Source organism: Coturnix japonica, chromosome 37 (genome assembly GCF_054131305.1).
Source record: "Coturnix japonica strain WE chromosome 37, WE-NBRP24, whole genome shotgun sequence".
Taxonomy (NCBI): Eukaryota; Metazoa; Chordata; class Aves; order Galliformes; family Phasianidae; genus Coturnix; species Coturnix japonica.
In genome coordinates this window covers 4302794-4373763 of record NC_140699.1, presented here as the reverse complement: position 1 = coordinate 4373763, position 70970 = coordinate 4302794, and the positions used below count along the sequence as shown (strand labels likewise).

Here is a 70970-nt window from a genome sequence, read left to right as displayed (position 1 = left end):
TTCATTTATAGAATTGTCTAAAATGAATGCTTGAATAAGTGTGTATATGTCAATTCAAAAATTATGACGTTACATGTAATCTTCTGCTTAGTGTATTATCAGTGAAGGTTTTGATTGAGTGATGGTTATGTTAACATTTAAGTCCCCTGCAGCTCAGCGACACTGGGCCATTGCCATCATGGTCCTTGGTGTGCTGCAACACATCAAGACAGACAATGGCTCGTGCTTCATCTCAAGATCTACTTAAAGAGCATTGGGGAATATCTCATTCAACAGGCATCCCTGGGAATTCCCAGGGACAAGCATTGTGGAAAGGGCCAACCGTCTCCTGAAGGACAAGATACATGTCCTTGGGGAGGGGGAGGGTCACAGAGGTAGGATCCTGGTAGCCCAACAGGCAGAAGTATTGGCACAGCACATTATGCAATCAATCATTTTGAACGAAGAGGTTATGCCACAGTAAAGGACAGAGAATCAGGAAAAATTTTATGGGTCCCGTCAAGAAGAATAAAACCTGATGCAGTGATCATCATCACCCAAAAGGGCGGTCTGGGAAAAACAGAAAACTAATCGAAATCTGAGTACTTTTCTTTCAGGCATGCTGTTTTACAGAATAGAGCTGCAATAGATTTCCTGCTGCTGGCTCAAGAGGCACAGGTGCAAGGACTTTGAATGAGAAAATGGAGTTCCAGCAGATATATGAGAAGCTTTGAGCAGAAGGATGAACTGTATAATATAGCCCAAGATGCCTTGAAAATACTAAATACAGAACCACTAACATTATTACACACTGCACCACATACCTCTGCATGTTTACGTCACTTTTTAAATAACTCACCACAAAAATTTATATAAGTACTAACACTTTTATATACTAGGATTAGGATTGGAGCTTGCGTTGTAACGGGGCATGGTTTTGTTAAGCATGGGGAGAGGGAGATGTTGTATTAGGCGAAATCGGACCCTCGGGATGTAACGTGATAGGCCCTCCCCTGCTGCGTCATGCATATGTAAAAAAGGTAAGGATGAAACTGGATACCTATATAAGGGACCCTCACATTCCAATAAACGCCATTTTACAGCTCACCATAATGGTGTAACAAACAGCTGTGACTTGGTCAGGGCCGTCGATACACATTCACAAAGGGACTTGACTTTCCAGGTTACCAGATCGAAGGTAACATCTGAGCTGACACCGCACAGTAACTTAGTGAATTCTTCCAGACTTCAACACTTTGGAATGAAGCCTGCAGCAGATGCAGCTCAGGGTTCTGTGCTCTAATTGCTCTTTATAGTGTTTTTCCCACAGCGAAAAACCCTTCTGTTTCTCATTATGAGGAACACTGACCCTTGAAGGTAAAGCCTGATCAAGTACCTCAGCCATTTCACTGCAGTGCTCTGCAGTGTTGTGCAGTGCTGCATTAAGGTCCTGACAGAACAGTAAGAGCCTTTCCACAAAGCTGTGCCTTTCAGATGCTGCTCCTTTGTCTTGCACCTCCTCCAATCAAAGCCTGGGAAGCCAAGAATTTGAGGACTTATGCAAACAAGAAGGAAAATATCAATTTACTTCATGTTCTACAAAAGTCCTTCAAACATAACAGGCTATTCTGAAACAAACTGAACAAGCAATTAGGCATCATATCCTGCAAGCCTGTGCTCTATGGGTGATGCCTCCTGAGCAGCAGCAGCTGGGAACCTCCACTAATTCAGCTCCTGCAGACCCAGGTGTGGTTTCTTTGTCTTTGCCGTTCTTTCTACTTGCCCTGCAGATGAACTTAATCTATTAATATATAACAGTAAGGAAAGATTTCCCCTAGAGACAGCAGTGAACTTAAAACAACAGGTAACTGGTTTTATTTTCATCTTACAGAGAAAGAAGTTGAAGTAGTACTTCTAAAATCAAGACCTGTTATTTGTTTCTGAATAGCAACAGCGCTTTGATATCTTTTGTTCCTCCCATCTCCACATCACTGGAATCAGAACTCAAGCAAGCTTGATCTGTAAGATGTTACTATTGACAGTATGTCTGATCAGCTTCAGGACCTACACACAGGGACACACAGACATGTTTACCTTCAAAAGAGCAACTGCAGTGTCCTTCATCGTACACTTACATACATTATGCTGAAATATTTCAAACTTAATTGCACGTGGTCCAGAAAAGACACAGACAAAATGCAAACTGCAACTCTTGAACTCCAAATGTGACTGCAATCACAATTAATTAAATCGCTGCACATCAGGCCATTTCATGCATGTTGGAATTATCACAGCTCCAGCTGCCAAAAGGCAGACCTTGTGCTGTTGTGCTCTTATCCTGCATCTCTCTCAAGCACAGAAACCCTTCACTGAGCTTATGTAATCTGAAGAAAAGAGGAAGAAAATTCATCGTGTTTATAGCAGATCGGGGGAGGAGGCCTACAAAGATAATCAGGTCTAACTGCATGACAGCTTCAGGGCTGAGCACAAGTCAGTTCACGTTGAGGACACTGTCCTAACGCCTCCTGGACACTGCTGGAGAGAAATTTCTCCCCAAATCCAGTGTGAACCTGCTCTGGTGCAGCACTGTGCTGCTTGTGCAGCTCTTCCTTCCACTTCACAAAAGCACCCCATTAGTTAAGTTCTGCTCAGCTGTCCACATCAAGGATCCACGTCAGAAATCAGCACCTACAGAAACACATGGTCTCACCTTCAGCTGTGGCAGTCCTGCATACAGAGTGCTTGTCTACATAGCAGTGGCCCTGCTCAGACTTTCTGGCTGCTCCCAGTCAGTCCAATGAAACTGACATTACAGACATTTGGTAACAAACAGCTCAGGTGTGGTCGGGGTGGCGCTGGTTGGTTTTTCTCCCTATGGCAGCCATGAGGTCTTCTCACCATTTGCTTTTGGGTCCCTCTACAAAGTGCAAAGAAACACAGTCCGCTACAGATGAGTCAAAAGAGAAGTCTTGGTCAAGTGCTCTAAATTGCTAGTAAAGAAGCCCTGCTTTCTAAAGAAGCCTATGAAATTACTCATCAAAAGGAACCTGAAACTGAATATATCCCTACATCCCACTTCCCAACATGAAAGGCATTTAAACACCGATACATGTACGTGACATCACTGTATTAAAAATAAAGGAGAGAGCGCTGAATGCTTTTTTTCAGAGCTGCTAGGGAACATCAACACAACTGTCAGCATCATCCCTCAGGGCACCTCCAACAGCACTGACAACTTTGTACTTTACAGGCAGACATGAAGTGAGAACTGGGAGTGCTGTTACAGTCCCAGTACAAAGCAATTGCTTTCTAATTGTGCAGCAGCACGCTTTAAGCTTCACAACCAGATGAAACTTTGTTTTGTGTATGACTCTACGATGACTAAGACGAGCAATTCCCTCCTGGTCTTCTAGAAAACAGACTGAAAACCTGTAATTTATTGATACTAAAAAAAATGCAAAACAAATTCACATCACAAAAAACAAGATGCAAAAATGCCCAAGCCTCTTACCTGTCAAGATAGCAGAACAAATGAAACCTTGCAAAGGGAGTATAGATTTTAGCCAGATTTCAGCTGTGACAATTCAAGAAAACATCTTCCATCTCTTTCTGCTTATCCTGAGGCTGTAATTTTTCTTGTCAGTGAAAACACCCCCCCGGAGAGCACGCCATGCTCAGGGCTCCCACATGCCACCTTTACCAGATTATCCTCAGGATGTCAACTCAGGGGGGACCCTCAGCTCAACTGCCTACAAGCAACTTTGTTAAGGGACAACTCTGCTATGAGCACAAGCAGGAGTTTGGTCCACTTATTATTTGGCAAGATCAACGTAGAAGTGCTATTCCCACCAAACGCTCTCTCAGCATGACACAGTTGGGAAGGAGAAGCATTTTGCCATCTCTCTGTGAAGCTGCATGGCTCAACAACTATGTTGTGACACTGTAAAGCCATCCAGGACATGGAACTTTCCCTCTGTGCTTCAGCGTAACCATGACGTGCCTGGGGAGGGCAACTCCAGTCTGCCACTCCACCCTCGTCCTGTGCAAACACACACAAGCTATAGTTTAATTATGGGTATTTACTTTCATTTTAAAGGTTTACTGGGAGTTATCTCACATGCTACCTTGTTTCAACGATACTGTGCTCAACTTTTGATACCAGCAGTTGCTGTACCAATAAAAATAAATCCAACTAAGCAATTATCACAACACAATTATGGTCTAACTAGTACTTGCCAGAGTAAAGGCAAATAGAAGGATGAAGGAGTACAGCCTAGAAGAACGTGAAAACCTACGAACAACATTGTTAAGTATCCATATAGCAGGGAAAAATACCCAAGCAGACAAGAACCGATACCCGAGAATTAAATGTTAGAGGCACCAGCTGCCAAGAGTGAGCTGTCTGTTCACAGTGGTCAAACTACACTTCAAAATGACGCCAGCAGACAACGAAACCAGGAATCAGGTGCTCCCACGTCCTCACACCAGGCTGCAGTAGGGCACATTTCTTCTTTCTGCAAACAAAGCCTTGTTCCAGTCACACCGTGAGACTGATTCATGTTATTGTTTGCACAGTCTGACAGTGGTTAAAGCACATTTAATAGAACAAATAATACTAATACCCTCGTGGTTCGCACATTTTACCAATAGAAGAAATTCTAGTTAATAACTTATGTCTGCATTAATCTGAAAATGATTGCAAAGAAAACCTATCATAAAGGAAAGCAGAACCTCCTTAGGTTGTTCAGAATGAACACTGACAGCCAGAGTGTTGGACCTGGGTGTTAAGGGGATGTGTGCAAAGTCATTCTTAACATAAATACATCTGAAAGAACAGGTTTATGTGACAGCCTCACATGTTCAAGAATCAGTTATGAGCCTGCTATCCGCAGCACAAGGAGGCAGGAGGAATACTGATAAAAGTCTTCAGAGACTCCCTGGTTCCTTTCATTTGCAGCCCAATTTTGGGGGAAATGTAGGTCACATTTGCAAGTTTGCTATAAAAGCGTGTGAAATAGGTTTTTTTTTAAGAGGGAAAAAGCACCCAAGATTGTCACATAGTTTAAATCTACCTCAAGCACACAGGCCTCAAAAAACAAACATAAGCAAAGCTCTCTAGGCAGGAATCTCAGAGTGCCAGGAAGGCGTTTTCTTGCCTCATTTGTTATCAAGCCAAATACAAAAGTTTGTTCAGATAAGTAAAGCTGCAGAGCAGTTGGGACATAACGTATATCTCAGATTTAATCTCAGTTTTTAAGACTAACATCTGATAACCAAAACCACTCTGCTGTAAGTTGCAGACACAAATATGTAGAAATCTGCATGCTTTCCTCTTTCAGCATGCCACAGGACATGGGTTGCCTGGCTTATACATCTCATCCTCCAGGAAAAACAAAAGAAATCCATTCTTTTATTTCATCTATAGCAGGCACAGAATATTATGCAATTACAAGTTCTCAAAACATCATAAATTTAAACAAAGAGATTCTAGCACCTCCTACATGTAGCAGCCTAACCACAGCGTCTCACTCCACCCAACTGCAGCTCTGCACGGGCACAGCAGCAAACCACGAGGAGGTAGGAAAGCCCAATTCAGCTGCACATCACAGTAACTGGCGTGCTGACTATCAGAGTGGTGGAATCCTTCCTCAGTACAAAAGCTAAAACGATCTGTAGAAACTGATTCATATTGCTACCAAAAGAATCTCTGAAGCTTCAGGACTTTAGAAAAGGAAGGTGAGCTCCTGTCTCAATAGGGCATCAGTCCAAAAGCGGACAGCAATCAGATGAGTTTTTCATAGCCCCGCCACAAGCAGAACAGATGAAACAAGGCTCAGGAAGGAGAGACAAGTGAAGTCCTCTGATAAGCACTGCTCTATGAAAAAGAAGTTGGCAATGAGTGCCATGATTGTTTTCTGTTCTGCATGTCATAGAAATGGAAATAATGCTTTGGCACAAATAGCCATCTCTGAATCAATCAGCTGTCCACCACCAGAATCACAGCAGGTGCCGCAGATATGGCAGCTCAGCCTACAAGAGGTGATGGCATCCTTTTTGAGAATAGTTTTGTACTAATCTGACTGTGAAGCCCCACGGGAGCTGGTCTTACCCTCCACTATTGGTATGACTGAAGCTTTGCTGAGGAAATTTTAATTTCTCACTTTCCTTTTTACTATACGCTCTGGGTGTCTGGATGAGGAGCTATGAGATGTGGTTGTGGCAGCAACGGCGATGGGAGGGCGGTTGGACTGGATGATCTTGTAGGTCCTTTCCAACCTTGTGATTCTATGATTCTATGAGAAGCAAAATCACAGAAGATAAGCAGGCAGCAGGAGGGTCTCTCAGTGCCGTGAAACATCCCAAGTTTCTAAAGCCATCTTTCTCTAGCAGATGAGAATATTCTCCATTTCCTACAGGCCAAACTTAGTTAGGACTGAATAAAGAAGTTGAACCCACTGAGAGACCAGGCAAAGGCAGAAGAGGCAAAACTTACACGGTGTTCACAGTCCAGAACAGGAAGGCCTGTCTGTTTCAGAAAGACTTTGGCTAAATGACACTCTAAATGGATACATATAATAGTCATTAAGAACCTCACGTTAAATGAAATCCAGTGAACCCTGGCAAAACAGAAAATGGAAGCATTAAATGAAGAGAATCACCCTGCCACAATTAGCTTCTGCTTCTTCCCTCTCATTCAAAGTAGTTTCAGGTTTGCTGTTGTAAACTCAGCATTTACGAGCTGCTTCTGCACATCAAGTTCCTCAAATTTCAGAAGCAAGGTGTGCAATTTAAAGTTTGGTTCCATTGCAGTTCATTCAGTGCTGTTCTCTTCCAACACATACAAACCTTACTCTTATTTTCGGGCAAAAACCAAAATTGGAATAAAAACCCAACCACTAAAATTGGCCTAAGAAATGTACAAAGTAACACAGAGTTCAACTGCAAGAGGGAAAAGTGGCCAGGGACTGTTCTGCTTTGTTCCACCCAGACACATCACCATCTGCCAGGACTCAGCTGGTGCTATTTTCCTCTTAAAGTAAGTTACTTTAAGCTCCGAATATATCCAAATAAAGAAGTACCTCAAGGAGGCTGATTTCTAAACCCACTACAGCATCCAGATTTGATGTCAGAAAACTGAGGAACTCCCCCATCACCTGGTGAGTGCTGCTTGCTGTGGCAGATGGACTTACTGACTTTCTGTCTTTGTTATCTCATGGATTTCACTGTACAATGGAATTTTATCTCTCACTGTCTTGTTTGTAAATAGGTGATAATTCTTCCACAGCTTCCAAGTGAGCTGTTAAAATAAATGGAGAGATTTCTTGTGACATATTTGGATTATCTTCTAATCTACAGGTCATATGCCTTCCCATTCTTGATTGGATAGAACAGCCAGCTCCTTTCGACTCCATATGAATATTCCCCCAAAACACACTTCTTGTGAGAGGTGGTAGAGGTGGGTGAAGCTCAGAAATAAAGGGAGGAACAGATTCTCCTTCAGGAACAGCAATAGTAGAGGCTACACGGTGCCTGGGTTAGTTCACTCAAGAAACTAACAACTATTCCCTCCATGTTGTTCTTCTGTGTTTGCTCTTATAAATGAAGCTTATCGTTCGTGCTTGCTTGTGGATTTGACCAGCTGCACTCTTAGATAGCTGAGAGAATTTCTATCAAAACACTATTTAAAAGCTCCAGCCATTCAAGGAACTTCAGGCTTAAGGTCTGAGATTTAAAAATACATATATATAAATATATATGTTACATATGTTATAGTTATTTGACTACCTTCTATATTTAGTTTACATACCACCGGGTCAGGGAAAGTATAAAGTCCTCCCAGCTCCCAGTCTTAGCCACAAGTTACCTAGAAAAGACAAAGCTTTCATCCTCTGCCTTGAGGATTAGATATAAAGGATCCTGACACCTTGCGAGGTATATTCTTTTTCTGTCAGCGTTTTCTGCTTGTATGTTTCTTTCTTTGTTTGTTTTGTATATGATTTTATTATTATTGTTCTGTTTTTCCTTGCTTACTATGGGAGTTGGAGAAAAGTACAAGGTATAAAACGTCCCATCAACTCTAAAGCTTAATGCCCTTCTTAAATGGTTTAATATGTTCTGAATTGGTCAACAGGGAGAAGTGTTTGGAGGCTGAATGAATGTCTTGCATGTTGTTGTGTGTGCCCTTTATTGCTGTACACTGTAGTCTGTGTAAGGACTTGTTCTCCAAACCATCTGAATGTTTGTTTGCCATGATGCAGCATCTGTCTCCTTCGTAAAGAAGGAAGCACGAAAAAGACCACATTAAATTCATTCATTCTTAGCAGAAAGGAAACAAAGAAAAGAATTTTTAACCTGCTGTTAGCCATGTTTGTAAATAAAAAATCACTGTTTAGAAATACCTGGAAAGTAAGTACACCATTCTGGAAAGTCAAATAAATGTGGTGCAAAGCAAACTGTCTCTGGCTTTGCCAAATCAGGCCTTCATTAGCCAAAGGATCCCTCCCTTTTTCTCGTAGTGATAAAGAAATTCCTTTTATGGTTCTACTATTTTCATTAGTTATTTTGGGAAGATTATCTCCAGTCCAGCAACTCAAAGGTTTTGGGATGTACCTCTGGTCCCAGTTCACCTTGCTGAACCTGTCAACAAAACTAACATCACCTGTCACAGAATGATAGAATCATGAGAGCTGGAAAAGACCACTTAGATCATCCAGCCCAATCATCAGTCCATCACCACCATGTCCACTAAGCCTCCTCTCCTCCTTCTTCACTGACCTTGGTGACTGCAGGGCTGTTTGTCTCACATCATTCTTGCTCATAGCTCTCACATATGCTATGCAGTGGTTTGAACCTTCCTTGACAAAGTTATCACAGAAGTGCCAGCAGCATCACTCCTTGACTCAGCTTTGGCCAGCACTTGAAATGGTTCTGTCTGACATGGGGCAACTACTGGCCTCTTCCTACAGAGAACAACACTGCAGCCTCTTTTCTGCCACAGTCCAGACATTAGACATGTAATACAACCTGAGAAAAATATACAACTTGAAATTATGTAGTTCTTTTATTGAAAATCTCTTTTTAAACCCTGTGTTTGTCTCAGTATTTCATGACCTCTACCACAGTTCTCTATTTCCCTCAGCATCACTTTGCGTTTGTCTTCTGAATGTCATGCTTGGATCTGAATTGATAAGTGAAAAAGCTGCATCTGACAGTCCTTTCCAGATGTGCCTGTTTGACTCCAGCTGGTGAAGTTGTTTCTCAAGACTTGCTTCCTCTCATTCATGTTCTTTCACACTGAACTGTAAAATCAGCTCCCACCTCCCGGTCTTTAGGATAAGTGGCACCTTTTTGAATTTCTGATGGGTTTCAGCTTGAGCGAGATGCCATGAAGATGAACAGCAGGAAGTCAGTGAGAGAATTGTTTAAGGATATTGAAAATGAGAGATGGTTGAGTGTCAGGGAGTCATTTGTTTCCTCAAGGCATAATATATCCACAGGATAAACTTTCATCTCCACTGATCACAGCAAAGTGGTGGTGATAGTTAAAATAGAAAAGCAGGTTTCAATGTAACAAAACGTTGCTGGAAAAACTAAATAAAAGCCAATACTTGGCATTACAATTCAGGGCAGATAGCAGGCCAAATCTTCACTGAGCTGAGAAGGTAGCAGGATCTTTGGCAGGTACAAGTGGAGTTCAGACACAGTATTCATGTGAATGATGTGATACCAAGAATACAGATTATTTCCTCAATAATGAGAAAGGACAAATAGAAGCTGCTTCACCCCATCTGAGGTCAGGCTGTTTCCACACATAGGAAAATTGCAGGTAAGTGGAGGGGATTTTATCTAAGTGTAGGAACCAGGGGTGAAAATGTTGATTTTCTCCTCTATGAGAAGGGCAGAGCCAGCCATGCACACCCACAGAGCACAGAGCTTTTCATTGCTTCTTCATTTTTAAGTAAAATCATAGGGAAACTGTCAGACAATCAATGTGCAGAAGTGGTACAATCTCTTGAAAAGCCACTTACAGATCTGCAAAACTTGCAAATAACAATTTTCTGTTTATCCAATTGTTTTCCCATCTCCAGATAAGACCCCGTGCTCTGATCCATTTTTTGTGCGTGCATCAACAGATTTACAAAAAGAAACAAGTCAGCAACTGGCAATTTATTCAAGGTGTTGAAAGTATCAGACAGTTGGTAGATTAGAAAGCAAACTGATTCCTCCAGAATTTCTTGGGGGACTCTCAGGAAATGGGATCCAGTAGGAGCTGGTCTGAAGTGGGGACTACTCCATTTCTAAGGAACTGTACATCAATGAGGAACTAGTTCAATGCTTTCTCAATCAAAGAAAAACCTGACTTCAGTACACGTCTGACCAAATGCCCAAGCTGTACAAACCTAAGTCAAGGTGTGAATGCAACTCTCTGAAAGGAAATTTTGTCATTTATTTCATTTATTTCATTAGTAAACATGGAAGTTTGGTGGCCCTTCCAGTCAGGGGGGCTGGAGCTTCATGATCCTTGGGGTCCCTTCCAACCCGGGTCATTCTGTGATTCTGTGATTCATTTCTCTGCATTGACAAGACTATCTTCCTTGTGTAAGCAGAAAGAAGAGCTGCTGGAGAGGAGCTCTGCTGAGAGGGACCTGGGCGTCCTGGTGGACGACAGATTGACCATGAGCCAGCAGTGTGCCCTTGTAGCCAAAAAAGCCAGGGGTGGGTAAAAGATCTAACACACATCTCTATGATGGGGGTGGCCCAATCACAAGCAGTGCTGCGCTCAGTTGTTCTGCTTGCCTGCTCCTCGAGGAGTTAGGAGAAATCTATGCCTGTTGCGTGTTCGAGTGCGTGTGCAATGCCATGTGGAGGGCTTATCACAATAAAGATTGGCGGATTTGCTGCGTAGACCGGTCAGAACTCAGATCTGCGTTGTGCTTCCTGCGGCACCAAACGCCCAACAGTGGCAGTTCTGAGTATTGGCCAGCAGGTGGCAGCAGAGACCACGGAAAGAACGTCTGCGGGACAGACCCTGGGGATCTGTTCTCTTTTGATTATAGGGGAAATATATTGAAAGCTTCAGATTTCCTTAATCTTCGTGGGAATCATATAATGTGCAACTCAAATCTACCTCTTCGTGCAGTGACTGCCTGTAAATTTGCTAGAGCCTGATATAATATGGCCTTGTGCTTTCCGCTAACTCACCTTCATTTCATTTCCATTACATTTGCTTGGTAGTCAGATTTTGGTGTGTGGATATTTTAAAACAATCTAACTGACATTGGCAAAAAAAAAAATAAAAATAATTAAAAAAAATGCACGACAGCATCAATTGTATCAATTTTTATAGGTAAGATAAAGAAGAGCAGTTTCCCTTAGTTTTCTGTGCCTCTTTACTTTCTTACCCTCTCCCCTTGTGTGAGAAACTCTCAAAGTCAAAAATTTCTAGTTAGGCAAAGATGGCAGCGATAGCAGCAGTGCTTATTCATTACTACAATACTGCGCGCACATCCCCTGTTGGAAGGGAGAAATTGCACACCAGTCAGTGACATTAATTCTGTTCTATGCCCTAAACCCAATGCAGGTGATGCTCTCATGGCTCTCATTGGTTGAGCATCTCAGGCTCACAGACTCCTCGAGACTGTTGCTAGGATTCATTTCCATAGAAGGTCAATTACCAACCTCTTGTTTTTAGGTTTGCCTTGTACTTTTCTGCGGAGAGAGAAGGGCAATGTTTCCAACAGTCAGTACATTCATTCTGTGCTGTGCTGGGCTCTACCCACCCTGCGTATTTATCTTGTGCTTGTCTCAATTCTACCCATGTCAGAATGCCCCCAGTCTGAACTTAACTCTGTTCAGCAACTTTCTTGGTGGAAAAACTACTTATACAGCTGTTTTACAAGAGGGTTATACATTCAGTTAGGGCCTACACTATGTACTGAAAATACTGGAAACTTCCACTGCAAAAACACAATCTACCTCTCCCATCTGTGCAGCCTTGCAGACCCAGAGCACGCCAGGTTATTTCTGCTTTCATAGCATTTGCATGCTGTAGGGTGAGCAAAAGGTTCTGCTGCTTGATTCTTCTGCAAGAGCTGCCTACCGGCAAATGGTTGCAGGGATGGAGGATGTGACAGAAAGCATTTGTCTCCACAAGAGCAGAGTTACATTCAGTGCAGAGTGTGAGAGTCAGGTTGGTGTGGAAAAGCACTGACACGCTGGGGATGATGCAGTGCTCACATGTCTAACACTCACAGACATTACTGTCAGAAGGATGGTGCTGTGTTGTGCTTCTACCTTTGGCAGCCCCTGGAGAAATGCTGTGGCACACAGAACACCTTTGTATTACACTGACTGCTGCCATGCAGCATGGATTTAACACACCAAATCCAGAGGAGCATGACTGCATCTAACTGCCCTGAGAAAAACTACTGTAGCTGAAGAGATGAGGAGGCAGCTGCTCATCTGCAGAACAAGCAGCACTGCCAGACACTGGGCCAGGTGAGCACCTCCTGCTGCAGCGTGATGATGACAGGGCTGGAGATGATCTGCAAAGCCAGCTTAAAAGTGGGAGACGTGAGTCAACATGGCAGGAGGACAGAGGTGTTAGGGAGCAGCCAAGGCATCAAAGAATATCAAAAGGCTGTGAAAATTATCACAAAGCGACAGCCAGGAAGACTGGGATTATCATGAGCAGCAACCTGGATGCTAGAGATTATTTGCTGCCATACAAAATGGTAGAGATCTTGCTGCTGACATCCCAAAGCCATGCAAAATGGGAACCCAGAGCTCTGCCTGCACGAACCCCACAGCCATAGCATTCCAAGCTGAGCTCCCTTGCTGTTTGTTGCATTCATCCCAATCCCTGTATATGAAGACTCAGAATTCATCCAAGGCGATGATTGAGCATGAGAGTGACTTTATTCAATAAAAGACAGGAGGGCTTGAGAGGTCAAGGGTGAAGATAGGACTCCTCTTGTCAAGATGAGAGTGGCTCAGAGCTGGTGCTGCTGCCTGGTGCCTGGGACTGGCAGCCTGACTCTAAGTCCCCATCTAAGATGCTCAGCTTCACCTCACTGCTGCCCTGCTCCTGCATGGTGGTGCTGCTGTTGGGGCACTCGGGCTGTGCTTGGGATGGGCAGCACTGCAAAGGCACTGGGTCACAATCCAGGCAGGTGACTGTGGTGTCTGGCAGGCTCAGGTCAGGAGCTTCAGCAGAGCCAGGAGATATGAGAGCATGAACGTGGATGAGCCCCTTGTGTCCATCACTGTTACCATGTGGAAGGCTGTCATCCGAATTGCAGCGATTTGTGCTTAATAAGAACTCTCCATTGATGGAAACACACTGCACATCACTACTTGGTTTGGATCATTGGGGTTGACAAGGGCTCGAATTATCTAGGAAGGCACAGAAACACAAGGGTTAGTGTCAAACGTTTGCAAGTTGAATCATGCAAGAGGTTGTTGATACTTGGTAATAGAGTGGCGGCAGGACGAAGAAAATAAGCTTGAAGCAACAGAGCCACTGTCTTGAAAGTGATCCTCGTGCAGGTCCATAAGTTTTGACTCTGCCTGGACTTCATATGGGGTAGTATGACATCACAAAGGGGTGATATGATGTCACAAAGGGGCATTATGATGTCACAAATAAGCATTATGATGTCACAAATAAGCATTATGATGTCACAAAGGGGCATTATGATGTAACAAAGGGGCATTATGATGTCAAAAAGGGGCATTATGACATCACAAATAAGCATTATGACGTCACAAAGGGGTATTATGACGTCACAAAGGATCGTTATGATGTCACGAAGAGGCATTATGACATCACAAAGGGGTATTGTGACGTCATAAAGGGGCATTGTGATATCACAAAGGAGCATTATGACATCACAAAGGGCATTATGACATCACAAAGAAGCATTAAGATGTCACAAATGGGCATTGTGACGTCACAAAGGGGAGACATTATGTCATCAGAAAGGGGCATTGTGATATCACAAAGGAGCATTATGACATCACAAAGAAGCACTGTGATGTCACAAAGAAGCATTATGATGTCACAAAGGGGCATTGTGATGTCACAAAGGGGCATTGTGACGCCACAAAGGGTCGTTATGATGTCACAAAGGGGCATTATGATGTCACAAAGGGGCATTATGACGTCACAAAGGGGCATTATGATGTCACAAAGGGGCATTATGACGTCCAAAGGGATGTTGCCATCACCCTGCGCCCAACTTCTCTCTCCCTCCTATTGGCTACCTCTCCCACCAATCCCCGATCTCCCCTCCCCTTAGGCATTGAATTCTCTTCTCACTACCTCCTCCCAGTCCTCCCCTAGGAACAGAAACCATTCAGATTCTACAGCAAACTACAGCATCTGCACTGCAAGAGCTCACTGAACCACCTGCAACAATGAAACATGGTTTTGGAGAGTGGGTTTGAAAACACACCTTTAGACAGCTGTCTCCCTGTAGCCAAAAGGAAACCAAGCAGCCAAAGAAGAGTCCAGCCTGAAACATGCCCATGCTACTAGCCCAGGTTTTTCACAGTCAATGCAGAATCCATCCTGTTCTTGAGGTAACAAATGACCAGTGGGTCTCCCCTTGCTCCACCCCTTCTCCTTCAAAGCCAGAAAAAGAAAGAAAAAACAAGCAGAAGAAACCCAGACGTACCTTTCCACACACAGAGCAGAAAGTGGAACAGCAGTTGGTCTCCTTCCTGAGACATGGTGGGGAGCATCCAAGAGGAAGCCCAAGTTCTTTGCTTCTCTCCACAGGGACTTCAAGCACTCTTGGCAAGAGCTGCTTAGGTTCTTTCTTCAACTGCTTCCAGCACCAGAATCTCCTTTGGAAAAGGATCCCTAAAGAAAGAATCAGCAAATGAAAAAGAATGAGCAATAACCACTTTCCCATTTTTCTTCTGACATGCAATTTAGACTCTCAACTCTGGCAGGGTCTTAAAATCAGCTGGTTACAAGAACTGTCCCAAAATATATCCAGCTTCTGTACAGCTGCCGTTATTTCTGTCAGTGAGTGTAATCACAGAATCATAGAATGGCCCGGGTTGGAAGGGACCTCAAGGATCATGAAGATCAATCGCCTCCCTGTCCCTGCTGGCCATCCCCTCTTCTGATGGAGCCCAGGGGACCATTTGCTCTCTGAGCTGCAAGAGCACGCTGATGGCTCACGTTCTGTTTTTCATCCACCAGGACCCCCCGGTCCTTCTCTGCGGGGCTTCTCTTAAGGACTGCTCCTCCCAGGCTGTAGAAATGCCTGGGATTCCTCCAGCCCAAGTGCAAAACTTGCACTTTGCTGTGTTCCACCTCATTAGATTCACCTAGGCCAACCTCTCAGTTGAGCTCCCTCTGAATGGCATCCCTTCCTTCCACTGCATCAGCCCCACCACTCAGCAAACAGCAGAGGGTGCACTCCATTGCATCATTGGTGTCACTGATAACCACGTAAAAAAGCACTGGTCCCAAGAACTGGACCTGAACACCTCCAGGGATCCCACCACCTCCCCGGGCAGCCTGTGCCAGTTAATTCTGTGGGCAGAACTGCCAGTATGAAATATTATGCTATCGTGACAAAGAAAGAGAAGAAAAGCAAAATTAAGACTAGCTGACAAGCCTTGGCAGGGTGTTCTGCTCTCCTTAAATTTATACCCATTATTCAATTCTCTTTGGAGCTGTCTCCATGCCTCTCTGGAGTTTGTTCTTTGAGAAGAAGCAATTAAGTAAGCTCTCCAATGCCAAAGTGCATACACTACTCTAGGGCTTTCTCGTCTCTCCATGGATCAACAAGGGTGACAAGCCAGCAGAATATGATGAAGAGCCTCATGCATACTCAGTGTAAAAAAAAAAAAAAGGCAATTGTTGCTGGGAAGAAGGTGCATTTGCATTTGTGTCATCTGCAGAGGGTACTGCAGAAATGGAAAGTCTTCCACTGGAGCAAACAAAGGGCTCTCATTTATTGCAATCAAGGCCCAGCGTGTGGATCTCAGAGATCAGACCTACACCCTGCAGCAAAACAGAGACCTGTGTGGGAAGGTTCAGTTTCTCTCTACATCTGTGTAAGAAAAAGCCCACCATGGAATGACAGCTAAGGAAACATCCCTGTGACTCTTCACAGGTCTCTTCTACACTTGGGATCACTGCTACAAAAAGAGCTGTTGACATCATCTCTCGTGGCCAACCTGAGAGAAGAGCAGGAAGGCTGGGATGCTCTTTTTCCTATCTTTCCCTTGATTTCCTCTATATCTTAGGGACGAATCACAGGACAGAACACAGAAATCAAATGGCTCTACAAAGCAGATTGGCCAGTTCAAGTCAAAACAGCCACTGAAAACACCCCAGATGCTGTCTGACAACAGCTGGACTGTCGGGGAGTCAGGTGAATGCAGTCTGCTGGCCCTGGGCAGGAAGAGGACAGCCCAGACTGTCACATACCTTTCACTGAAAGCTGATAGAGCATTTTATCCCCCTCACACATGCACAGACAACTTACAGCATCATCCATTGAGACGCTGTGAATTTTCAGGGTGTGTTTCTTCCCCACAATTTGCAGTTCATAATTTTCACTGGCCTTGAGCTCCTTCCCATCCTTCATCCACCCCACAGTAGCGCCTGTGTCTGAAAGCTCAGCTTGCAATTTGGCTTCCTCACGCAGTCGAGCGGAGATCTTTTCTACATCTTTGCTCTTATTGGTAAATCTCACTGCAGCACCTGTCAGGAGCAAAGGCCTCGTTATTTCAATTGATATCAGGCTAACGTGGTCAATGTTTGCTGCAAGATCTCTGAAAAAGTATCACCTTCTGTTCCTGCACTCATCATTGTGTCACTGCTGAGCAATTCAAGATATTTCATTTGGTCTTCTTGCCGGATTTACTAAGTAAAAATCAACCAAACATCTCCTTCTACTGATTAATAATGCTCTAAACATGCTTCTGCAGAGGTTTCCACCCAATGACAAACAGGTCCTCCCATAATGAATGTTTATTTGTTCTATTTGGTCATGCAAAGCTGATTGATACAGATATTATTGGAATGATTGCTCCCCTACTTCTAAACTATTCCAGTGCAATCAGAAAGGCTGTCTGAACCTGGAGCTGAAAGTACTGCTCTATGGTGATGCAGTGGTAAACCTGCTGACTGAATGCACTGGCCAATACCTGTGAACTACAGACATTCATCAGCTGGCATGAAGCAATCTGGTTCAGTTACCAAGCAGCTGGGTAGATTGGCTTACCCTACACTCAGTGCTATCATGTTTAGGTCATTACCAGGACTCACGTCAGTCCATGGGATGCAGTTTCAGGTATTTGGTACAGGCAGTGAATGCCTGCAGCCCCAGTTCTAATCAACAGATCACAGCAACTATGCTTTGACTGTAAGATGAAAGGAGAAGGATCAAAGCAAATACCTCTCACTCTCATCTTGCTGCTGACATCAACATTTTCGGCAACAAATTTCACTTCTGCTCCATCATCGTTCTTGGTGACGTTCTTTATCATTAGGCTGTGAGTAGTTTGGGTTCTCTTGATGATGCAGGTCTCAGTTTCTTGTAAGACTTTACCATAGAGGTACCAAGTGCTGCAACACGTTGTTATAAGGTCAATAGTAAACATGGCATCCCCTCCAGGTACAGCTTCCCCAGTTGTTAGGGGGGATTTCACAGCCAGGACTGGTTCTGAGGAAGAACAACATGTATGTCTTAATGCTCTTTAGATGCAAGTCTGGTATCTCATTTAGAGATGGAAGTTTAAATCATAGGGACATTTCTTCTTCTCCCTTTGCATGAGTGCTGGAAGAAGCACTTCTATGCTTCAAATCTGTTACAGAAAGTTCTGCCTCTTGCACATGTGAGATATCAAAAGATAAGGATATTCATGTCTCTGTCACAAAAACAGAACTTGTATCACTTTAGTGGTAGCTGGAGGTTGATAGGAGAACTAGTAATAAAGGAAAGCCTTTGGTGTGTTAATGCACTGCTATCCTTAAAGTCAAAGGAAACATCTTTAGGGAACCAACACAGCTGCTCAGCTCACACTGACCCATTTCCATTGGGGTTTTTATGCTTACCAAGGTGCACGCTCCCTGGGAATTCCAGAGACGGGCTCTGTCCATGTGCATTGACTGCAGACACTCGGAACTGATCATCAGCCTCTTCAGACAGATTGCTCACCGTGAACTCTGGGACGGGGACATGAGACTCGTGGCACCTCACCCACGTGAAGCCAGTTAGTTTATTGCCTTCCACAATGTAGCCATCGACTGGAATGGGGCGGTGCATCTTCGGAGGGGACCATGCCAGCGTCACTGAGGTTTCTGTTTTATTTTTCACCACGGGGTCAGCTGGGGGCTGGGTGGGAGGTTTTCTGGGAGCTGAACAGAAATAAATACAGAAATATTAGCATAAGGTCATTTAGGCTGGAAAAGGCCTTCAAGATCAGCAGACTCAACTTTCAGCATGACCTACTGAGTCCCGCCATTAACTACTGTGCTACCTGAGGACATACATGACAAGCTTATTCCTGCAGGTATTTGCATAGTGAATATATTCACCCTCTGGCTGATTCTGAACATTTTAGAGGTTAAAATCCCATCAGACTTTTTCACCGTGTGCAGCCACTGATACAGGCAGGAGGCTGGGAATTACCTGATGGGCTCTAGTTACAGACTACTGACACAGTAAAGGATTGAGTTCATTTCATTTTGGCCATCAGAAAGTTTGGTGTCTGGTTTAAGTCATCCATCTAGACTCCAATTATCATCATATGGAGAACAGCGCATTTAGGAGAACTCATCTCATCTTAATAAACCTGAATGAATGTCACCCTGCCATGGGCTGGCTGCCCACTAACCAGCTCAGGCTGCCCATCACCCATCCAACCTCGCCTTCAACACCAAGGACAGGCACCCACAGCTTCTCTGGGCAGCCTGAAATGGAAGCAATGAGCCACATGTTGAAGATACTCAAACATTCATGACTGTAGAGAGAGCCAAATACTCCATACATATTGCCTGCCTGGTCAGTGGTATTAAAATGCCAACAACAGACTCATCCAGCTCATTGAAAATGGTGTGAACATGGCGTACAGGATTCTTCCAGCAGCTAGTTAGATCTGCAAAGAGTAAAAACTGGAAATCTCAATGCGATACAATTTTCCCTCATAACATAAATAGAAACGTAACTGTTTTGGGGTGCACTGTTACCAGCCTGTCAGTTGCTGTTGGTCAGTGCTAGATGCCAAAGGTCCCACTAACATAGCATGAATCCGAAAGCTAGACGCTGGAATCAGGTCTCCTGACCTTACCATCAGAAATCGAGATGTCATATTTTGCTCAGAGGTGCCTGCTTGTAGGAGGGACAGCTTCCGAGCTTTTTCTGCTCCAGGAACCAGCTCGAGCTTCAGAATTTAAACAGCAGTCAGAAATTAAACTGAGCTTTGTCACCTCCATCAAACAGAAGGAGTGGTTGGGTGGTACAGCTTTCCAAATCACTTAGAAACTGTCACAACAATCAGATGCCTACCTTTTCTTTTTGAACTTGTTAATACATAGAGCTTAATAGCATCAGAATGCCCCAAGCACTTCAGATAACACGACAGCTGTAAACCCTTCTTTAAGGATTCCTTTGTTTAACCACTGAGTAACTGTAATTCAGTGGTGCTGGTGGGAGAAGGGAAGTCCTAATCTTCCCAGATGGTGAATAGAGTTGATGTTCACATGCAGACTGGTGCTGCAGCACAGCCAGAAACCACTCATTTGGGAAACACAGCACCAAGAAAATAATGGGAATAGCTTCATAAAATCAGGCAGCTTCACCCAAATTTCATGTCAGGTCCATTATTCTTCCTATTTTCAGGAAGAAAGGTTTTCCCTTATTCTTGTAGTTTTATTTTCTTTTCCTTTCATGCAAGCAGCTTTGTAGCTTACTAATTGTTTTCTAATCACCTCCTGGTGTGGACAAATCACACAGGTTTGACTCCATGTTTTACATAGTTACCATTTTAGTTACCATTTGTTCCAGTATGGAACTGTACAGTCATAGAATGGCCTGGGTTGAAAAGCATCTCAAAGATCATCCAGTTCCAACCCCCTGCTATGTGCAGGGTCGCCAACCACCAGACCAGGCTGCCCAGAGCCACATCCAGCCTGCCTTTGAATGCCTGCAGGGATGGAGCACTGCAGGGCTGGGCTGAGGGCACAGCCCTTCCACTGCAGGGTCACTGGGGAGCCCTGAACGAGGGCCAGGACTGGGGGCCTGGATGGGGTGCTTGGGCTCTGCACACCAAGCAGGGCACACTGCACCATCCCATCCCATCCCATCCCATCTCATCCCATCCCATCCCATCCCATCCCATCCCATCCCATCCCATCCCATCCCATCCCATCCCATCTAGCTCAGCAACAGCTAGAAACACTGTTGCGTTACCAACACTGTTTTTCTCCTAAAGCCGAAACAGAGCACCAGATGCCAAGAAGGGAAAATCAACTCCGTCCCAATGGAGACCAGAACATGGTTTAATTTGACAGGGGGGGATGCAGGGATGGACTGAAGAAGGACTCCCGGATCCCAACACTGCAGCTGTGGCAAACACACACAGTGAATACAAGGGCTCCTTCCAGACCGAACCTGCCCAAGGACAGGGACGGCTGTGGGGCTCTGGGGCGAGCCCAGGGCAAGAGGAGGGGTTCTATGTGGAGGCGGATGGAACAGGGTGAGATCACAGCCCTGTTACAATGGGCTTTGACCACCAGGAGGCAGAGCTGGAACACGAGGCTCATTCGCCGCTGTTCCTCGCTGCGAGATGGAGCAGAGACCCCCACTCCGAGTTCGAGAGGCTTGGCCAGAGAGGCACGGAGCATCCCGCACCCCCACGGCCCCGCAGGGGCCCGGCGAGGTGCATGGGGTGCAGCCCCAGCAGGGGCCCGTGGGCTCAGCTGAGGATCCTTTTGCCTCCGTCGTGTCACCTCAGGACGAGGATCCCCTGAGCTACATCGACGCCTGCTGTGCATGCAGACCGCAGGTAGTGTGCACTCTGTGCTTCCATGGCTGCCCCTGCCCGGCTGTACCCAGAGGGTGCCAGGGTCCCCCGATGCCAACCCCTGTAACTCCCCTCCTGTCTCAGACACAGGAACAGAAGCTGCGCTTTCTGGCCTGCGTCCGCACTGCCTGCACAGCTGCCATCACAGACAGCGTGGTCCACAGCCAGCTGTGTGACTACGTGCTGAAGGTGGTGCTGTGCATTGAGGTAATGGAGCACTGCAGGGCTGGGCTGAGGGCACAGCCCTTCCACTGCAAGGTCACTGGGGAGCCCTGAACGAGGGCCAGGACTGGGGGCCTGGATGGGGTGCTTGGGCTCTGCACACCAAGCAGGGCACACTGCACCATCCCATCCCATCCCATCCCATCCCATCCCATCCCATCCCATCCCATCCCATCCCGCTGTGCCCACAGGCACTGCTGCAGGAGGAGCCCACCAAGCACCTGGACACGGAGCTCCGGCAGCAGGCCATGAGCACCATCGCCGCCATGAGGTACTGCCCCAGCACGGCTTTGCCAGCGTGGAGGCATTGGTCCCAGCCGGGGCCCTGAGCGGGACAGGCTGCAGGGCACAGGGTGCTGAGCGGAGCATCACACCTCTGCCCTCTCTCCCCTCGCAGTGGAGCATGGCTGCTTCCAGAGGAGAAGAACGGTCTCCTGCGTGCCTGCCTCGGCAGCGTCCTCCACCTCCCTCGCTACGAGGACGACGCGGACCTGGATGCGGAACTCTACGTGGAGGTGCGCGTCAGCTGAGCCCTGGGGACGCTTCCTGGGCACCAGCACCCGGGATGCCCCTCTGCTGCCAGCAGGACGCAGCAGGGCAGGCCGCCCTGACCCCTGTCCTCCTTTGCAGACCATGGAAGCCCTGCACCACCTGCTGCAGGTGCTGGTGAGCAGCGCTGGCCGCTTTGTCCTCGTGGAGCTGCAGAACATCATGGAGGTTTGGATGTGGCAACGCTGGGGTTTGTGGGGATGGTTCAAGGCCACAAAGGAGGGATCCACACGAGGTCCCCCCAGGGCCTGCTGCGGGCAGGGGGTGCTGGCCCAAAACTAGCCCGTGTGGTGTTAGAGGGATGGGTGGGGAGCAGCGGGAAGATGGCAGGGCTGCAGCAGGACAGGGACGCAACCACCCACCCCGCTGCAGCTGGGGAGCAAGGGGAAGGACGAGTGCCCCGTGCTGTGGGCACAACAGCAACTTTTCTCTCCACAGCTCCTGCTGCCCTTCACCACGTGCCAGCTGGCGGCTGTGGAGGAGAGGGCTGTGGTGTGCATTGCCAGGCTGCTCGCCTTCAGCAACACCTGCGTCTTGCCTGAGGTAGGGAGTCCCGGCGCGCTCAGCTCTGGGACCACATCCTGGCTCCCCAGCCAGAGCCCACCTGTGTCCAGGCTTGCACAGAGCCTGGGCTGGGCCCTGCTGCCCACTCAGCCGTGCTGCCTCTCTCCCCAGCTGTGCACCTGCTTCGTTGGAACCGCGGTGTTCCAGCACAAGTGCCAGGAGAACCAACGCTTCCCCGTGCTGGGAAAGCTGGTCGGACACCTCATCCTGTGCTGCACTTCCACGGATGACAGGACCAGAGATGAGGCGATTAATGCTGTTCATCAGCTTTTCATCTTCATCGCTGCCCCAAGTGAGAGGAGTTGTGTTGGGCTAGGTCCCTCCAGATGCCCAGACCCCTCACTGACACCGTGTGTGCTCCTGTCCAGGACTGCCATGGCAACCGGAGGAGCGCACAGTACCACAGCTCTGGGACAGCCAAACTTCGCTCCACCAGGAGGTTTCCCGTGAGGACAGAGCCAGAAATATCTTCGAGGTACAAAGAGCAAACCCTGAGCCCACAGGAGAACCCAGGCCTGCAGTGTCAGGAAGAGTGCACGCACTGTCCCCGAGCAGCCCTGGTGCCTTTGGGGCCCTCACGCTTCATATCCCTGGCATCACCCAGCACAGCCTCTGCTCCCAGTTCTCCTGGGACACCTGCACAGCTGAGCAGCCAAGCAGAGGATAAGTCATCCCTCCTCTCCTCCCTCCCACAGGTCCTTCTGAAATACCTCCTGTACCCTGAAAAGGTCAACATTTTACTCACAGCCATTGAGAGCATGAAAGCACCGAGCCTCCACAGCACCCAGCTGGCTGCCCACATGGTGGATGTGCTCGCAGGAGAGGCTCGCTTCCCTCCACAGCAGGTGGGAACCTGCTGCTGCCTCCGCTCCAGCCCTGGGGGCTCTGCTCCATCCCTGGCACTGCGCTTGGCCGGCAGGCAGCAGTGGGGATGGCAGCAGGGCCCTGCTCTGGTGCCATCCCATTCTCACCCATGCTCCCCCCCTCCAGGTGCAAAAGATTGTGAAGGCGATCCACAGCAGCCTGCCTTCCATCAAAGCCAAGCCAGCTCTTGAAAGCCTGAGCAGGGCCTTGCTTGTGCTGGCCAGCAAATTCCCAAAGGAGATGGTCAGCAGCCTGCTGGTCTGCTCTCTCACCTGCTCCAGGTATGGGGCCACAGCCCTCAGGGCTCCTCTCCCCCCCCCCTCCCCACCCCACGGCCATCAGCCAGGCAGGAGCAGCCACGCTGACAGCCCTGGGGACCTGCAGAGTTGCTGTCACCATGTGGAGGGAAATGCTCTCGGAGTCTTCAACCGTGAAGACGGTGCTGCAGGAGGTGTTCCAAGTGCTCATAAACCACACTCTGCAGCACACCTCCCCATTCATCAAGGAGAGGCCACGTGTCCTTGCCCTGGCCGTGAGTTCCTCATTCACCCAGCTGAACCCCAGCTGAGTCCCCACTCCCCTTCCCTGTCCACCCCCGAGCCTTCTTCCTGCCCTGGGATGCATCCATAGACCTGCCTGGGGCTCTGGGGGTCTCCCTCCCCCCCCCTCCCTTTCTCCATCCCTACACTTCTAGAGACGGGGTGGAAACCCAGGGGACAGGGCAAGAATCATATCCGGGTGCTTTCTGCAGGCAGCAAGGATCCTACCAGAGATACTCCAGCTCCCTCTGGTCCTCAAGGAGGCTGAAGCCATCTTCCCCCAGCTCTTCCCAGCCCTTCTCCTGCACGTGTCCTTCACCACGGAGCTGACGCTGCAGGAGGTGGAAATCTTCTGGGAGGGGCAACAGCAGCACCAGCTCACTCCCATCAGGTGCCACATCCCCGTCCCCCTGCTGCACCCAGGGACCCGGTGCTGGGGCTCCTGATGTGACTCGCACCCTTCTCCACCTGCAGGTCCGCGGTGCAGTCCTTGAAGGTGCTGCTCTGCAGCGTGGGCCTCCAGAAGCAGATGGAGGCCATCCAGGAGCAGGGGGGCTGGGACGCGCTTCTCAGCACTGTGACCCACCTCCAGGGTGTGCAGGTGGTGGCCAGGTGGGAGCCCTTCCTTGTGGTGTCACGGGGGTCCCCAGTTCTCAGCCAAACTGCAGCCACAGCACCAGAGCCTGTGGCCCCTGCAGCAGTGGCAAGAGGGCTGCACAGCCAGAGCTGCGTCTGCCTGGTTCAGGGCTCACGGTGCCTTCTTATCCCTGCAGGGTGATGAGGGAACTGCCTGCTGCTCTGCGTGACCCCATCTTCCAGCAGCTGGTTGAGCTGCTCAGCACCAACTTCTACTCCTGGGATATGGTGGCCATGGTCTTCCTCGTTGAGGTGAGCAACAGCTGCAGAAGCAGAGAACACTGGAGGCTGCAAGGCCACTGGCAGCACGAGCCCTGCTGCCTCCCTCGGGGCCTGCTGTCTTTCCCCAAGCTGACTGTTAGATCCAGCACTAAGAGCCACGTGTGTTGTTGCAGATGCTGGAATGCATGGACCTCAGCAAAGAGCTGCACCGCATCATAGGAATCTTTGCCCACTATCTGCAGAGCAAGAGGGTGGGCATGCAGCAGCTGGTGCTCAGGGGCATCCTGCAGCTCAGCAAGAGGCAGGACACGGTGAGCAGGGGTGGCCAGGAATGCCACAGGTTGGGCTGGGCCTGCCATGGGGCTGTAGCGGGGCCATGTACAACTCGGCAACTCTTCAGGCAGTGAGGAGCTGGTGCGCTCTGCCCACCCCATCACTGCCTGCTATTCAGGGCTGGTACTGGAGTAGCCTTGCCCTCATTACGCTTGCTGCCGTACCTAAAGGATGGGGTGTTTTTCCCCACAGGCAAGGACAATGATCATCTTCCTGCCGTGCATCATGGAGCAGCTGCAGGATGCAGATAGTGACATCCGTGCCACGGCCCTACCAATATTCAGCAACCTGCTGCACCTCCTGAAGGAGGTTAAGCTCAGCGTCATGGCTCTGGAGCTGGCCAGCAAGCTCCCAGCTCTGCTTAACGATGTAAGGATGATAGGGAGTCCAGCACACGAGGGATGTGGCTGCCAGCCCAGCGTGCCCATGCCTGCTGCCTTGTGACAGCGCACCAGGGGACTTTCCTGGCCGCTCACCAGGTTCAGGCACTGCGTGGTCCTGGGCAGACTTTCCGCTGGGCAGAGCTTGCACACTTTGGAGCAGTTCTGAGGGCATCCTCAAGATCTGCATCCTCTCAGCTCGGAGATTTTGCCCCCACTTCACTGGTGGTGCTGTCCCTGCTTGCCATGGACTTGGAGCTGCTGACACAGATGTCCTTCCTTCCTCCTCCACAGGAGTCCGGCACGGTGCGTCAGCTCTCCATCGACTTCTTCCTCAAAACGCTCAGCTTTGTGGAGGGCCAAGAAAAGAGGAAGATGCAGAAGACGGTGTGCAGGAACCTGGTCCTGCTGTATCTACACCTGCACGATGAGGAAGAGAACGTGTCCAAGGTGGGAATCAGGTTCATCTGGGGTAGGGTGATGCTGCTCCCGTGGTGCCCCCCATACATCAAGAGTACTGCAGCCCACAGCAGCATCAGCCCCTGCTGCTGCATCCTCCCTGCAGAGGGGCTCTGGGGACACGGGCTCTGCGGCTGCTCGGGCTGCGGTGCTATCTCAGCTCTTTGGCAGGCCTCCCAGAAAGCCCTCCTTGGTGCTGCACGGTTCCTGCGCTGGAGGAAGCTGGAGCACCTGGTGCAGACAGAGCAGTTCTGGCAGATCAGCGACTGCATGGTGTGTATGCGCAACAGTATGCCCATTCCCACACCCCAGGACAGGGTCGGGACCAGCCTGCACTGACCTCACATTCTTCCCTCTTCAGCTGACCAAGAGGAGGAGACAGAGTGCAGCGCAGGACTACCTGGGCGACTGCCTGCTCTACCTGCAGAGCCTGCAGGAAACCCTGCGACTGGAGGCCGTGAGGTTCATCGGTGAGCCACGAGGCTGAGCTTCCCCCATCCCCGGCCCTCCATGCTGCACCCACGGAACAGCGGGGGTCGCTGACGGGGCTTTGTGTTCGCAGGGCTCTTAGGGCGGCACATGAGGGATGAGCAGCGGGCTGACAGAGAGCACATCTACCAAAGTAAGCCAGGGAGTGGGATGTTGGGGCAGCCAGCAGGTGACATGCCTGTCCCTCGCTCCCTCCTGCCAGAGGGGAGAGCTGGGTCATCATGCCTCTCTGTTCCTCTTATCGCAGGCCTTCAGGGAATGAAGCATGACCCCAGTCCAGCTGTCGCTTCCTTGGCCCTTCAGACGCTGAAGATCCTGAAGGAAATGAGGCCACATCCACAAGGAGCCATTGGGCAGCTCTCCACCAGGCTCCGTGGCACATGGAGGAGGTGGCGCTCCTCCCGGGCAGACAGCTGAGCGCCCTGCAAAGCTCCCAGCATCTCCTGCCTGCTGCTCAGCCCCACTCCTCGGGCACATCACTTCCCTTTGCCCCATCGCCCGCACAAATTGTGCTTTTGGAAAGTAAATGGGAGTCGTTAGGACTGGCCCTAGTATCCAGTTTTCATAGTGACTGGGCCCGTGTGCTGCTTTGTAACCTGTTATACTGCAGATAACAGCGGAGCGACATAATGGGAGAATTTCTAGCATTTCCAATGCAGTCTCAGGAACTGCAATTATTAGGCATTATCCAGGTTATTATCCAGTGTGCTTCTATTTTATTAATAAATTGGATGTGAATCAAATAGGATCTAATGTTACCAATGCTGGAATCTATGGGAATAGGCATTTGATGTGTTAGTAATGCTGGTTACAATGCTGTTAGCCTACCAATGAGCCTTTTCTAAATTGGAGAAGACAAAACCTGGACAGAAATCTCGGGTGAAGGGGATGTTCCTGTATCATAGTGTGATCACTTCCTTTCAGCCCGCTCATCAGGATTTGTAAACTATGACCGTGCATCACTTGAGACAAAGCTGTTGGGTGCACCTGGGCTGGAGTCAGGGAGGTCACAAGTACCTGATGGGGGCGGTCACATGTACCGGTATATACTATTTGTTGCAAGGCATTAAATTCGTTCTTTTGGCATTACGCACTGTGTGTGAGTCTCATCTGTTCCCCATGTGCGGAGGCACGGTACTTTCACACGCAGCCTTGACTTGTCGCCGGATTTGGAGGCGACAGTTAAGAAAACATTTCTAACAGAACCAAACATTTCTAACGGTACCACAGTGATACCAGAAAGCATTTCACCCCGTCAGCTCTGTCCATTGGTACCAACTCCTCACTGCCATTGGAAGTGAAGATGCTTCTAGAGCTGTCTCAGGACCTGTGGAGTTTGCTATGTGATGGCAGTGAAGTCTTCATGCTGTACGTCTCAGCACACTCGGCATTTCCTGCTCCACTCAAACCATGTGAAGGGAATGCTGGTTGTTACAACGTGCTGCTCGTATGCTCTGAAGTCACATCTTAGACCAGCAATACGACATGGCGCCCTTAGGAAACAAAATTCAATGCTTTATTGCTTCTGAGCATTGACATTTTCAATAAATTAAATCAACACAAAGGTTTATAACAAACACAAAAAGGAGCAACCAGATGAAAAACCTCGTTGTAAGAAAAAGCAGCATTTTTTTAATCCAAAAGCAAGAGATCCAACACGCACAAACCCAGAAGGAAATCTCATTCAACATACACAACGTTCCACTTTGCAGAAAGGCGAGACAAATCTGCTCATAACTGCACTGATCACCTCAGGTAGGAACAGAACAGCAGTGAAGTCAATGATATTTAACTCTACCTTCTGGAACTTGGACGTGACTGTAATTCACAGCTGTTGTTCGGCACTGCTCAAAAACCCACCACACTTCTGTCTAGAGAAAAGCTTCAGAGCATTTCTGACAAGCTAATCGATTCTCTCCTTACATGAATGATGCTGACAGAAGTAAACTCACACAGCCAGCTTGGACTTGGACACGCTGCATATTCCAGTAGCTTCCCTGCAAGTACCAGAACTGTCTGTTTAATGCTTCTCACTTCAGGGCACCGATAACTCAGGTTTTTCTGCGCTGCATTACGATCCACTTTGGTACTGGTTTCGTGCTTGGTCCTCGCTCCAGTGTTTGCTTCAGGTTTTGGTTCTGGTTTTTGTTTTTCAACATCAAACCATTTCTTTGCTAACTTTTTCAACAGCCCACCATCCTCAATAAGGGTATTCTTAATTACATGTTAATTAAGACGTAAGCCATACAATGCCTTCATATATGTCTCCCTACCAGTAAGAATGGGAGCTCCCCACATTAATTCTGGCCATCAGTTCATGTCAGGCAGGTGCACTACAGACCTTCATCACCAACGAGGCTGTTGGAAGAAAAGCTAAGAAGGAATGATGCATGAAGAGAAAATTACTCGGCTCTCTTTCACTGTACAGAGTAGTTTAGTCAGCAACCACTTATACTGTCACTATCAATACTTCCAACAAACTCATGTGGAAACCTTTATCCAGGCAGACCCGTGCAAAGAATACAACCCTCCATAATTGCAGCCACGAACAAGAATTATTCTGCCCACGAGCATTTCATGTTCCTTTCTTCATATACTGGGAGAGGAACTGGCTTCTGACAAAGTGGACCAGCTTGGTCTCTGTGCAGAACATGGTAATGGTGGTAGCTGCAAAGCACAGCGCCCCAATGCTGATGTGAATCAGCCTTGACATCCAACCCTTATCGCAGCAGAAGAATGCCTAAAACAAAGGAAACCAGCAACTGAAGGAAAACCAGTTGGCACAAGGTAGGCCAGCTACATACATGATAGATGTTGTTGTTTTATTCCCCCTGCACTGCTTTTTTATTTTTTTAACCGAATCTTTAGTGACCATTTCTTTGCACTATCACCATCAATTACCAAGAACTAAGAATGTGGATATACAGATGGCCAGCAGAACTGTCTGACTCATTAGGTACACAGTTCTCTGCCACCTGGAGAAGGCAAGCAGGCACACATCTGAAGATCAATATAATTGCATGTCTTTGTTTCATTTTTAATAGATCTATACGCAGCCTTGCAAGATGTAATGGAAATCTCCAAGGCTATGGTTGTAAGCCTTTCCTGTTGATAATATTTCTTTCCTTCTGGTAATGAAGCCATCTGACAAACCTCCGCAGTGAAAGGAACATCCCGAGGCAGATACTTACCTCTGAATAAACAGTAATTCCTCCACTTATGACATAAGCGAGTATTAAAAACGGTGAGGGAAGCAAGCCTGTCAAAGGTCTGTAGGAGCTTTCCTTGAAGTACTCATAGATGTACTGGATGCTGTGAGCAATGCGAATACCCATATTAAAGCAGTTGGCAAGGATGAAGCCAACACTTCCGTGCCAGCGGGTCAAGAAATAAGAGATGCACAGGAACACGAAGGACAAGGCCAGCATAACAAAATTGTACCTAGGAAGAAGAAACAATATAAACAACATATGCAGTTGCACTATTTAATTACTAAACTCATTTTCAGAAGATAAAAATCCATTCGCTTTCTAAAACATGGGAGCAACAACTCCTGTCATCTGCTAACAGCCGGCAAGGCTGAGAAAAGAAATGCAGCACAAGAATGAAAAATACGTTGAGTAAACTAAACCAACAACTACTTTAAGTGAAGGAAATTCTATCCTACTATTCACCTGTGCATTCACTTCAGAAAACCTACTAACAATAATTAGCAGTATCAAACACTGAGGACTTTTTCCTTCTCTATTCGGTACTGAAGAACAATAACGCTCAATAGGGTGACACTTAGTCCTGCTCCAAACAGTGGCTTTAAAGAGAAGATCACACTTGGAAAGAGGGACAAAAGCAGTCCTTGCACATCTAAAAAGAATTGCTCAATTGCTAAACTGCTAAAAGAGGATCTCTTTTAATTAATGACCTAAAAAAAATAAAGGCCTAATTAATTTGGAACAGAGCTGTAATAGACAACAGCCACAGAAGTGAAACAAGCCCGATGGCAGCCATCAGGTTGCAGTGCCAACACACCACAACAGAGAACCAAGAAAACATCCAGGCTGCAAAACATCACAGGAAGTCATCTTGTCCAGAGCTCTCCTCAAGGCCGATAAACCACTGAACTCATGTCATCCCAAATGTGATCTATAGAAACTGTGACTGAGAAGTTTTAACAGCTGCAAGACTTTAAGGAGTTTAACATAACAGTCCACCTTAAAAACTGAAGCTTCTATTCACGTACATGTACAGAAAATAAGACTTCACATTAAATTACTTTCCCAGTTTGCTGTGTATTAAAAGCTAATAACCTTGTCAGTTCGGATCCTTTTTACCCAAAGGTTTAAACTAAAGCTTTTACATCGAGGTCTGCACACAGTCCTTAAAACGACTGCAAAAAGAAACTGCCTTCTCAGTAACAGAAAAGCATTTCCAAGCGAATATCCAAGCAGAACAATTGTTCCCCATTTGCATGCTTAACTCCATGCAAATCACACACAGATGCACTGGGGGTACTCCTCACCTGTCCACTTCTCCTTTGCACATCGAAGCAAACGTGAAACATTCTGTTACTCCATTGACAGCAAGAAATAGGACATACAACGAGTAGCACCGGAGAAGATCGGGACCTACAACAAAATAAAGACAGCAGCATTACAAGGATAAAGAGATCATTATTTCTTTTATAAAGCCACAGTTTCATACTCCACAACAGAAGCTGTAACATTATCACTGATGATAACAGCAACTTCTGTGTCCCTTTGAGAAGCTTCTGGTCTGGACATCTTGACAAGATGACAAACAGAATAAACAAAGCAAGGGGAACCCAAACACAAAGTACAAGGCGGCAGCAGCTATTAATGTAACAGACAAGATCTCCTCCACAAAAGTGGTGGTTGTATTTATTGGGCCATAAGCTGGTACACGTGACACAAGTCAGGAAAAGCCAATGCTTTATCCTTCCTTCCTTGTAAACCTCCTAATATTGTTAAAACTACTGCTGGGCTACATTCCAGCCTCTGCAAGCATCCCTGCAGGTAACTTTGGGAGCTGTGGTGCTACAGTTGGAATATTCTAAATGCATGCATCTACAGGAGGGCAAAGCAATCAAATAATTCTACCAGAATGAGGCTACTTGAAGCTCCTTTTAACCTGAGCTGATTTTTTTCAGACAGAAAGCTGACCGAGCCAAGAGCTCAGAACAGAGCTGAGAAACAAAAAACACAGCTAAAGCTTTTTACCTGTTCCAGAACTGAGCATTGAACCTCCATAAATATCCAGAGCCAGCTGAGAAAAGGCACATCCAAAAACAGCAATGGTAAGGCCAATCAGAAGCACCAGCTTCAACAGCAGTTCTAACACATTCGAAGCCATAGCAACATCATCCTGGAGAAAAAAACAGAAACAAAACAACAAAACCCAGCAGTCAATTACACGAACTAGAACCAGCACAACTGCTGCTGTCACCAAGAGAAACTGTTCCAGGGGGAAAAAGTCCACTGGCACAATGCAAGGCACAGCCAAGGCTATTTTTTGGTATTGACACACCTACACACTTGGTCCTGGCTTCCAGCTGTGCTCAGGTATTCTTATTCTCTTCCGTATTATATGCAGAACTCTCAACAAAGATCAGCCATTGACAGCTCTGTTTCAGGGCTTAAGGAAAGGGGCAAACAGCAGCCAGTAAATAGCAAAGAAAAGCACAGCATTTGCCCAGGGCCACAGCCTGAATCACCAAAAGGGCCACGTCATTGTTCATTGTTACACTGGACTACAAGTTTCGCCACAGCATAAGGAGCCCCTTGTGAGTTCTGTACATGGTAAGATGCAGCTGCCCACACCCCTCATGAGGAGTCAAACCTCCTGCCAGGTGCACGGGATAAGCCCACACACAAACATACCATGAACACTCCACGTCAAACACACACACAGGTACACCTCTGTCAGCCTACCATTAACGTGAGACACAACACTTGGCTGACTGGGACCTTCCTATCTGACCAAGAATTTCTTCTAGAGCATACAGAAACCTCTCCTTCATGTAACCATCGTTACTGCGCAAACAATCCCAAAGCTCAGCCAAAACACAGCTGTCTTCCTCTGGAAAGGGCACCCTCTGAAGCGCTCAATGCTTACCAGCCTGTTGTATTTTCAAGTCAGTCAAATATTGTCAAGTGCCACTTATTTGCTGGAAAGAGATTGAACCTACAGTAATTGCCTCAGCACAGCTGCACAGACATGGTGCACAAGCACCATGCTGTTGGAGTAGAGGATTTTAACTTCAATTACCAGACAATGCAGCATTATGTCATTGCACCTCGTAACTCCTACTTCGCTACCTTTTTATCCATTTGCTTTTTGTCCAGACTCCTTCGGCATGGTCTCCACTTCAAGTTTCTTTCCAAATATCTTTACACTCAGTAATTTAAACACACGTCAGTCACACTCCTGATACAATTGATCTCCAACAGAAGGTAAGCATTTCATGTGGAACCAATACTAACAAACGTACCTGCTTCTGATCCTTTACATTCTTCCCTCTTTCCAATACTTGAGCGAAAAAGACATAAAAACTCTCTTCAATAGGCAAAAAGATGAACCTGGCCACCAGCGACCCGAGATTATTCACGATATCATACACACCTTCACAAACAAAACACACCAACAAGCTGTCACTTTTTTTCTGGCACAAATTCCTATTCCACATTTCTGATAAACAAAGAGAGAACCAGTGGAACTTAATGCAGCATTAGAGCAAATCTAGCAATAGCCCCAGACACCCCCAGGCAGCCCCTTCAGTTCTTACTACAGAGGAAGATAAAAGATCCAGATGCAAGAGAATCAGCCTGTGGCGCAGCCAGTGCTGTCACCTGAACTGCTGCTGCCATTCATTACTCTGTAAGGACACTGCTTTTATGGAGCACATTCAGTTGGAGATGTGATGCTACAAACAACAGTGTTCCTGCTGTAACAGCTAACAGACTGCAAAGGAAGACAACAGGGCCAAGAAAATGAAGAGAAGGAACTGCAATGTATCAGATACTATGCTGCCTCCTTCCAAGTTTTTAAAACAGAAACAAGACGCACAGCAGAAGAGGCACAACTGCCAAGTTTTGATCCAAGGGAGAAGCATTCCTTAAATCCACGACCCTCAAACAAGTTGCTCTGGTTTTGTTTCTTGTTTTTTGGTGTGTGTTATATTTAATAACCATTTACCCATCATTCTCTGAAATGCACCTCAACGTCCCAGCGCCACTGAAATCCTCCAACATTTTCATGTTATTTTCAAATGGTTTCTAATATTTTCAGTATTTTCAGAAGCAGACAAAAAGGAGCAACTAGAAAATGATGTCATTGTTGCACAGCATCGCCACACTCACCCTGATCGCCAAAGTTTATCACATTCAGAAAAGTCATCACGTATCGCTCACCTGAAGTTGAAAACACAGAAGTAAGGACAAACCCCCACATCTCTCCCCGTGTGTGTCCAGGCCCTGCTAACAGGACGCATTCCAGAGACATGTCCAGCAGGACGGTACAGTTCTGATCCTCCACAAACCTTCCGTAACTGCACCTGGGTTGCCAACACCTGCTGGTGCCGCTCTGACCACCATCCCCTCCCAGCCTTCCCAGGCTCCTTGTCCATTTTGTGACCTGTATCCACTTTCCTTCCCCCAGCATTCCCACACATCGAGCCTCACCCTCTGTCAAAATCCGCTTCAGGAAGGACTGTTTGAAGAAGCTCCAAGTCAGCCATGCTTCCTTCCAGTTAAGGAAAGCCTGCAAAATCAAAGAAGCAGCGTCACCCTGGTCTGGCTGACTTTCTCCCTTGTGGAAAATCACCATCTTTGCAGATACACAAAGGAACTGCATAAGTTTTCTACAGAGTAAATCACTCAACAGTAACAAGAGAGGGGGAAAAGTTGTTTAGCAGACCAATATAACTCTGCCCCTCACAGTACTGTACATCTTTCAGTGCTCTTCAAAGCACTCCTGCAAGCCTCACAAGACAGAACTGCCTTCATGTCCTCAATCTCTCAGTCTCTTCCTCATCTTTGCCTTTTCATTTCTTTCTTTGCCCCATTTCCTTTTTGGAGGACATCAAAGATCTGAGTATCTGCAGGACGCTGTGCACCACCACGTTCTGTCTGAGGAGAAGTTGAAGTACCAGCTCTGTAAGACAACCCTGGATTCTCTTCTACCTGATACCAGCTCACTCCCTTTAACACTGTAAATGTTCCATCTCCAATCAACAGATGAGGCAGCCAACGAGGCCCAGAAACAAAGAGCTCCAGGTTCACTGTGGTTTTCTGACAAGGATTTGAATGCAACAACTGTGAATGGAATTTTATGCAACCATGCTTCCTAACCAGCCATGGTGTCCAGGAGCAGAAATAATCTCTCAGTCACTCCATCAACTCCAGTTTTCAAAGCGCTCTTGTCAAAGACTTAAGAATGAACTGTGTGACCCACCTTATCCGCCATCCAGTTAGGTAACAGGCCTTTCATTCTTGTAATCGGAAATGACTTCTTTGTTGCTTCAGGAGACCCCAAGAACTTTGCAAAACAAACCACATAGCACAGCACCAGAACACTGGTGTACAAAAGCTGGAAAGACAAGGAAGGAAAAAAACAAAGAATGAGTGAGAACTCAGTGAGAAGTGAAGGCAGTTCTTCCTCCTGTCAACTCTGAACCTAGCTGAAGGCGTTACTGTAACTCCCCTCCCCACACACAGAGTACTGTTGATTTAAATTCATTTTAATCAGCAGATCAGCATCACAGCCCTCTGCCCTCAAGAACAGCTAAAGCACACACAACGTAACAACCTTATTCACAAAATGTACCTTTAGGCACACAACAAAGGTGCCCATTAAACTGACTGGGCTCAACGCGCCAAGTAACGTCTATCACCAAAATCCTTCACATTTAAACCCTCACCTCGGAGGAACATTCTCTCACCTCCTCAGTGTTATCTAGCAGGTTAAATGTCACAGACAGCAGCAAAGAACATTTCAGAGCAAGAATTTATATACAGAATACAGGAAACTTACCTGAGCCAAGGAAAAAATGTGAAGGCCCCATTGCGGATAAAGGATGACTAAGATAACTGTCAAAGTGCATTTTGACACTATCGAAAGGCTTTCAGCAATTACCTTCAAGAAAGAGAAAATAGACAACGCTCATTTTTGCCAGCTTAACCACCTACAGGAAGGCAAAGCACTCCAGTTTCACACACACAACCCACAAAGGACCTGTAAGGCATTCACAGTCAGTGTGGCTACCACAGTTCTGCTGCTGCATTGACCACCTCACATTCTCAAGTCTTATAGGGCACTTTTCCCCCATCACACTGCCCCGCTCCCTTGTGTGGGACCCACATGGGAGTAAATCCTGCTTGGCACAATCGTGACCCCAGCTGCTGCATTTCACAGCCTCACACCGACAGTGAAAAGCAGAAGTGTGGAAGGCGTCTGTGCCTCCCTCTGAGCAACACTTGTGATTATACATTTAATGAGCATTAGGGAGGTAACTTCTAAACAAATTAACTTCCTTTTTTAAACAGGAGCAAATTAACGTTACAAATACATTATGACTACATCGTACAGCACGAAGCAACCCATAGCTTCATTTGTTTTTTAAGCACCCCTGAACATGCACAGATCCAGTTCAGGAATCTGGTCTTCATTTCCATTACGTCACTTTTTCAGCACGAAGTTTCTCCGTCCCACACAGCCCTATGCTCACAGCTTCCCTACTAACCTTAAGCCTTACAAACAGGTGAGCCTGGGCTAAAACCCAGAATGGCTCCCCTAGAAGCTCAACAACTGCAGAGAGGCCAAACGCCACCACGCCAGCCTGATAGTGAGGAACCACGGATGGATCCGGAACTTCAAGTACGTGCAGCCAGACGAAGCCCAGGAAAACAGACCAGAAGACACCAAGAGGGACTCTAAAAAGTTAATGTAAAAACAGTCAGGTTTCCTTCAGCAGAAAAAAGAACAAGAGAAAATCTGATTCAAATTTCCCACGCTGCTGTACTTTACGTATGTCGAAAGAGATCAGACAAACTCATTGCTATTGTAGCTACAAGTTTTGGTGTAAAACCTGTCAGTGCGAGCTACTACTTGCAGCTATGAGTCTGACAGCCCCAATGTAACTGTTACAGTGAGCCTTCCAGGCAACGGCAGTGGAGTCAGCAGAAGAAAACATGCACGGCATGCAGTGCAGACACGGGCTGCAGACACGGGCCGCCTCGTGCAGGTCCCGCTGCAGGACCCGCCGCCTCCTCCAGCCGGAACCAGGAGTGAGCTCTAAAGCAAAGCGGAGCCGCTCTCACGTCAGCCACAGCAGGTTGATGGTCGCGGCCCAGCTCCGCTCCGCGCCGCCGCTCAAGCAGGCCCTGCGGAACGCCTCCCTGGCCAGGAACACCGCGGTGGAATAGAGCAGCGTCAGCCTGCGGGAGACACGACGGGACACGGGGTCGGCCCCACTCCGTGCCAAGGAAACCCGGCCACCAGAGGCGGTTCCCGGCGGCTCCCATTGCCGGGGCAGCGCGGCGTCACCTCACGCTGACGACGCCGAGGAGCTCCCTGGACAGGTAGCGCAGCGTCAGCGCATTCAGCCCGAAGGTGACCGCCCGGAACAGCACCTGCGGGGGAACGGGGGAGGAAAGCGCTGCCGGGGGGCCGGGCCGGCTCCCGCGGGCGCCGCCCAGGAGGGCGAGGAGCGGGAGGAGGCGGGGCCGGGGGTCCCGGGTCGGCCCGCACCTGCAGCAGGGCGCTGGACGAGGCCAGGCGGGCGGTCTGACGGAGAGCACCGACGGCCGCCATGACACCGAGCGACCGGCCGGAAGGACGGCGTCGCGCCGCGATGACGTCACGAGGGGGCGGACGGCAGCAGAGCTGAACCCGACCCGTGTGGTTCCTGTCAGCAGGTGGCGGCGGGGTGACACAGCGGGGTGTGCAGCGATACAATGTACGGCCTCAGTGTGCGGGGAAATGGCAGCCAGAGGCGTCCAGCTCCACTTGTGAATGTGGATGGAGCACAAGCAGCGCGTGTGAGCGCAGTGATGTGGTGCATTGCAGCACTGGGGGCACGGACAGGAAAGAAAAGCCCCAGATCTGGCCATGCAGCTTTTAGCAGCGCCGCATTCGGCTCTTGTTCTTTGCTGGCCAAAACACGGAGCTGCTGGTAGTGACAGTGCTGAGACACGGCGCTTTGTAGCTGACACTGCTCCACACAACTGTGCTGTTGTGCTCTTTGCACCCGGTGCAGTTCCCATGGAAATAAACGGCAGGCATTACTTTTGGAGCAGCCCGTACAATACAACTTCACCACCTCATTTTATCTGTGCCTTATCATCCTACCTAAAATGTAAGACTCTTTTCTGAGAATCCAATAGTACCGAAGGTTCATCGTAAGAGACACTTCAGGAGTCACCTCAGGCTGTTCTAAGCGGTAGAACACTCCCATCGCATCCTGAGGAATGTGGAGAGGTTCAAAGAAGAGGCTCTGACCCCACATCTGAGGCTAAACCAGCACTGACATCCTCCGTGCACACCATACTCCTAACATTCCATGTCTGATGTGGAGCAAACTCCTGTCCATCCGCACACAAAACCTGATGCGATCAATTATGCTGAAAGCACAATACAGAAAGCAAAAACCTGTTCTCTGTCTGTGGCGAACCTGAAATCTTTCCAACAGAAACAGAGCCCCACAGCATCCCTATGGGAGCAGCAAGGCACAAATGCCACTTCTGACTACTGCAGTGACACCATACCCCGAGCCTGTGACTTGAATCACTTCATCCTCTCACAAACATTACATTGTACAGAACGAAACCCCGTAATGTTGTCAGCAACGTTTCCGAAGGGTATATGCAGGTTCACTGCAGCCTAGGAGAGAGCTAGCCAGGAAACCATGAAGTCAGCCTTGCTTTTTTATTGAATTATGGCAGTTTTCCAGACCTTTGTGTGATTATTAAAACAAAAGAGAGAACTGTGGTGCTTAACAATGAGATCAGATCAGCGGTACAGAGAGTGGAATGTGTAATTTGCAACAGGGGAGGCCCAAAATCAGACTTGCCTTGTTAAACCATACAGATAAAAGGGTGAGCAGCCCTTTTCACTGTGCAACACTGGGTTTTTCAACCAAATCCATGTGAGGCTGCTATGAGCTTTGCGTGTCATTTTCTTGAAGCACATGACGACTCACCAATAAAAAGTGAACTCATTCAGTCTGCTGGCTGTTTTGCAGCCCAGGCTTACATTTGGTCCCTTTTTACCTCTGAGCCAAAGTCTAGCATCGTTAGCAAGAGGCCAAGCTAAGACATTTACTTACACGCAATACCATTTAACCACGTTAATAATGCAGGACATCAGGTGGTTCCAGCTGGGTAGTGCAGTGAAGACATATCAGCTATTTGCTCAGAACTGAACTGAGAAAACAGAACACTTCATCTTTGCTAACACCATCGTTACTGTCCGTGTTCTACACACAGAAGGTGTGCCCACGTGAAGAACACGCTCTGTGCTAACTGTGGGGCACAGCACACTCCTCGGTGGCTGCTCCTGCATTGCTGAAGGAAAGCAGTCTTTGTTAGCAGATCTTTTGCTTGGAAGACAAACCAAACAGTTACTTACACCAGAACACAGTAAAGCAAAAAGAATAATAAAGTTACTTGAAAAGTGATTGTGCAGAATGGACAGGGGAGAAATGCTCAATACTTGCAGAAGTAGAAAGAAAGGTCCTGAAAACAAGGGAGAATTCTGGCATCACTTATTTTAAAAGAATGGTGACTCAGTATTTAGAAAAGAGGTCAGCCACTGGATTTCACAACCACATGTGGAGAACACTACAGAGGAAACTGGATGGGTCTGCCAAAGCAGTCAGTGTAGGGCCGAGAGCTGCCTCCCACACACACACCGAGGTGGATTCAAAACAAAAAAACACAGAACTCTCCTCTGCAACTATTTCTGAAGTGTTTGACCAGCAGAGTGCAAAAACCAGCAGCACTGAACTGCTACAGGGACCGAAATGTGCTGACATCACCAGAGCCAGGTGGGCAAATCCGAGACAGCTTCGTGTGTTACTGCCCATCCTGTACCCAGCTGTGCATAAATAGGAAATGTCAGTCTAACTATTCCAATGCAGTCTGTAAGGTGAACAGACAACACGTGGAAAAGAAGGACTTCCCAGTCTTCTCCTGGAAGTGAATGAGAGGAATTTTATGGACAACAAGGAAAGCATATTGATAGTCAGAATGCTTGTACAGCACATGCATGCTATAAACTGCACTGTATTCCACGATACTGTCTCATCCTTGTTGCTCTCCTCTGGTGTTTTCAGCCTGGGTAACGTCAACTGAAGCAGCACACCTTACAGCACACACCGACATAACTAAACACAAGTCACAAATAAGGGAGAAGTGGAGCAGATCATTCCTTTATAAGATTAAAAAACCATCCTGGGGATTTTCTTTGAAACTTATGCCATGCGGTTCCTGAACTTCCTTTTCATCCCAATGGTTCCCAAACACTTTGTCCTTCACAAGACCGTCTTCCCCCCCTGGGGAAAACACAGCATTTCCACTGCTCAAGCATTACAGCTGGAAGGCACAGGACAGGAATTAAAGCACACTTCACTAAGTGAAACTGTTAACTGCATTTAGAGACTGAAATAATGCAGAAAGCCTAAAAGAATGAATGTCCTCTCCTTGCAGAAATGGATGGAGGTTTCAAGAACCAAAGCTCACCATCTGTCTCCCTTTCTGTCACTGAAAGAGCACGCCAGCTCCTTCATAGCATGCCTCTGATCCTCTCGTTTTCCAAGGCAAAAACCTAAGAATGACTCTCACAGGACTCATTAAGGCTGCTCCCCCCTCCAAGCAAAGAGTAAGCACAAGTAGAACTCTGCACAGTGCTCCCAGGAGATGCATGGGAAGACATGTACTGAGGCAGCCAACGCAGCTACTTTCACCTCTCTGGGAAACAGACTGAAAAAGCTGAGGCTGAAAGGACAAATGATGTTTTCAGTTTACTGCTTTAACTTCTCAGCTAAACAGCAAGGATGAGCTGTCCACAACTACGAGCAGTTTTGCTAGTAATTCACATGGCCACTCACTGGAATGAGGGACGCGCTGCTTAGTGACTTGTGTATAGAAGCAGGGAGCACACACATGTCATACAGCACAGGGGTTTAACAGCCAGTATCCTTACGGTGCTTTTTGAAAGCAGCCAGGACAGTCAGGTCACAAAGATCACAGCAGTCTTGACTGACTGATCTTCACTCACAGAGGGGTTCTTGAGATCTTTCCTGTTGCATTATAAAACGATGAGCATCAGAGCTCACACGTACACCTGCACAGTGGAAAGTACCCAACGTTCATTGAAGTCATCCAGGATGCACGCAGCATTCAGAGATTCCTGGTCCTTTTACATACCCACAAAGCACTGTGTACTTCGAAGACAAGGAAGTGGTGTACAGACACACACCTGTGATTGCTTGGCCCCACTGATGCTGTTAGCAGCCAGGTTTGATCAGAGGCTGAGCAGTCAAAAACTCTTTCAGAATCTTATCCACCATCCTCTCTTCAGCTCCCCTGCTGGAGCTGTTTTCACATCCGTGAAAATCTATTAAACTCTAATGTTTGCTTTTGTAACAAAGTCCTCCAAGACTGCAAACAGCCTTCCTTTTCTCTCCCTTTTTACTGTTTAATAACTTGTACAGAAATAGCCATGCTGCAGATCTGACAAAAGCCAACCCACCACAAACCGTGAAACAAACATGCACATAAAAACTTGGGGCAGGGGAGGAAACCCTCCAAAAATCCTCAACCTATTTGAGACTTTATAAAGACTCCTCCCAGCCTCACCATGGGGTGTTTGGCCTCAGCCCACCCCCCACAGAAAATATTCTCTTTTTTCCCCTTGTGAGAATACTGACAAATGTGGGTGGCAGCCTGGGGCTCTTCTCCTGGCTCACAGCATTGCCCAAACACACACAGCCCGCCTCCATGCTAAAGTAAAACTGCAGCATTAAAATATTTCTGCGTGCTGCATCTGTTCTCACCACCCACAGTCTTGCTCCTGCCTTGCTGCTCTTGCCTACTGGCGTGAGTATTCCAGCTTTAGATAGAACTGTTTTAGGGATACAGGCCAAGAAGGTTAACGACAGTTAGCTTTTGTTGTTTGGGTTGAATATGGTTAAAATCTGTGCCCACACCCAGTATTAATAAACAGGCTCAGTCCGTGGCAGTGGACAGGTTCATCCCTGCAGAAGAGAACTGCCAAGTGAGTGCCAGCAACTACTCCAAGTCTGTGCAGCACCGCCTGCAGAAAGTGCTCTGTACTCTTCCTTACTGACGTTCTTGGGTTGGATGTCTTTGGGAAAGCTGCCTGTTTTCTGTGCTAGGATGACCGAAATCAAGCAGCTTTCGACTTCCAAATCCATCCACAGTCCAACTAAATCTTGACAATGAGAAGTCCCTGTTCTATAGCTCTACTACATGGACACTCAGCTGCTGGTCCAAACGTGGCACTCTGAAATTATGCAGGTTCTCAAGCAGCTCTACAATTACTGGAAAGTTAATTCCAGAACTGCTGCAGTGAATTGTTTTTAGCAGCTATTAACCTATGTAAATGTCCATCTGTTCTGATTCCTTTCCACTGCTGAGTGTCCAGTGTCTGTTTTGTGATTTGAAGGTGACTGAACGTTACAGTCAGCTGTGAACAGGAAAGGTAACGGGTCACTAAAGCACACAGAGAGTCAGCATCGTTTGTAAGGTGGAAATGAAAAACCATAGTCTTCATTCTGATAGTCCCTCTCACTACCAGCCTTTATTACTGCTGAAATGAGAAAATCAGACTAGAGGGAAAGTTGTAATTAATGGAGTGGAATTAATCCAGGTCACTCTATTACTCTGGCTTTGCACAAGGGTAACTCTACTCCAGTAACTTCAGCTGAGTTTTTCTGGCACAAACCCACTGTAAGCAAAAGCAAAATTTAGCCTCTCGTTTGTTCTCATTAGGCTCCTGGCCCTTAAGCATCAGACTGACTGGAAACAGTTTACAGCCTTCAAGTTAGAAAGGAGAAAAATCTGACTAACAAGAAAAACACAAGTGTGCCAAATAAATATGGTACTGTTTTATAGACTACAGGATCAAAAAGATGCAGAAACACTTGTCTTAAAAGAAAGGTGACAGGGCTTAGCAAGAAAGCACTCTTAATGGCTATAGCTGCTACTGAAACTGCTGCCTCTTGTCACTAATCTTGGGCAAACTGCTTTTTTTTTCTTTCCTCTTAAATGGAAACCATAATCCTGCTATGAAGCAGAGCAGCCACGAATTAAGAGTTTTGGTAGCTATTATAAAAGGTTAGATTTTATGACAGATAAGACAATATTTCTGAGGTTTCTTAAAGCATGACTGTGATGAGAATGACGATAAAAGCACCCCGTGTATCAGGGTGAGCACAGGAGACATTACATATTTTGCAGTCTAAAAGTAGCAGAAAGCTTGTTAGTTTTGAAGTGACTTGGAAACAAGCTGGCTCCATTTTGCAAAGGTTCCTCCCTGTGCTGCCAATCACAGCCTTAGACTCCTCTTCTAGGTCTCTGTCTCTTTATTAGAGCAAATAGGAAGCGACAGTAATGACACCAATGATGGATGCAGTATCTGCGATACAGTTTTCTCCCATTTCTCTCCAGGGATTGGGCTGATTAACAAATCTGAATTTGTGTTTGCAGTCACGGACTATTTATGGGGCTTGAGAACGTCAGCAGTCATGGAACTTCATACCATATGTTTTTCATCACCCCTTTTTTTCCCAGAGCAAACAGCCTGTTCAGGAATGACCACGGTTTTGACTGTAATCATTCATCTAACTGCTTATTTGTGCCTATTTGTCCCAGACACATAGAAAGGCTTGGATTGGAAAGGACCTTAAAGATCATCTCGCTCCAAACCTCCTGCCATGGGCTGGGTTGGTCTCCACCCCTTAGTTCAGGCTGCCTATCCAACCTGGCCTTGAAGGCACCATTCGCCTCCAGAGATGAGGCAGAGATGTGGGACGTGCAGAGGCCAATCCTCACCTGCATCGGTTAGGGTCAGTTCAACTCTTGCACAGCAGCCAAATCACTGGTTCTAAGATACAGACTTGCTCTTAAAAAAGCTTGTCTTGCCACAAATCTTTAGTTCTGAATAAATAGAGAAGCTATTTAGAGCTAAAACTAGCATTTGCATAGCCCTGCAAAGACTTCAACAGAAGCCGGTATTTGAGAATAGGAACAAAACGTAAAACATGTTTGAAAGAAGGATGGCCATTCTCAGAAATAACTCAGCAGAGAGCTAAAATAAACCACACCCCATGGCAATGGTTAGCTAAAATATTCTATCCTATCTTTTATTAACTGTAACAAGAACAGACTAAGAACTGCTGACAATACACACATTTTACAGAGAAAACGGGTACCATGAGACATAAAGGACAGTGACGCTGCAGGCCAGGACAGCACTTGTGCTGTTCCTGAGGATCACAGCTCACATGGTTCTGTTTTAGTAAGGCTATAAGTCACTGCATCTCTCAAATCTCTCTCTGCTGGACTGCGTTTCTATAGAGGATTCTTTGTTTGCACCTGGATGTGTTTAAGAGCCGTCTGGATGTGGTGCTCAGGGATATGATTTAGCGGAGGGTTTTTAGAGTTAGGGTACTGGTTAGGCTGCGGTTGGACTTGATGGTCTTCAAGGTCTTTTCCAACCTGGGTCATTCTATGATTTTCTGGAGAAGCGTGTTTGTCCCAACTGAACTTCACATTCATTTAGTCCACTTCCCCGTTCCTATCCAAGGAAGGAACCATCGAGTGTCTTTAACTGTTCTACCCCAGTGCAGCACCCAGGGCGCACTCCCAGGTGGCTTATTTCACTGGTAACCTTACACCTGCTGAAGATCTTGTTGATACGGCAGCATTCCCTGTATTTCCTTTTTCTGGAAGAACTGGCAGAGTGAAACTAACATAAACAAACTCTTGCACCGAGACACCGGCAGACTGGCTTAGCCTGTAATTTGTTTTCTTGCACTGTTCCTCCAGGATGACTGCATAGCTATTTGCAATACCATAAAAAGGTACAAGAGACCAAGCCCTGCCCTTCTCGGTCAGTCATGACCCAGTAATTTGTGGTGGCAACTATCCTAGTATAGTAGGAGGGATGCAACGGCACCATGCTTAGGTGTTTCATGTGTGCCAATAAAATGGAGCAAGCATAATGTTATCTGGAGCAGGAATAACAACGGTCACTGTCAGGGCTCAGCTCCAGCAAGTCTTCCAGCTCATTAATCACGTGCTCCCAACCCCACTGTAAAGACAGGTTCTTCCCCCAGTTATTCTGCATTTAAATGCGGCCTTGTCTGTAGGTAATGTACAACCTGGGACTGTTCTACATGACGGAGATTTAGATACTACAAGGAAATTGTGCTTCTAAGACGTTTTCTTCTGCAAAACCATTAGCATGATTAGCATAAAACCCGTATGAGACCCCGCATAAAATCCAAAGCAAACATGTAGGGCAAATGAAATCAGTGCAGTAATACCACGGCTTACGTTTGCCCAGAAGGATTTCATTTTCTGCACCCTGAGCTGATGGGGCCGGCCCAGAGCAGGGCCATTGGGATGCTCAGGGGGCTGGAGCACCTCCCGGGTAAAGACAGGCTGAGGATGCTGGGCTTGTTCAGCCTAGAGAAGAGGTTCTGGGGAGTACCAATACTGATTTGCATACCTTTTAAGGCCTAAATCAGATGCTAAACACTACTGAAGTGCTGAAGATCTAAGACAACATCCCAAAAGTAGTTACTACCATTCATATGACTGAGAACAACTATTCTGCCAGGCAGGTGCTCGGTTGTTTTTCTTATTCTTCTTAAAAAGGGGAAAGAAGTACAAACCTTACTGTGAACACAGTGCTCCACTTCTGTCTTTGCTTCCAAACAAAGTGAACTTTATTTCCCCGGGCAGTTGATCTATCAAGCTTCATAGGTTCTTAATCGCACGTTAAACAGATGCTCTGTGATGCACTCTGCCTGGTGAAGCAGAACACCTACCCACTGTGGAATGTTCTCACTATATAGAAAGTGCTGTGCTAAGTAACCCGCTGGTTATTACCTCTGCAAACAGCAAGAAGCTGCTCCCTAATGCCAAGGGAAAAGATAGAAAGGGAAGAGCTACGTGACTATATAACAGAGAACCAGCAGAAAGCCATTAAGCCCCCTCACAGAGCTCCTGAAGCAGAAAGCTCGCTCAAAAGATGCAACAAAAGAAAGCACATGGAAGCCCCCGATTGTCCTGAGCACACCTTGCACACTAACGTGTCACCCCGCTGACACACTGACTGAGCTTATGATCTCCAAGTGAAACACGGCCCTTCTATTCACATTTCTGTACCATCAGAAATGCCGATGATTTGTGTTACTTCTTAATTTCTGCCTCAAGCTTCTTCATTTATACTCTAAGCCGATGCAAGTTTTCCTTCCAGCAGGCTGTAGGCCACATTGTTCTGTATTAGAAGAGCATGATGAGTTTTATATGTTTTTATTCCAGTTACTGCAGAATATTAAGAAGGGTGAGAGCAAGAGGGCAAAATTCTCCCACCCAAATCTAAGCTGTCAGAATGGAGGGAAAAAAAAGGAGGAGGGGGGACTCTGTGATAATACTGTATGACTCAGAGGCTTTGCAAACCACCTTCAGAAATACGGCTGGGCAGGATGAAGGCTCCCTTCTCTTTCTCTGCTCCATTTACACATTCCCAGGACTTGCTGCAACAGGAAACACCAACATTTTCCTCCAAATCTTCAGGGAAAAAGTTTCATGTTTTTGCAGCTGTGCTGGTCAGAATGCCGCTCCCAGCAGCCCCTCAGCTCCCTCCTTAAACGTCCTCCCACTGCTCAGATTTCTTTTAAAATGATGGTGGAATCCTCACACAGGTTCCCAGCAGCACACACACACTGTTGTGATCCAGCAACAGGTAGCTCAGCTCCACCGCACCATGCTCCACTCCTCAACAGAACAGGGGGGAAATAGGATGGAGGAAAAGGAATCTCACAGGTTGAGGTAAGGACAGGGAGGTCAATCACCAGTTACTGTCACCGTCAAAACACTCAGCATAGACTGATTGCTGTAATTTATTACCGGCTGGTAACAAATCAGAGCAGTGAGAGCTAAAGCAAATGCAAACACCTTCCCCACATCCCCAGAGCATAGACAGCACTGCTCAGGCTCAGCTCAGGCCACCAGCACCACCCTTCTAGTCCTGGGTAGATCTGGCTCTGAGCTGAGCTGGGGCAGCTGCTGGAGACCACCAGAGGTCACTGCTGCAGCTGCCATCAAACCCTCGTCGTGCAGACCCGACATACAGACACAGCCCCATCTTTAAAAAGACACAACTTTGCTGTCTTGCAGTTGACAGAGCAGCTGCTATACAGCATTGCCAGAAGGAATCCAATGCAGCTCAGTGACTACAGCAAAAGACTGAACTTTTTTTTTTTTTCTATTTCTTTGCCTGTTTCAGGATCTGTAAGTTGCTGCAGTGCACGTGATCTGTCCAAAGCTGCAGATGGGAACAAAGGCTTTTTAATTTCCAGGTTGCTCACCTGGTGCAATCTACATTAGGAACTTTTAGAAGTTCCTCCGCAAAGCTGAGAGCATCACAGCAAATCTTCATCTCAACACCTACATAAAAAGAACAGTTTTCCTTTGCTCTCCCTGGCAACATTAAGCACATTTAAGTTGTCAGAACTCACAAAACAGCCCTGAAATCTTCATCCAGCTTGTACTTTAATAAGAACAGAAAGACAGAGCAGCCCTATAAGTTCACTTACCTTGCCTGTAGCTGGGCACTGCCGCATACACAGCAAAAGGAAGAGGCTGGTCACTGGTTGAGAATATGAATACAGATGGGCTAAATTTAAGCAGAAGGGCCAATATTACAAGACAGCAGCAAGTGAGATACAAGTCCAGTTCAGCTCTTTTCCTGATAAGTACTCCAGCTGAATTAAAAAGACCAGCCAGCTGTATTATAGGATCACAATAGTGATGAAGTGCTACATGTGCATGTTAAATAGCTGCATTCGCACTTATAATGCTTGCCTAAGTACACACTTCCACAACAGTAGGGATACTCCAATATCTTAAAACATATGTACATATATGTTATTTTACAGCAATGAGACCGCACACAATATACAGTGCTAAGAACAGTAACATCCTTCAGTGCAGGTCTGCTGTTTGCAATGAACAGCTGGAAGCATTCCGCCTCCAGACTGGGCAGATCTCCCTTAGAAACTCTCACTGGCCAAGATTTGTCTTACAAGGGCTCAGAAACGAGAGCCGCCTGGGTTGGTTCTGTGTGTGAGCACAGCCCAGCAGCACAGCCCAGCTGTAACCTGAGGGCAGGTGTGGGACGGAACATTGCCCTCAGCAGCACAGAGCTGCCCTCACGCACCGATCTGCCTCACAGGTACTGAGACTGAAATAGCACACCCAGTATTTATAGGCCCACAGAGCACTCCAGGAGGGTTAGTCACCGTGTGTGACGATGGACACAGCCCTCCTCCGAGGTCTAAAAATAGGAGGCTGCAAAGGACTCCTGCAGCAGCTCTGCTGAGTGATGCAGTACTGCTCACCATCAGCAGGAACACTGATTAACTCGGGGTTCCCCTGCGGTTACTCAGTGATATTCAACTCCTGCACTCCTTGCACTGAGCACAGCTAAACTACTACGCAATTAATCTGCGCAACCCTTGATTCTAAACGAGGGCTGGTAACTCTTGCTGACAAATGCACTTGACAGAACTGCTTTCCTGGCACCCCCAACGAGCAGAACACGTTCTTATAAGGCAGAGGTGAGGTCAGCTGAGCCTTTTGTGTCACTTCATTCTTACTGTACACTCACCCAGCGTCAACAGCAAAACATGGCTTTGCAGTCTTCAAAGCAAAAGTGAACTCACTGGATGTGAAAAGCACCTCTGCAGAAATCCCCAAGGCAAACAGGTCAGTGTTAAACAGCTGCTGTTCAGAAAGAAAGCAGGACTGACAGAATGCTGGAAGGTACCTGAGGCGGCTGCACTGAATCTGTGCTGTGCACAGAGCTCTGAGAAAGACAGCATTCGTTCTGAATCCCTTCCAGCACACACCTACACTGATGCATTTATAAGAAGGAATTCAAAAAACCCGACTTCTCTGTCCTTAACTTTCAACTGTACTTTTGAACTTTAGATGCTGGCTGAGGAAAATGCAGGTTTTCAGGACATTGCTCCACTTGGGACAGTGTCAAAAGGGCACAGACTTCAAGAACCTTTCCCACAAGGTGTGTCCCTTCCTGGGCTGTCCTCCGAAAGATGCACGAGAAACACCCACTGACCACAGGAGACAATAAATAGCCATAGGGACAAAGGTGACAGCTGTACAAACATACTTTCAATGCCAGGTTTATCCAGAGCAGCTAAACATTTGGTTCTTAGCCCTTGGGAGCCAACAGATACGGCCTGTCCTCACCATATCCAAGACTAATGAAAGGCAGAGCGCTCCAACATCTGAAAAGCCAAACACGGAGTAAAACAAAGAAGGCGGCTCCTGCCTGCGGCAGAGTTGAGGGAGCCCCGACACCGCTGGAAAGGCCGCGTTTGTTTGCTTGCTGTTTTTCCACCTCCTGGCACGTGCGTGCAAGCCCTCGGGCACAGCTCCGTTTTAGCATTAAAATTACAAAGCATCCGCGGCGCGTCTGACACCGCTCCAAGTCGGCAGCGGCACGCAGCTCTGAGCGAGCGGAGTGGGGCACAAGGAGCACCAAGGGCTGGCACCGGGCGGGCGAAGCGTTGCCTCTGCTGGGCATACAAAGGAAGTTCCTCCTTGTCCTATCACTTGTGTAAAAATGTTATTCCCCTCCTACTTATGTTTAAGTATTGTAAAGCCATAGCGAGGTCTCCTTGAAGCCGGACTGAAAAGCCCAGCTCCCTCAGCCTGTCATCATAGCAGCAGCACTCCAGCCCTCGAGCATCCTCATGGCTTCCTCTGGACCATCGCTAGAAGTTCACAGTTTTCCTGCGTTAAAGACCCCAAACCTGGACGCACTACCCCAGCTGGGGCCATACAAGAGCAGAGCATAAGGGGCCGTGCCAAAGGCTTTGCAGGATCCCAGGTAGATGCCATTAGTTGCTGTCCCTTTGTGCAGTGATGCCAACACTCCATCATAGGTCACCAGGTCACCAGGTTGGTCAGGCACAATCTACCCTTGGTGAAGCTGTGCCAGCTGTCTTGGATCACCTGCTCAACCCTTGTGTGTCTTTTTATTCAGAGGGCAGTGAGGCCCTGGCACTGTTGTCTGGAGAAGCTGTGGGTGCCCAACCCTAGAGATGGCCAAGGCCAGGCTGGATGAGGGCAGCCTGTCCTTGTGGGAGACAACCAGCTGTTGGAGGGAGTTGGAAATTTAAGGCCCCTTTCAACCCAAAGCATTCTATGACTGTATGAATTTCTCAGCTAAAGGCACAAGGAAAACGTAAGTACTAACATACCTGATATTAACAGGCTTTCTCCTGTAACTGCCGTGTTGTCTGCATTGCACCTGAGTCACAGTATGTAAACCCATGACCAGAAGAACCAGTCCCTCAATAAAACAAAAGCATGAAAACAGGAACATAAAGAGTCACATACAAGAGTTATAACTGAGTCAGCATCAACCAGGCTGAATCACTGCCAGACAAACAAGGAAGTTAGAAAACTCTGCATAACAGGTATTTTTAAGGGGAGTTTCCTCTTTCAGATTGCCTGAAGCATTTCAAATGGAATTTAATTTGTGAAATATTTGAGGAGCACTATGGAACAATGGTATTGAAAATCAATTATTCTTCAAAGTTAGGTGCAATTACAGGAGCAAACTGACATGCTTTCTAAGTCCAGTCACCGGACTACTGGCATAGAGTGACAGAAACACTAACTTTATCAGTACAAAAAATCAAATTCAGACCATATCTATTTAATGGCCTAAGGCATAGTGACTTCCATCACAGAATGTGTCAGAAGCACATTGATGCACACACATAGCTCCTTCGTGGGTGGTGTGGAGGGCAGCACACTGCCTGTTTAGTGCGCAAAACAGCACTGCACAAAGACTGACACTGGAGACAGGATCAGCATGTTGGTGATTGGAATGGTGACCAGAATGGAAAACCAGGCCAGTAGCACTGTACTGTGATATGTTTTGGCAGTGTAACTTGAAATACCACTTCCACTGTCCTTAACTATTTTGTCTCAGAAATATTTAGGAGAAATGAAAATTCTGTTATTCGCCGTTTAAAGAGAACATGAGAATTATCCATCATTTCACTTGATTCATTCCTGAAGAACCCTGGAGCTGCACATTCAGTACTAAGGAGCCCAGAGTAAAAGGACAAACCACGGGCAGCGTAAAGAAACAAAAGGTTGCGCCTGGTTCTGTTTAAAAGCCATTCCATGAAGGAGATCCAGCAGTCTCTGTCAGTAGTTCTCACATCTGTGATATCATAATCCTGTGGGGTTTACAGTTATGTTTTGTTTTTTTTTTTCCCCTAGAAGGAAACTATTTTATTGCCAGGAAGAAAACATCTGAAATCTCTAGCCAGCAAAATCCACTAAGGAAGGAACTTACAGACTGCGATCATTCTAACTTGGGCTGGACTTTCTGTCCTAGTCCAAAGATTTCTTTATGCTAAATATCTCCTACACCCTCATCAATCTCTTCAATCAGCTTGACTCCTCACCAGCATCCCTCACCCACAGTTGCTCACCTGTTGATTGATCAAAGACCATCCTTCCCTTTTGATTTACGTAAGCCTCTCCCAAAATAAGCTCACAACCAACATTTAAGAAATTACAGTAATAAGCCACCTACTCTGTGCCACTGCCTACATTATTCAGTCATACATTCTACTTCTTCTTTCCCCCTTATGGCTGTCATGTTTGTTTTTTTTCAGATCATTCATTTTCTGAATCCACGCAGGGTTGGTGACAAGGGCTCCTTATCAGCTATAATCATAGTAAGCAATATTAATAACTGAAGACTTTTCTCCTGAAAACTGAGGTGTCAAATTCAGATGCCTGCATAAGAATGGCAGCTATCACGTAAGAGAAGTTTCTAGCTGCCACAGCTGAGGGACAAAAGCATCGAGCTGTGACTCAAACACACTCCATATGTTCAGAAAGCAAAGAATCCCTACTTTTCATAGTTCAGATAAGACTTCCAATAACTTGAACAGCAAAACCATCAGCTGTGATGCTGTGCCGGTTTGAAGCTGGAATTTGACGGTCATTCGATGTGAGCATGAGAGCAAACACAACAGGAAAGAATCACATGATGAACAATGTGTTCTTCCACACTTCTGCAAAGTTTCACCCAGTGAGAACACAACATCCTGATGTTTTTCCTCCTCTGGTCTCTCAAATCTACTTCTTCTGTTTACAGTAAAGCACCAAGAGAAAGTAAAAGGGCTCACATGACAAGTGTACTTGATAAAGAACATAATAGGATTCGGAAAACAGTAGCATTCCTTGTTAAACAATCGTCTTGCTCCCTATTTATGAAGCTCAGATTTTACTTGAGCTATTTAGGAAAGCACCTTACAGAACAGCAGCTGGTCACGAGTGGAAGGCTAGGACGCATAAATCAGGCCTCAAGTGCAAGGACAGATGAACTGCTTTAACCTCTGCTGTGCACCATGGAAAAAAATCCCACAGACATTTAAACTATTATTGTGGACTCACTCATGGAAAATATTCCACCTGATACCTGAAAACCTTAAACAACAACAGCAGAGAAAGGAATCAGACAGTAACAGAAGCACATGAGCCCTAGAAAGAACAAAAGACAAGGAAACAAAATAATATGGATGCAGAAAAAACACCAAAAGACCCCACTGACATTTAAATGAGATGCAATATTCTGATCTATCAAGTATAATGTACTTCAAGATGTCTAATTACCTTGATGGCCCTTAACTGGGAAACGAGCACAGTTCCTCGTACTTCATTCCTGGCATCAAAGACAGACTTGATCTACTTTCTCCTGCAGCTACACTTGCAAAATACAAAATACAAGACCGTTTTCCCTATGTGGAAATGAGGACTGTGAGCCTCAGCCTTCCTGTGAGACTGGGACGAACAGATTCTGCTTCAGGAGGGAAATCATCCTGATAGTGATGAAACTGACACCCTGAGCAATCAGATCTTGCCTGAAAAATAACAAACTTCAAGACCTTTGGAAGTGAACTCTGCACTATGTTTCCATCTGATTTGATTGTGTTTACAAGTACTAAGAGCACTTTAATACATGCCTGTGCACCACTGCCTGGGTATAATTCTCCTCTGGGAGTGTCATTTTAGATGTTTCACTTACAATGCAAGCAAACAACAAGAAAAGGTCTCTGATGCGTGGCCTTCTGCCTACAGATGCTGTTTGCCTTCACCGAGACCTGCATTCCTTCATGTCCCCTGGGGATTATTAATGTGAGTGGTTTTGTATTTGAAGATCCTTACCTGTACTTTACATATGTCTGAGCTGACACCGCACAGTAACTTAGTGAATTCTTCCAGACTTCAACACTTTGGAATGAAGCCTGCAGCAGATGCAGCTCAGGGTTCTGTGCTCTAATTGCTCTTTATAGTGTTTTTCCCACAGCGAAGAACCCTTCTGTTTCTCATTATGAGGAACACTGACCCTTGAAGGTAAAGCCTGATCAAGTACCTCAGCCATTTCACTGCAGTGCTCTGCAGTGTTGTGCAGTGCTGCATTAAGGTCCTGACAGAACAGTAAGAGCCTTTCCACAAAGCTGTGCCTTTCAGATGCTGCTCCTTTGTCTTGCACCCCCTCCAATCAAAGCCTGGGAAGCCAAGAATTTGAGGACTTATGCAAACAAGAAGGAAAATATCAATTTACTTCATGTTCTACAAAAGTCCTTCAAACATAACAGGCTATTCTGAAACAAACTGAACAAGCAATTAGGCATCATATCCTGCAAGCCTGTGCTCTATGGGTGATGCCTCCTGAGCAGCAGCAGCTGGGAACCTCCACTAATTCAGCTCCTGCAGACCCAGGTGTGGTTTCTTTGTCTTTGCCGTTCTTTCTACTTGCCCTGCAGATGAACTTAATCTATTAATATATAACAGTAAGGAAAGATTTCCCCTAGAGACAGCAGTGAACTTAAAACAACAGGTAACTGGTTTTATTTTCATCTTACAGAGAAAGAAGTTGAAGTAGTACTTCTAAAATCAAGACCTGAATGTTTCTGAATAGCAACAGCGCTTTGATATCTTTTGTTCCTCCCATCTCCACATCACTGGAATCAGAACTCAAGCAAGCTTGATCTGTAAGATGTTACTATTGACAGTATGTCTGATCAGCTTCAGGACCTACACACAGGGACACACAGACATGTTTACCTTCAAAAGAGCAACTGCAGTGTCCTTCATCGTACACTTACATACATTATGCTGAAATATTTCAAACTTAATTGCACGTGGTCCAGAAAAGACACAGACAAAATGCAAACTGCAACTCTTGAACTCCAAATGTGACTGCAATCACAATTAATTAAATCGCTGCACATCAGGCCATTTCATGCATGTTGGAATTATCACAGCTCCAGCTGCCAAAAGGCAGACCTTGTGCTGTTGTGCTCTTATCCTGCATCTCTCTCAAGCACAGAAACTCTTCACTGAGCTTATGTAATCTGAAGAAAAGAGGAAGAAAATTCATCGTGTTTATAGCAGATCGGGGGAGGAGGCCTACAAAGATAATCAGGTCTAACTGCATGACAGCTTCAGGGCTGAGCACAAGTCAGTTCACGTTGAGGACACTGTCCTAACGCCTCCTGGACACTGCTGGAGAGAAATTTCTCCCCAAATCCAGTGTGAACCTGCTCTGGTGCAGCACTGTGCTGCTTGTGCAGCTCTTCCTTCCACTTCACAAAAGCACCCCATTAGTTAAGTTCTGCTCAGCTGTCCACATCAAGGATCCACGTCAGAAATCAGCACCTACAGAAACACATGGTCTCACCTTCAGCTGTGGCAGTCCTGCATACAGAGTGCTTGTCTACATAGCAGTGGCCCTGCTCAGACTTTCTGGCTGCTCCCAGTCAGTCCAATGAAACTGACATTACAGACATTTGGTAACAAACAGCTCAGGTGTGGTCGGGGTGGCGCTGGTTGGTTTTTCTCCCTATGGCAGCCATGAGGTCTTCTCACCATTTGCTTTTGGGTTCCTCTACAAAGTGCAAAGAAACACAGTCCGCTACAGATGAGTCAAAAGTCTTGGTCAAGTGCTCTAAATTGCTAGTAAAGAAGCCCTGCTTTCTAAAGAAGCCTATGAAATTACTCATCAAAAGGAACCTGAAACTGAATATATCCCTACATCCCACTTCCCAACATGAAAGGCATTTAAACACCGATACATGTACGTGACATCACTGTATTAAAAATAAAGGAGAGAGCGCTGAATGCTTTTTTTCAGAGCTGCTAGGGAACATCAACACAACTGTCAGCATCATCCCTCAGGGCACCTCCAACAGCACTGACAACTTTGTACTTTACAGGCAGACATGAAGTGAGAACTGGGAGTGCTGTTACAGTCCCAGTACAAAGCAATTGCTTTCTAATTGTGCAGCGGCACGCTTTAAGCTTCACAACCAGATGAAACTTTGTTTTGTGTATGACTCTACGATGACTAAGACGAGCAATTCCCTCCTGGTCTTCTAGAAAACAGACTGAAAACCTGTAATTTATTGATACTAAAAAAAATGCAAAACAAATTCACATCACAAAAAACAAGATGCAAAAATGCCCAAGCCTCTTACCTGTCAAGATAGCAGAACAAATGAAACCTTGCAAAGGGAGTATAGATTTTAGCCAGATTTCAGCTGTGACAATTCAAGAAAACATCTTCCATCTCTTTCTGCTTATCCTGAGGCTGTAATTTTTCTTGTCAGTGAAAACACCCCCCGGAGAGCACGCCATGCTCAGGGCTCCCACATGCCACCTTTACCAGATTATCCTCAGGATGTCAACTCAGGGGGGACCCTCAGCTCAACTGCCTACAAGCAACTTTGTTAAGGGACAACTCTGCTATGAGCACAAGCAGGAGTTTGGTCCACTTATTATTTGGCAAGATCAACGTAGAAATGCTATTCCCACCAAACGCTCTCTCAGCATGACACAGTTGGGAAGGAGAAGCATTTTGCCATCTCTCTGTGAAGCTGCATGGCTCAACAACTATGTTGTGACACTGTAAAGCCATCCAGGACATGGAACTTTCCCTCTGTGCTTCAGCGTAACCATGACGTGCCTGGGGAGGGCAACTCCAGTCTGCCACTCCACCCTCGTCCTGTGCAAACACACACAAGCTATAGTTTAATTATGGGTATTTACTTTCATTTTAAAGGTTTACTGGGAGTTATCTCACATGCTACCTTGTTTCAACGATACTGTGCTCAACTTTTGATACCAGCAGTTGCTGTACCAATAAAAATAAATCCAACTAAGCAATTATCACAACACAATTATGGTCTAACTAGTACTTGCCAGAGTAAAGGCAAATAGAAGGATGAAGGAGTACAGCCTAGAAGAACGTGAAAACCTACGAACAACATTGTTAAGTATCCATATAGCAGGGAAAAATACCCAAGCAGACAAGAACCGATACCCGAGAATTAAATGTTAGAGGCACCAGCTGCCAAGAGTGAGCTGTCTGTTCACAGTGGTCAAACTACACTTCAAAATGACGCCAGCAGACAACGAAACCAGGAATCAGGTGCTCCCACGTCCTCACACCAGGCTGCAGTAGGGCACATTTCTTCTTTCTGCAAACAAAGCCTTGTTCCAGTCACACCGTGAGACTGATTCATGTTATTGTTTGCACAGTCTGACAGTGGTTAAAGCACATTTAATAGAACAAATAATACTAATACCCTCGTGGTTCGCACATTTTACCAATAGAAGAAATTCTAGTTAATAACTTATGTCTGCATTAATCTGAAAATGATTGCAAAGAAAACCTATCATAAAGGAAAGCAGAACCTCCTTAGGTTGTTCAGAATGAACACTGACAGCCAGAGTGTTGGACCTGGGTGTTAAGGGGATGTGTGCAAAGTCATTCTTAACATAAATACTTCTGAAAGAACAGGTTTATGTGACAGCCTCACATGTTCAAGAATCAGTTATGAGCCTGCTATCCGCAGCACAAGGAGGCAGGAGGAATACTGATAAAAGTCTTCAGAGACTCCCTGGTTCCTTTCATTTGCAGCCCAATTTTGGGGGAAATGTAGGTCACATTTGCAAGTTTGCTATAAAAGCGTGTGAAATAGGTTTTTTTTTAAGAGGGAAAAAGCACCCAAGATTGTCACATAGTTTAAATCTACCTCAAGCACACAGGCCTTAAAAAACAAACATAAGCAAAGCTCTCTAGGCAGGAATCTCAGAGTGCCAGGAAGGCGTTTTCTTGCCTCATTTGTTATCAAGCCAAATACAAAAGTTTGTTCAGATAAGTAAAGCTGCAGAGCAGTTGGGACATAACGTATATCTCAGATTTAATCTCAGTTTTTAAGACTAACATCTGATAACCAAAACCACTCTGCTGTAAGTTGCAGACACAAATATGTAGAAATCTGCATGCTTTCCTCTTTCAGCATGCCACAGGACATGGGTTGCCTGGCTTATACATCTCATCCTCCAGGAAAAACAAAAGAAATCCATTCTTTTATTTCATCTATAGCAGGCACAGAATATTATGCAATTACAAGTTCTCAAAACATCATAAATTTAAACAAAGAGATTCTAGCACCTCCTACATGTAGCAGCCTAACCACAGCGTCTCACTCCACCCAGCTGCAGCTCTGCACGGGCACAGCAGCAAACCACGAGGAGGTAGGAAAGCCCAATTCAGCTGCACATCACAGTAACTGGCGTGCTGACTATCAGAGTGGTGGAATCCTTCCTCAGTACAAAAGCTAAAACGATCTGTAGAAACTGATTCATATTGCTACCAAAAGAATCTCTAAAGCTTCAGGACTTTAGAAAAGGAAGGTGAGCTCCTGTCTCAATAGGGCATCAGTCCAAAAGCGGACAGCAATCAGATGAGTTTTTCATAGCCCCACCACAAGCAGAACAGATGAAACAAGGCTCAGGAAGGAGAGACAAGTGAAGTCCTCTGATAAGCACTGCTCTATGAAAAAGAAGTTGGCAATGAGTGCCATGATTGTTTTCTGTTCTGCATGTCATAGAAATGGAAATAATGCTTTGGCACAAATAGCCATCTCTGAATCAATCAGCTGTCCACCACCAGAATCACAGCAGGTGCCGCAGATATGGCAGCTCAGCCTACAAGAGGTGATGGCATCCTTTTTGAGAATAGTTTTGTACTAATCTGACTGTGAAGCCCCACGAGAGCTGGTCTTACCCTCCACTATTGGTATGACTGAAGCTTTGCTGAGGAAATTTTAATTTCTCACTTTCCTTTTTACTATACGCTCTGGGTGTCTGGATGAGGAGCTATGAGATGTGGTTGTGGCAGCAATGGCGATGGGAGGGCGGTTGGACTGGATGATCTTGTAGGTCCTTTCCAACCTTGTGATTCTATGATTCTATGAGAAGCAAAATCACAGAAGATAAGCAGGCAGCAGGAGGGTCTCTCAGTGCCGTGAAACATCCCAAGTTTCTAAAGCCATCTTTCTCTAGCAGATGAGAATATTCTCCATTTCCTACAGGCCAAACTTAGTTAGGACTGAATAAAGAAGTTGAACCCACTGAGAGACCAGGCAAAGGCAGAAGAGGCAAAACTTACACGGTGTTCACAGTCCAGAACAGGAAGGCCTGTCTGTTTCAGAAAGACTTTGGCTAAATGACACTCTAAATGGATACATATAATAGTCATTAAGAACCTCACGTTAAATGAAATCCAGTGAACCCTGGCAAAACAGAAAATGGAAGCATTAAATGAAGAGAATCACCCTGCCACAATTAGCTTCTGCTTCTTCCCTCTCATTCAAAGTAGTTTCAGGTTTGCTGTTGTAAACTCAGCATTCACGAGCTGCTTCTGCACATCAAGTTCCTCAAATTTCAGAAGCAAGGTGTGCAATTTAAAGTTTGGTTCCATTGCAGTTCATTCAGTGCTGTTCTGTTCCAACACATACAAACCTTACTCTTATTTTCGGGCAAAAACCAAAATTGGAATAAAAACCCAACCACTAACATTGGCCTAAGAAATGTACAAAGTAACACAGAGTTCAACTGCAAGAGGGAAAAGTGGCCAGGGACTGTTCTGCTGCTTTGTTCCACCCAGACACATCACCATCTGCCAGGACTCAGCTGGTGCTATTTTCCTCTTAAAGTAAGTTACTTTAAGCTCCGAATATATCCAAATAAAGAAGTACCTCAAGGAGGCTGATTTCTAAACCCACTACAGCATCCAGATTTGATGTCAGAAAACTGAGGAACTCCCCCATCACCTGGTGAGTGCTGCTTGCTGTGGCAGATGGACTTACTGACTTTCTGTCTTTGTTATCTCACGGATTTCACTGTACAATGGAATTTTATCTCTCACTGTCTTGTTTGTAAATAGGTGATAATTCTTCCACAGCTTCCAAGTGAGCTGTTAAAATAAATGGAGAGATTTCTTGTAAAATATTTGGATTATCTTCTAATCTACAGGTCATATGCCTTCCCATTCTTGATTGGATAGAACAGCCAGCTCCTTTCGACTCCATATGAATATTCCCCCCAAACACACTTCTTGTGAGAGGTGGTAGAGGTGGGTGAAGCTCAGAAATAAAGGGAGGAACAGATTCTCCTTCAGGAACAGCAATAGTAGAGGCTACACGGTGCCTGGGTTAGTTCACTCAAGAAACTAACAACTATTCCCTCCATGTTGTTCTTCTGTGTTTGCTCTTATAAATGAAGCTTATCGTTCGTGCTTGCTTGTGGATTTGACCAGCTGCACTCTTAGATAGCTGAGAGAATTTCTATCAAAACACTATTTAAAAGCTCCAGCCATTCAAGGAACTTCAGGCTTAAGGTCTGGGATTTAAAAATACATATATATAAATATATATGTTACATATGTTATAGTTATTTGACTACCTTCTATATTTAGTTTACATACCACCGGGTCAGGGAAAGTATAAAGTCCTCCCAGCTCCCAGTCTTAGCCACAAGTTACCTAGAAAAGACAAAGCTTTCATCCTCTGCCTTGAGGATTAGATATAAAGGATCCTGACACCTTGCGAGGTATATTCTTTTTCTGTCAGCGTTTTCTGCTTGTATGTTTCTTTCTTTGTTTGTTTTGTATATGATTTTATTATTATTGTTCTGTTTTTCCTTGCTTACTATGGGAGTTGGAGAAAAGTACAAGGTATAAAACGTCCCATCAACTCTAAAGCTTAATGCCCTTCTTAAATGGTTTAATATGTTCTGAATTGGTCAACAGGGAGAAGTGTTTGGAGGCTGAATGAATGTCTTGCATGTTGTTGTGTGTGCCCTTTATTGCTGTACACTGTAGTCTGTGTAAGGACTTGTTCTCCAAACCATCTGAATGTTTGTTTGCCATGATGCAGCAGCTGTCTCCTTCGTAAAGAAGGAAGCACGAAAAAGACCACATTAAATTCATTCATTCTTAGCAGAAAGGAAACAAAGAAAAGAATTTTTAACCTGCTGTTAGCCATGTTTGGAAATAAAAAATCACTGTTTAGAAATACCTGGAAAGTAAGTACACCATTCTGGAAAGTCAAATAAATGTGGTGCAAAGCAAACTGTCTCTGGCTTTGCCAAATCAGGCCTTCATTAACCAAAGGATCCCTCCCTTTTTCTCGTAGTGATAAAGAAATTCCTTTTATGGTTCTACTATTTTCATTAGTTATTTTGGGAAGATTATCTCCAGTCCAACAACTCAAAGGTTTTGGGATGTACCTCTGGTCCCAGTTCACCTTGCTGAACCTGTCAACAAAACTAACATCACCTGTCACAGAATGATAGAATCATGAGAGCTGGAAAAGACCACTTAGATCATCCAGCCCAATCATCAGTCCATCACCACCATGTCCACTAAGCCTCCTCTCCTCCTTCTTCACTGACCTTGGTGACTGCAGGGCTGTTTGTCTCACATCATTCTTGCTCATAGCTCTCACATATGCTATGCAGTGGTTTGAACCTTCCTTAACAAAGTTATCACAGAAGTGCCAGCAGCATCACTCCTTGACTCAGCTTTGGCCAGCACTTGAACTGGTTCTGTCTGACATGGGGCAACTACTGGCCTCTTCCTACAGAGAACAACACTGCAGCCTCTTTTCTGCCACAGTCCAGACATTAGACACACATGTGTAACCCCTTCCTTTCACTCCCAAAGTGCACGCACACACCGGTACCACAATGTCCTTGTGCAGCTCCAACACTCTGCACACCTCTGTGCACACACATATATGTGCATGCTCGTCCTTGCACACATACCCACAGACCTATACACACCTGAGCAACCCCACTGGTTTGGGCAAAGGACATCTGAACATCAAGACAGTAGTTTCGGTCTCTGAGTTTACACTTAGAGAAGTCTAATCTGGGACAACACAAGTCAGTGAATATTGGGCCAAATCCTTCTGTACTTAATTTTCTTCATCATCATTGTGAAGACGAATAAAACAACAGCACGTTTCTCATTGTTTTTAATGTTCTTTTATTTCTATTGTACAATAAAATTTACATATAAATATGTTCAATATAAATTTATTTTTCCCATGAAACACCTAGACATTTTATAGTTTGAATAAGAACTGCGTCTGCTTTGTGTTTCTTTCCCATTTACAAAACTCAGTGCTTTTAGGTTTATGCAAAATTGTTGAGGATGAGATCACATTGATCTGCTTGGTTCATGCAATCTAACCTGGATACATATGACATAGGAACGTGGTCATCCAAGAAATTCTCAGGAATCAGTGAAGTAAGATTTAGGGTGATTGGGCCCTGGAACAGCCTCCCCAGATTAAGTAGTCACAGCACTGAGCTTGCCAGATTTCAGGAAGTATTTTGGACAGTGCTCTCAGACACAGGGTCTGATTTTTGGGTAGTCCTGTGTGGATCCAGGAGTTGTACTTGATGATCTTTTTGGGTTCCTTCCAAACTGGGATATTCTATGGTTCTATGGTGCTAAAAGTATGTTTAGTCAACAATGCAAACCATCTCTCATACTCTAATAACAGAGCATAAGATGATTCTGTCTGTATTAGGTGGGATGAACTCAGGATATATTCTGAAGTAGGAGCAGTGTTTGGTCATGTGTTATTTCACTCGGAAAATCTGGTAAGACCATACCATAATTCAGGGCATACAGCAGGCCAAATCTTCACTGAGCTGAGAAGGTAGCAGGATCTTTGGCAGGTACAAGTGGAGTTCAGACACAGTATTCATGTGAATAAATCACCACATCTTTCTGTTTTGCAAAAGGTGATGTTGATCTCTTAAAAGAGGCCTACATATGCCACAAAGACTTCTGACCACATTTCTAGTGCTCCTACCAGGAAGTTTCAGAGAAAATATCAACTTGTTGTTCCTGTAACATTTCCTCTGAATCTTGTTGGATTTGATGAACTTTGCTGAATTCAAATCAGGGTTTCCAGGGGAACTCTGCCAGTTTTTCAGCTGTGCACTGTGACGTTCACAGCTCCGAGGCAAATCAGTTACATGGACTGAGGACCAAGGATTCTTTTACTTCAGGGTCTCCAGCTCAGGAAGATGCCCTCTGTGATGACAGCTCTTGAAATGAAGAAAAGGGTCTGGGGCCATGAGCTGGCACTCAGGGTGGTATTTTTAGTGATTGGGTATATCCATAAACAGTTATTTTCTGCTCTTATCCAAGTTTCCTCAAGATGGACTTTCCCAAAATTTGATGAGGTGCCCTTTATCTGTCAACATCTGCTTATTCTATCTTCTTCTCTTTTTAAAAATGCCATATTTTAAAATGAACACTGGAAATTTTCTCTTCTAAGCATTTCTTCTTCCAACACCCCATCCCGTTGACTGAGCATGAGCGTGCCTTTAGTCACTTGGAAAGACAGGACTCATCCTTTGCTGTTGAGGAGAGAGTGGCTCGGAGCTCGTGCTGCTGCCGGGTGCCTGGGACTGGAGGCCTGACTCCAAGTCCCCCTCCAAGAGGCTCGGCTGCTCCTCAGTGACAGTGACTTCGTCCTGCTTGGAGGTGCCGCTGTTGGGGCACTCGGGTTGTGTTTGGTCTGGGCTGCTCTGCAAAGGCACCAGGCCACAGTCCAGGCTGGTGACTGTGTTTTCTGGCAGGCTCAGATCAGCCCCTTCAGCAGAGCTGGGAGAAATGAGTGCCTGAACAATGACCTCCTGCTCTCCGTCGCTGCTGGCACACGGGAGGCTCTCATTTGAATTGCAGCAACTTGTGCTTCCCATGAGGTCTCTGTTGATGGAAGCACTCTCTGAGCAATCAGCACTTGACCTGGCTCTTCTGGGTTCACAAGAGCTCGATTCACCTAGGAAGGAGTGGATACACAGGGGTTAGCATCCAACTTCCTCTGCCCATGGAGGCAAAGGCTTCAGAGGCTCCTTTGGGAAAACAGGGGTCAGCTGAAGATGTCAGGTATGGGCTTGAACGCCAGAAGGAGGTACAAGCCCACTGAAAGCATGAATTCTACCCATGTTGCTGACAAGCAGTGCTTTGAAAGCTGGATTTGCACCCTTACCTGCCAGGACCACGCGTTCTGCTTTGGAAGGCTCCCTGGCACTGCTCTGCAATTGGTGTTTGGCCATATGGGATCGTTTGCGCAGGCAGAAACAGGAACACCAACTGCCAGCAGGTGATTCCTTCCTCTTGCCGGGAGAACATGGTCTGCAGAGAAAACAGAGCAGTCGTGGTGCAGGGTGAGGGAAGAGCTGCACCGAGCCCTTGCCAGCAGTTCCCTACTCCTGGCACTGCCTGCTTACTGCTGAAACACAGCTTAGAAACGCGCTCTGTTTCAAACAGCAGAGGATGCTTCCATTCCTACAGCTCAGCCCTCAAGTCCTGCTGGCTACATTCCTCTCAACCGTGTCAAGCAAGATGCGGAGCATGTGAGCAAAGGCTCAGCAGCAGGAAAGGAGCTGGCAGGCGTAACTGCTTTCTGAGAAAATGGTGCAGCCATAAGGGAAGCTCAAAAGCATCTCTGACTCTTACGTTAACACCTCCTTGGCCTCAGCTCACTGCCATCTTTAATTTCTAGTGCCAGCAAGTCCGACCAACAGCTCTGCTTACAGGAGAAGCGCAATTGGTTTCAGGTGCGTGGCCCTGAAATCTGGAAAACCCCAGTGTTTCCAGGTACAGGCAGCACAGGCCAGGATAGACACCAGCGTGGCTTTCTGCATCTTGTGACTGCCTGCCCAACCAGGAAGGAAAGGCACCTTGTGTGGCTCCACTGAGCCCATAGTGCAACTGTTTTTTAGTTGAGTGCTTGGAGATATAATGGACAAAAAATAAACCAATAGAAATCACCTGAACAATGATGATAGGGGCTGGAAAGGGAATTCCTCTTTCTTTACTTTTCAGATGGAAAATCAATGATTGCGTTGAAGTTCCTCAGTACAGCTGCAGGCCCTTCCTCCACTTGTATTTTGCTGCTCCGTGTTGCAACAGGAGAGCTGCTCTGGCCTCTCCTCTCAGCCTGTGCCTCCTGCAGTGTGAGCAGCTTTGTGGATGGAGACACCCACACAGACTTGGGCCCAGGCAGAGAACTGTGCCCTGCAAGGGAAAACCACAGGTGAGATGGAGGAGGAAGCAGCAGCACAGCCATCCCAGTACTGCATATCTCTCAGACTTGCTTATCCGAGACACTGGAAGAAGAGGAGCTCAAAATAACCGTGTGCTCAGAGGTATGCTCGTGGCAAAGGACACAGCCACAATTAAGAGCAGCTCACTGTATCAAAAACAGGCAAACAAAAATCCTAGAAAAACTAGGGGTCTGGGATTTCAGAAAGCTTTGCTGCCACATTTCAATCAAGCTTCAACTGCTTGCAAAAAATCTTAACAGCAGTGATGGTTTTCTCCATGTAAGGTTTGTGTTTGGACACACTAAGGATCCAGGAATGGGGCACCATATTCTAATCTAAGCCCAGAAGCCTGCTGTCTCCTCAACAGTAATAGAATTTTCAAAGGTCTTGGAGAAGCCCTGGATTGGATGAAGCTGTCAGATCAAGATCAAGCTAATGGAGGAAGATGCTCACCTACTCCCTCTCCCAAGGCTGGTGTGGATTTGGAGCAGAAGAGGACATCTGTGTGGCTGATGAGTAATTCCACAACAGCTGACTGTATCTGCAGCTCCATGCAAGCAGCTTTGCTGGCGCAGGAAGATTGGCTCTGCTGGGATCTGAAGAAAAGGCAGATCTTACAAGTCATTTCCCCGAGGTCACTTCCCCAAGTCTGAATTTCTGTAGCCAAAAACTGTCAAGCTGGGCTCTGGAGACTTCCGCAGTGGGCAAACAGCGATGCCACTGATGTGATGCCACTAATTCTCCTGGATGATCAGAGACACAGCAGTCCCAGCTAAACAAGTGAGTAGAAACTGTCATCTAGAAATTGTGCACCTGGGTTGGGGGACAGCAGAACTAAGCATCGTGTTGAAATGGAAGAAGAAGTTTACCTTAAGAGGTTTGGAGCCCACACTATCGCTAAGTTCTTAGCATGCATGTTTATCACCGAGCAGATCCCTGCCAGAGAAATCAAGTGTCTTATTAAGTCCCATGGGGACAGTGCACTGGTGGTCAGCACTGAGGCAGACTTGATGCCTTCCAAGAGGCATCTGGGGAACACAGAAACACAGAATGACCCGGGTTGGAAGGGACCTCAAGGATAATGAAGCTCCACTCCCCCTGCCTGGCAGCGCCACCTATCTTCCACATTTACTAGACCAGGCTGTCCAGGGCCACATCTAACCTGGCCTTGGACACCTCTACGGATGGGGGATCCACAACGTCCCTGGGCAGCCTGTTCCAGGACCTCAGCACTCTCCTAGTAAAGAACTTTCCCCTAACATCCAACGTTAATCTTCCCTCTTTCAACATAAAACCATTTCCTCTTGAACTGATATTATCGGCCCTTTCAAAGAGTTAACACCCCTCCTGATTATACACACAGCCCGTGCCATCAAGGCCAAGCAGTGCAAGCACTGGGCAGCTTTACAGCCTGATTGCACAGTGCAGCTCCTCGCAGCAGGCATTCGTCTCCAAGTCCACTTTGCTATTAACCCCATTCTACCAATAGCAGGAGAACAGCAAAGGAAAAGGAATTCTCACAACCATTGTGAATAGCTTAAATAAGCACCTCCTGGCACCACCACAAGTGCCATCAGTGAGAGGCAGGATGTGGCAAAGACGTGACTCATGGGGCTAACAGAAAGAAGACCTCAGAGCTGGGGCACTGCTACAACCACTAACCAGGATGGCCAGGGAACTGGTACGTGTCATTTCCAAGACATTGCCCTGAGCTTATAGAGATCCTGGCATACAGCTGCTCGGTCAGCAGAGGGTTCAGGAGCTCCCTGAAATACATCTTACACAGGGAGCTCACGCTGTGAATGTCTTGGACGCTGAGCTCAGGAACCTGCTCCATATTGAATTCATGGCTGCAGAGAAGGACACAGAATTGGGCAGAGGGCTTTGAGGAAGATGAAAACAAGTCCAAAGCCACACAAAATACAGTCAAGAAAAGGAAGGACTTCTGCAGAGCCTTCCATACGGTCTCACATCACAGTTAGAAGCAGGAGAGCTCTTGTGGCACAAAGCTTGGAGCTGGAGAAATCAAGGCTGCCTCTAAGATAGTGCTTGCTAAAAGACTTGTGCTCTAGACACCTCACACCTTCAGTGTTCTTCTTTGGACATATCCCAGGATTTCGGTGTCCTTCTTGCAGTGAGGGGCCAAGAACTGAACACAGAACTCAAGGTGAGGACTCACCAGTGCCAAGTACAGGGGGATGATCGATTCCCTGCTCCTGCTGACTCCAACCTTCTGCATTCCAGTTCCAATCTAAACCATTCCTGCTGTGGTAGTACTTGAATCCTCATTTGGGGCTGGACCTCAACAGGTCAACACATCAGAAATAACACAATGTGCATCTTGAAGACGTGTCTCAAAGCCCAGAAAATCCAACTCTCTGACCTTGGCACAACTCACCAACCAAGAGCCAGGCCTTGACAACTTGGCTGATCTGAGCACATAGGAGGGGGCCAGACAGTGGACCAGAAGTGTCCATTTCCACTGAAGCTCCTTGTAGAGAACAGCATCAATCAGCAGGCGTGAATCAATTCATTCACAGGCTTCACAATGAGTCTGTTTCTTTATAAAAGAAACCCACATCGATTCCTAATCAAAAAAGGGAGGAGTTAATATGGACCAAAGAAGTTTCTGTTCCTACGCTTCATCCCTCACCCCAACTTCCCTTGCCCCATCCCCAACTCCTGGATGATGCCCACAAGCTTAAAGGCAGGTCTCAAACCCACAGGGCTCCGTTCACAATACTCCATCAGAATGGATGTTACACTTCTTCTATACACTCAAACAGACTGAGCAGTGGTATCTCAGTCACTTAAAATACACAGAAGCATCCAAACCCAGAGCACACACATCCCTTCCTGTGGTACTGCAGCCCACAGCTCACCTTCACACCTCTGTTGATTCCTGGTGTTTTACACACATGCAGCCTCGCTACGGTTCCATGGGTGTCACACAAGACCTGCAGGACCTCTTTCTCCGCAAACCCCACCTGTTGGGTGTTTCCTGTTGGCACTGAACATGAACAAATCTACCGCTGAGCAACAGGACGTGAGACAAACAGCAGAAAACAACCAACCTGCAGAACTAACTCGTTTGGGTTGGCCCAGATGTTAGCATGCTCCCTTTCCATGGCCCAGGCCAAGCTTGATGAGCTGCTCCTCGTTTGCAGAGGGGGAGAACGCTGCAGATGGGATGTGGTGGCTATGCACACATCATGCCTTTCTCTTGCTTTTCCTCTCTCCATCTTCCCTTAGCAAACAGCATCTATAAGCTTTCCTTCCTGAAAAAATCACTGGTTAAAAACGAATTGGTAAGCTTGCTTTTAAAACTGCCTTCTTTATGCAGCTTGATGCTTTAAAGCAGAAGCTCACCTAGCAATGGTGGGTCAAGTACAATTTGCCCTTGGTCAATCCATGCTGACTATTCCTGAAGATTCTTCCTCTTTAAAGCTCTGTGTACATCCAACCTAACTCCAAAATCTTATCAACTGTGCCTTATCACTTTCCATTGCGTTTTAAAATCCTCACTGACTCCTTTACTTGTTCCCTTGCTTGCTATTTCTGTGCAAACCAAACACTGGAGTTAGGGTTCTTGTAAAATGAACCATGGCCTACAGGTAGAAGGCACCAAAATTTATGCTTAACATACTTTGCTCAATCTGTATCTTACTTCGGTCAAGGTTTACTAGATACTGAAGTATGGAGTAAGCACTATATACAATGAGAAGTAAATTTCTGGATTAAGTGCTATATTTTTTCTGTAAGAAACTAGCACTACATCTTTACACACCTGCTTTGTTCTCTGAGTATTTAGATCAAGCGGAGATTCTTCAAACACTGAAGCTACATCAGAAAATTCCATGGATCCAAACACATCTGGCACATGGCTGCAGTCTGGCACATCTTCATTATGTCAGAGCCTTTTCAGACTGAAAAGAAATGTGCCATTGAGATTCTTTTGCAGAATTAAAAGAAAGATTTCATCAAAAGATTTCATCACTAAAATCTAAATAAGATTGCTTTGCAAGTTCCAAACTATGGCTAACAGCTAATGCAGGTCCACAAGCCAGCAGCAAAAACTTTTATATTATGTTCTTAATACTGTAATTTTGGATTTGACGTTCATATCAAGAGCAGAAGGGAAATTACTCTTAGAGCTCAAGTCATCTTTCACAGCCTGTGTCAACAAGAGCAGCACCTCACAGCCTTTGGTTTGAAGACCCGGACCACAAGCTAGCTAATGATTTTACACAGAATTCCAGAGTTCAAGTCATTGTTTCTATTAGGGCTGCAATTCTACTGAAAGCCTTCAAGTTCATCACACTGAATTATCACTGGCACCACACATAACTCCACGTTACATATGTGATCACAAGCAACCTGGCAACTTCAGACAATTCCAAAGCACTCCACGTGCACTTAGCTACTAAAGTACAGAAAAAGGAATTAACATCAGAAATAGCTGCAGTCAAAACCATCTAAGAATCCAAGTCTCCAGGAAACAAGGAAAGCAAATCCTCTCCAGGACTGTCTTCTAAAAGGAAACAGATCAGAAAGGTGAGATCTTCCCCCCTTTGATCACCCACTCATGTAACGTCCATGTCATTTCTAAGTATGCTGCCCAGACCAAGACTGAGGATGCTTCAGAAGACCTTCCCTGCTAAGCCAAACAGAACAAGTAAGGTACCAAAATATGTAGAGCCAAACATGGAAAGGTGCTCTAAGAAGGTAAGCATCACAAAAGACCAACAGGAATGCTTACACAATCCAAACAATGCACAGTTTCTGTTCCACAAGCTGCCAAGAGGAATGTGTGCAGTACTCACAGCGCACCATGTACACTGCTTACTGCAGTCATACAACTTCGTAGGACCAGACCAACTTACTGAAACATTTTAATGAACAGACCGAACTGTATGGAACTAGGAGGACAAGTGGTGAGAGACCACAGGCTGAATGCAAGCCAGCAGTGTGCTCTGACAGAAAAGAAGTACAACAAGATCATCAGCTGCATTAAAAAGCAGCACAACCAGACCACGACAAGTCATTCCTGCTTCAACACTCACTGGACCACATCTACAATACTGTATCTGGTTTTTGGCCAGGACGGATAACAACCTGAAGCAAGTTCTGGGGATGACCTCCAGCCTGTGCAGGGGGCTGAAGCTCCCACTCAGAGAAGAGAAGCTGGGGAGAATGATCTTTGTTCAGAGTGCCTTCCAGTAGCCTTAGATAGAGGGATTTCATAAGATGCCTAGGAAAATGCTCGTGCTGTAATGATTTGCTTTACTGAGAGATACCAGCAGCTTACAAAATGCCAAGCTCTAACCTATTGGTGAGGAAATATTCAAGCCTTCCAGTACCTAACCTGTGCTTCAAGACTTCAGTGACAGAAAATCCATTGGATGGGGCCAGAGGAATGCATCTCACCCCATACCCTCTGTACAGCCACCATTTGTTTAAAGGATCACTCTTCCTTGAGGCACAAAACTAGAGCAGGTTACACAACAGACTGACACCACAAGGGCTTCTCTCGAGATACAAACTGCAGCAAAGAGCATCACAAAAATGGGAAACCAACACTCAGATCAGATCTGTGTCTCTGCTCCGCTCATTAGGAGCATCATGATTTACTCCCCTTTCAGAGGAAGATACTTCTTCAAGGATAACAAAATCCAGCTCAGCTACACAACACAGTACCAAATAGCAATAATTATCTAACATTTCCTGTAGGGAAAGAATCCTAAGCACAAGTTATTCTCTGAGTTTCAGCTGGAACTGAATTATTTTCTTCAGTGTCTGATTTAATACTACGTTTTCATTCTAGAGAAACAATGGAGATAGCGCAGTGATGCTTACAGTTGCTGCCAGGCAGCGTTGTACAGAGCCACAGTCAATCTCAGCTGAGAGCCCAAGGAAGTGAGAAGGAACAGAACTAGGACAGCTGACTTAAACTGGCCAAAGGATATTCCATACTATATGACATATTGTGGAAGGAGTTTTGAAGGGGGTAGAACTTCATGTCAATCTCTTCCACTACGAGGAGGCTAACTGGACACTGATTGGTAGGTGGTGAGCAATTGCTTTTGCATTCATCATAACTATTATCCTTTATCTCAGTAAATAATTCCATCAATTCAATCAACCCATTAGTTCTACTTTGTGTTACTTCTCCCGCCTTAAGTTCTCTCCTGCAATCCACTGGAATGGAGTGGAGTACTGTAACTTTCTCTCCCAACAGAAAAATAAAAACACATTCATTATTATTTATGGAAGACTGACTACAGTTCAGGCTCACTGGTTTGAGGTCTCTAGGCATAACCCTGACTGTGAACATAAGCAATTGCTGAAACAATATGTCAAAAAAAGACTGGAGCTTCCTCTTCCAAAAGGTGGTCCTTAGAAACAATGCAATCAAACAGCTTCCCTGTAAGATAAGGTTATCTGAAAATGCATTTAGAGAGTATCAGAGAAAGGTAAGTAACAATGACAGCACAGAAAGCAGAAACTATTTCTTACCTCTATGACTATAAATATTTCTTTGGTGTCTCTCTTACGTGATCCAATGGGCAAACATGTTGATGACTTCAGTTCTTCATGGCATCAATTTCTGTTTTAGCATGAGGCAAGTCATCCTTAAGAGACCATAAAAGCAAGCGATGAGATTGCTAACTACTGTGACATACCAGGTACCACATCTGACTGCTGTGAAACATAACAAGCACATACGGGACAGTACACAATTCAACATCAACTCAGCAATGACTGACATCACTCCCATAGAAATTCTGAAACAGAGCTGTGAAAACTGAAAAGTAAAACATTCAGCATTTTCATTGGTATTTTGGTAAAGTTGCTGTAATAATGTAACA

The 70970-nt window shown here is 46.2% G+C and overlaps 3 protein-coding genes across 6 annotated transcripts; 1 reads left to right on the top strand and 2 right to left on the bottom strand.

Annotated features, from left to right (window-relative positions):
- Positions 1-21750: 21750 nt before the first annotated feature.
- On the top strand, positions 21751-27379 carry LOC146754990 (maestro heat-like repeat-containing protein family member 7). The gene is made up of 17 exons (XM_085526508.1): positions 21751-21972; positions 22243-22347; positions 22480-22660; positions 22737-22843; positions 23064-23213; positions 23359-23513; positions 23617-23764; positions 23984-24162; positions 24246-24383; positions 24545-24659; positions 24803-24940; positions 25155-25331; positions 25637-25792; positions 25973-26074; positions 26163-26271; positions 26364-26423; positions 26538-27379. The coding sequence occupies exons 1-17, from the start codon at positions 21751-21753 to the stop codon at positions 26705-26707; spliced, it is 2412 nt and encodes an 803-aa protein (XP_085382634.1). The 3' UTR covers positions 26708-27379.
- A 158-nt stretch (positions 27380-27537) lies between these two features.
- LOC146754989 (man(5)GlcNAc(2)-PP-dolichol translocation protein RFT1-like) lies at positions 27538-37150 on the bottom strand. Of its 4 annotated transcripts, none has more exons than XM_085526679.1 (12): positions 37052-37150; positions 36848-36933; positions 36622-36738; positions 36045-36234; positions 35336-35437; positions 34757-34891; positions 33664-34063; positions 32796-32926; positions 31525-31669; positions 30807-30912; positions 29482-29731; positions 27538-27783 (listed from the first exon to the last, which is right to left on the bottom strand). In XM_085526679.1, exons 1-12 carry the CDS (start codon positions 37112-37114, stop codon positions 27751-27753), a joined length of 1758 nt encoding a protein of 585 aa, XP_085382805.1. In that variant the 5' UTR covers positions 37115-37150; the 3' UTR covers positions 27538-27750. The 4 variants fall into 4 exon arrangements, with proteins under 4 accessions (XP_085382805.1, XP_085382803.1, XP_085382807.1 ...); XM_085526677.1 differs by lacking the exon at positions 27538-27783 and adding an exon at positions 28671-29030; XM_085526680.1 differs by lacking the exons at positions 27538-27783; positions 29482-29731; positions 30807-30912; positions 31525-31669 and adding an exon at positions 31832-31939.
- A 23848-nt stretch (positions 37151-60998) lies between these two features.
- LOC146754988 (rho GTPase-activating protein 32-like) lies at positions 60999-63300 on the bottom strand. Its single transcript, XM_085526582.1, has 2 exons — positions 63042-63300; positions 60999-62831 (listed from the first exon to the last, which is right to left on the bottom strand). Exons 1-2 carry the CDS (start codon positions 63106-63108, stop codon positions 62374-62376), a joined length of 525 nt encoding a protein of 174 aa, XP_085382708.1. The 5' UTR covers positions 63109-63300; the 3' UTR covers positions 60999-62373.
- Positions 63301-70970: the final 7670 nt, after the last annotated feature.

Bases quoted from the DNA above. Each gene is read 5' to 3' on its own strand.
- LOC146754990 (XM_085526508.1), top strand. From the start codon at position 21,751: ATGCGGAACTCTACGTGGAGGTGCGCGTCAGCTGAGCCCTGGGGACGC. The intron at 22,661-22,736 runs GTGAGAGGAGTT...GCTCCTGTCCAG, and splicing joins CATCTTCATCGCTGCCCCAA to GACTGCCATGGCAACCGGAG. The intron at 26,272-26,363 runs GTGAGCCACGAG...TTGTGTTCGCAG, and splicing joins GGAGGCCGTGAGGTTCATCG to GGCTCTTAGGGCGGCACATG.
- LOC146754989 (XM_085526677.1), bottom strand. From the start codon at position 37,114: ATGGCGGCCGTCGGTGCTCTCCGTCAGACCGCCCGCCTGGCCTCGTCC. The intron at 36,739-36,847 runs GTGACGCCGCGC...TGTCTCCCGCAG, and splicing joins CTCGGCGTCGTCAGCGTGAG to GCTGACGCTGCTCTATTCCA. The intron at 29,031-29,481 runs GTAAGTATCTGC...CCTTTGTTTTAG, and splicing joins GAATTACTGTTTATTCAGAG to GCATTCTTCTGCTGCGATAA.
- LOC146754988 (XM_085526582.1), bottom strand. From the start codon at position 63,108: ATGGCCAAACACCAATTGCAGAGCAGTGCCAGGGAGCCTTCCAAAGCA. The intron at 62,832-63,041 runs GTAAGGGTGCAA...ACTCCTTCCTAG, and splicing joins AGAACGCGTGGTCCTGGCAG to GTGAATCGAGCTCTTGTGAA.